General features: G+C 40.5%; 2 protein-coding genes and 1 pseudogene across 6 annotated transcripts in view; 1 reads left to right on the forward strand and 2 right to left on the reverse strand.

Annotated features, from left to right (window-relative positions):
• Positions 1-24,358: 24,358 nt before the first annotated feature.
• Positions 24,359-47,205, reverse strand: LOC135508144 (protein phosphatase 1A). Of its 4 annotated transcripts, none has more exons than XM_064928135.1 (6): positions 46,850-47,205; positions 45,023-45,868; positions 44,714-44,831; positions 44,471-44,582; positions 44,069-44,126; positions 24,359-24,973 (listed from the first exon to the last, which is right to left on the reverse strand). In XM_064928135.1, the coding sequence occupies exons 2-6, from the start codon at positions 45,851-45,853 to the stop codon at positions 24,944-24,946; spliced, it is 1,149 nt and encodes a 382-aa protein (XP_064784207.1). In that variant the 5' UTR covers positions 45,854-45,868; positions 46,850-47,205; the 3' UTR covers positions 24,359-24,943. The 4 variants fall into 4 exon arrangements, with proteins under 4 accessions (XP_064784207.1, XP_064784206.1, XP_064784208.1 ...); XM_064928134.1 differs by lacking the exon at positions 24,359-24,973 and adding an exon at positions 34,986-39,492 and having other exon boundaries at positions 46,850-47,204; XM_064928136.1 differs by lacking the exon at positions 24,359-24,973 and adding an exon at positions 41,303-43,144 and having other exon boundaries at positions 46,850-47,204.
• Positions 47,206-65,414: 18,209 nt separating this feature from the next.
• Positions 65,415-68,248, forward strand: LOC135507482 (dehydrogenase/reductase SDR family member 7-like; annotated as a pseudogene).
• Positions 68,249-71,107: 2,859 nt separating this feature from the next.
• The window catches only part of LOC135508147 (pecanex-like protein 4), an 8,280-nt gene continuing 7,298 nt past the window's right edge, over positions 71,108-72,089 (reverse strand). For both annotated transcript variants that reach the window (XM_064928138.1, XM_064928139.1), the window contains exon 11: positions 71,108-72,089. This exon is cut by the window's right edge and continues 97 nt beyond it. In XM_064928138.1, coding sequence (XP_064784210.1) covers positions 71,935-72,089 — 155 coding nt within the window. In that variant the 3' untranslated portion in view covers positions 71,108-71,934.

The following is a 72,089-nucleotide window of genomic DNA, read 5'->3' on the forward strand; positions in this document are numbered from 1 at the left end:
GTAACCATTTATTTTCCTTTATAACAACGTCTTCATATCTTAAAATCATTATCATGCCGTAAATCAAAAATCCTATCCAAATGAAAATGATATAAACCTAAAAACTAACTTATATTGCCATTGCCAACTAGCCTATGTAAAAATAGTATGTAAAGCCAAAATATAAAAACATTGCGGCCTGCAGGTAGAAAATATCCGGATGAAAATAAATATCCTATCATTCACATTGGCTACGCATGGCCTGTCTGCATAACTTGAAATAATTAACTTAACTAGAGTCTTAACTAGAATCCGGGCCAAAGCTTGCAACATTATATAAAATATTATAGGCCCTCGGTTTCTTGCGGCACTGAACTCGGGACAGACACAGCTCTAGGCTATTTGCACAAGGGATAAGAAGTAATCAGGTAGGTCTATTTTATGACGTTTCCACTGGATCAGAGCATGGCATTTTCCCCTTTGAGCTGAGTGGTTATCGAAAGGGAGAGAGCTGGAAATATTTTTCAAATAGTCTACATTGAGGAACTATTGCCATTCTCAATGGATGTGAAAACAGACTTTGCTTGCAGTTTGATCTGAAGAAAACATTACTTTGAGAAGCTCCACAGGTCATCAGTGGTGGTGTGTTAAGCCAATCAGAAATACTATACTATATTTATATGCCTACATTTGCTCGCAGGCCAGGTAGCCTATAGGCCTATTTCTATGCAAAATCAGGTGCGCATCATTACTCAACATTGAAAGTAGTGCTCCAAACAAAAGACAATGACTAAATTGACAAAACTCATAAATGGAATGAAATATACCAAAACTGTGTAGCATAGTTTGTGCGCTCTGCAAGAGACGTGTCCACTCCGACAATGACAACGGTAAACGACTGGAATAATAATATATTGAATGCATTAACAGAAATGACTATAGCCAAACAAATATTGTAGATTAGAAATTAATTAAAAGGTAAATGTACTAAATGTACTATGGGTTTATATGTAATTGGGAATTGATAGACACTAACAGTCAAACAAATTAAGTTATGAAACAATGACTGTGCACAAATTGGCGGGAGAGAACGCATTCTGGAGAGATACATGTGTTGTGCAGCTTAGCCACACTCCCCTCTTTTTTTAAACCCTTATTTTACAGCAATGACCTGGGGAATAGTTACAGGGGAGAGGAGGGGGATGAATGAGCCAACTGGAAGCTGGGGATGATTAGGTGTGCCATGATTGTATGGGGGCCAATTGGTAATTTTGCCAGGACACCAGGGTTAACATCCCTACTCTTACAATAAGTGCCATGGGACCTTTAGTGACCGCATAGAGTCAGGACACCCGTTTAACATCCCATCCAAAAGATAGCACCCTACACAGGGCAATGTCCCCAATCACTGCCCTGGAGTGCCTCCTACTGGCCCTCCAACACCACTTACAGCAGCATCTGGTCTCCCATCCAGGGGACGACCAGGACCAACCCTGCTTAGAGTGAGAGGCAGCCAGCAGCGAGAGGCAGGGTGGTATGCTGCTGGCTTCTTCTTGGACTATGCCATCCCGGCAGCCTCCACTGAGATGGGCGTGATTAAGACAGGTGTCTCGTGTGCCATATTTTTTTTTATATACAGTACCAGTCAAAAGTTTGGATACACCTACTCATTCAAGGGTTTTTCTGTATTTTTACTATTTTCTACAATAATAGAATAATAGTGAAGATATCAAAACTATGAAATAACACATATGGAATCATTGTATTTTATATTTGAGATTATTCAAAGTAGCCACCCTTGCATTCATGACAGCTTTGCACACTCTTGGCATTCTCTCAACCAGCTTCACCTGGAATGCTTTTCCAACAGTCTTGAAGGAGTTCCCACATATGCTGAGCACTTGTTGAAAGCTTTTCCTTCACTCTGCGGTCCAACTCATCCCAAACCATCTCAATTGGGTTGAGGTTGGGTGATTGTGGAGACCAGGTTATTTGATGCAGAATCATCACTTTCCTTCTTGGTCAAATAGCGCTTACATAGCCTGGAGGTGTGTTGGGTCATTGTCCTGTTGAAAAATAAATGAGAGTCCCACTAAGCGCAAACCAGATGGGACGGCGTATTGCGGCAGAATGCTGTGGTAGCCATGCCGGTTAAGTGTGCCTTTAATTGTAAATAAATCACTGACAGTGTCACCAACAAAGCACTCTCACACCATCACACCTCTTCCTCCATGCTTCACGGTGGTAACCACACATGGAGATCATCCGTTCACCTACTCTGCGTCTCACAAAGACACAGTGGTTGGAACCAAAAATCAAAAAATTGGACTCAGACCAAACGACAGATTTCCACCAGTCCATTGCTCATGTTTCTTGGTCCAAGCAAGTCTCTTCTTTTTATTGGTGTCCTTTAGAGGTTTCTTTGCAGCAACTCGACCAAAAAGGCCTGATTCACCAGGCTCCTCTGAACAGTTGATGTTGAGATGTGTCTGTTACTTGAACTAGGTGAAGAATGTATTTGGGCTGCAATCTGAGGTGCAGTTAATTGCTGATTTCTGAGGCTGGTAACTCTAATGAACTTATCCTCTGTAGCAGAGGTAACTCTTGGTTTTCTGTTCCTGTGGCGGTCCTAATAAGTGACAGTTTCATCATAGCTCTTGATGGTTTTTGCGACTGCACTTTAAGAATCTTTCAAAGTTCTTGACATTTACCAGATTGACTGACCTTCATGTCTTAAAGTAATGATGGACTGTTGTTGCTCTTTGCTTATTTGAACGGTTCTTGCCATAATATGGACTTGGTCTTTTACCAAATAGGGCTATCTTCTGTATAACAACCCTACCTTGTCACAACACAACTGATTGGCTCAAACGCATTAAGGAAAGAAATTCAACAAATGAACTTTAACAAGGCACACCTATTAATTTAAATTAATTCAAGGTGACTACCCCATGAAGCTGGTTGAGAGAATGCCAAGAGTGTCCAAAGCTGTCATCAAGGCAAAGGGTGGCTACTTTGAAGAATCTCAAATATAAAATATTGTTAACACTTTTTTGGTTACTGCATGATTCCATATGTGTTATTTCATAGATGTGATGTCTTCACTATTATTCCACAATGTAGAAAATAGTAAAAATAAAGAAAAACCTTTGAATGAGTAGGTATATCCAGACTTTTGACCGATACTGTATGTTTTTTAGATAAGTATTCTTGCCACAAGCCTTCTCACTTCCTTCTATGTGGACATGCTCACATTCAACCACTTACTCTGGAATTATGCCGAATATGCATAACCATGGTGTAATAAGTTGTAGATGAACTGGGTATACAGTACAAGCAGGAATTACTTTACACAGAAATTCTTGAAATATGACTGATATATTCATAGAAAAATTTATCCTAAAAATATAAATCAGAAGAAAATATCTGTAATGGTTAAGCAGAATATTTATTGTATAGTGTTACAGTACTTTACCTTGTTATGTTTAGTTAATGGGAGGTATAGGAGAACAAATAGCTACAGTGGTATCCCTTAAGACAACTATCTTTGACAGATGTCAAAAACACAGTCGGAGGCTAGCAACCTGGCTGTTCAGCAAGGAAGTATCAACAGCAATCATTTTTTCGGATAAATCTATTGTTCCAAAATACCAGCCTTTCAGTGTACACTTTACCCTTAATTACACTTTCAAACAGAAACACTAAGTTTTGTTTTCCATGCGAAAATGTTGAATACTTTTGAAGAATATCCCCAAAATCTAATCATAGCATTTCAGGTTGCTAATATGCACTGAGTGTACAACCCCCCCCCCCACACACACACACACACACCACCTTGCACTCAGAACAGCCTCAATTAGTTGCAACATGGACTCTATAGGGTGTCAAAAGCGTTCCACAAGAATGCTGGCACGTGTTGACTGCAATGCTTCCAACAGTTGTATCAAGTTGGCACTGACACTGATTGAAGTGGATTTAACAAGAGAAATCAATAAAGGATCATAGCTTTCATCTGGTCAGTCTATGTCATGGAAAAAGCAGTTGTTCTTAATGTTTTGCACACTGAACATTGTGATGACATGGGTAAAATTATCAGATCGAATTTCGCTTTTGCACAATGTTTTTCACCTTTACTGAATGATCAGATTCATCCTCTGAGCCAGAGGAGTGATGGTCACCTGCAGAACCTTTGTGACAGAGGGAGCGTCTCTCCTGTCCTGTACATGTCAAAGGGTCTTGATGTCACCCAATGGTGACAGGAGTCAAAACTCATCATGGTGAGGGGGCCAGGGACCCATATGATGTGCGAGTCAGGGCACAGGTCACGGTGCTGCAGTGTTGTCTCTCGCACAGCCTTTGCTCTTTTATTGTCTGCAGACCTTAGCTTTTAGGCAATAACGACCTCTAGACACCCAAACTGGGGGTACTAGCTAGTGTATTTTGATACATGGTGCTGTCTACGTAGTGTAACTGTGTGAGGGACGATAATGCAGTAAAATCTGTGTATTCACTGGCCAGTTCATCAGTATTGAGGAGTGATACCATAAGATTGAAACACCTCCAGCCCTTCCAAATAGGGTATTAATTCTGCCATGTTTCCTTCTTGCTCTGACTGACAATGGGACAAAGCTGCACGGAGCCTGAAGTCTGTCCATTAGCTCTGTTGGGTGATTCATAACAAGTCCCTGGTAGCACAGTGACTTCATGCTGATCTCAGAGTAACAGTACAGTACACTCATGTTAGGCTACACTTCGGTCTGGAGACTCCGTCATCACCACTTCCATGATGAGGCTCCCTTAGATTAGTCTCCTTAAAAATAGCACTGTTCTGTTTCCTAATTAGAAGTAAGCCCTTCAATAGAATCAGCCGTAATACAACCAGGCACCCACCTTACCTTCTGTAGCGGGAATGGGTATTTGGGCTTTGCGTATAAAGTGCAGGGGCAAAATCACCAGGCAACTTAAGCAGTGCTACATATATCCCGGCGAGCAGCTTACAGACACCAATATGTTACTTAACAGTAAAGCATGATGATCATGTCTGGAACATGCTGAACATTCCTGGACACCATTATTCTAGTATTACAGGGAAAAGTCCCTGAAATACACTACCGGTCAAAAGTTTTAGATCACCTACTCAATCAAGGGTTTTTCTACATTGTAGAATAATAGTGAAGACATCAACACTATGAAATAACACATATGGAATCATGTAGTAACCAAAAAAGTGTTAAACAAATCAAAATATATTTTATATTTGAGATTCTTCAAATAGCCACCCTTTGCCTTGAAGACAGCTTTGCACATTCTTGGCATTCTCTCAAACAGCTTCATAAGGTAGTCACTTGGAATGCATTTCAATTAACAGGTGTGCCTTGTTAAAAGTTCATTTGTGGAATTTCTTTCCTTCTTAATGCATTTGAGCGAATCAGTTGTGTTGTGACAAGGTACGGTTGGTATACAGAAGGTAGCCCTATTTGGTAAAAGACCAAGTGCATATTATGGCAAGAACAGCTCAAATAAGCAAAGGGAAACGACAGTCCATCATTACTTTAAGACATGAAGGTCAGTCAATACGGAAAATGTCAAGAACTTTTAAAGTTTCTTCAAGTGCAGACGCAAAAACCATCAAGCGCTATGATGAAACTGGCTCTTATGAGGACTGCCACAGGACAGGAAGACCCAGAGTTACCTCTGCTGCAGAGGATACGTTCATTAGGGTTAGCAGCCTCAGAAATTGCAGCCCAAATAAATGCTTCACAGAGTTCAAGTAACAGACACATATCAACATCAACTGTTCAGAGGAGACTGTGTGAATCAGGCCTTTATGGTCAAATTGCTGCAAAGACAACACTACTATAGGACAGCAATAAGAAGGAGAGACTTGCTTGGGCCAAGAAACATGAGCAATGGACATTAGACCGGTGGAAATTTGTCCTTTGGTCTGGAGACCAAATTGGAGATTTTTTGTTCCAACCGCCATGTCTGTGTGAGACGCGGTGTAAGTGAATGGATGATCTACACGTGTATTTCCCAAAGTAAAGCATGGAGGTGGTGTTATGGTGTGGGGATGCTTTGCTGGTGACAATGGCTGTGATTTATTTAGAATTCAAGGCACACTTAACCAGCATGGCTACCACAGCATTCTGCAGCTATACACCATCCCATCTGGTTTGCGCTTAGTGGGTCTATAATTTGTTTTCCAACAGGACAATGACCCAACACACCTCCACGCTGTGTAAGAGCTATCTTACCAAGAAGGAGAGTGATGGAGTGCTGCATTAGATGACCTGCCCTCCACAATCCCCTGACCTCAACCAAATTGAGATGGTTTGGGATGAGTCGGACCACAGAGTGAAGGAGAAGCAGCCAACAAGTGCTCAGCATATGTGGGAACTCCTTCAAGACTGTTGGGAAAGCATTCCAAGTGATACTGGTTGAGAGAATGCCAAGAGTGTGTAAAGCTGTCATCAAGGCAAAGGGTGGCTATTTGAATAATCTCAAATATAAAATATAGTTATCACTTTTTTGGTTACTACATGAGTCCATATGTGTTGTTTCATAGAATATTAGTGAAGACATCAAAACTATGTAGAAAATAGTAAAAATAAAGAAAAACCCTTGAATGAGTAGGTATTCTAAAAACTTCTCAAACTACAACAAAACCTAGAACAGAATGTTGCAGCACTGCGCAACAAAAGTATTCCTAGTGGTATAACCAATAGAAGGCAGTGTTTTAGCTTGCAAACGCCAAAGTATGCATTGCATAGGCATAACGTTTCTGAGAATGCATTTGTGTAATATGTATGGCAGAACAGAAGTCAGATTTCAATCTGAGTGATGTAACATGGATAACTGTCAGCTGTGCCATAGATCAGAACATCCAGAGAGGGCCTCGTGTTCAGATTACAGACAGATTACAAGGTCAGCATTGCTGTTGTGTGTTTTTCCTCTTCAGGAGACCAGGAATCTCCTGAATGTCCACATTTTTAATGTCTGTCAACTGTGCTTTATTGATGGCTTATGTCAAATGCCATTCTGACAGAGCTCATTAGGCTGAGGGGCTCTGCTAGGTAGAGGGAAGGCAGGGGAAGACAGAGCTGTCGCGATGCCCCATCATTGTCTGTGCAAACCCTGCTGTACTAGTACCAGGGGGTTGATGTGGTGATGAGTTTGACAGGGCTTTGCTGACAGGTCTGTGTGTGTGTGTGTGTGTGTGTGTGTGTGTGTGTGTGTGTGTGTGTGTGTGTGTGTGTGTGTGTGTGTGTGTGTGTGTGTCCGCGTGACTACTTGAGTCACCCTGTGTCATAGAGCAGGTCTCCTGCTTGATGCCATGACTCGAATCACAACTGACAGGCTGTGAGTCGTCTCCCTTTCGCCCCTTACACGTATTCAAATATTTATCTCTGCAGAGCCTCCTCAGTGCAGTGCCTCACATCAGCAGTCCTGCTCTGGGAGGACAAGGCACTGGGAGGACAAGGCACTGCAGAGGTATCCAACCGAGTGAGTGAAACGACTTCACATTGATCCTCTCTCAACCAGTCTCAACCATACCAAAAAACATCCTACAGCATGAAAATGGCTTTCCTTACACTCTCATAACTAGGAAACACTGGGCGCATAAGCAAAGTACTCGCTTTCCCTTCAGCATCACATTACATGTTTACACAATGATGCAGTAAATCAAAATAAACCCTCATTACACGAACAGATTCAGCAAACACACTGATTATTGTACTGCTATCGGCGGCTGAGGCCCAATGCCACTGTAGTAAATAGTCTAATGCACATCTGCTATGGCTAATGGCGAGGGCTATGAGACCAGACTGTTATGTGACATCTTAAGGTGGTTTTCTAATATGCTGATTAAAAATGGATGTTTGGAGGGCAAGCAGAGGGGTACACTGTCGGATAAGATTAAATCATCATATTTAATACACATTCTCAGGATTAGGGTCAATGTAAATGAGCAAACTGTGGGACGCCAAAGTCAGCAGTTGCGCAGAGAACTGTACAAAAGGGGGAATAAAGATAACGTCAAAATGCATGATAAAAATCCTTGCACATGGCTGCATATGTTCAAAGTGTAAATTAATCACATGGGTTTACCTTCCTTGGCTGAAGTCTTTTTCATCTAAATTGTAGTCAATTCAAAACAAATCCTTGATTAAATGAACCTGAACAATTATTTTATTAATTTCACTGAATTTAAATATAATTCATCCCAACTAGGTAACCTTGATCCAACAGAAGCATTAATGCTACCATTCAATTTAATAGAAATTCAGCTAACATTATACAGTGCTTTCAGAAAATATTCACACCCCTTGACTTTTTCCACACTTTTTGTGTTACAGCCTGAATTTAAAATGGATTACCCCATAATGTCAAAGTTGAATTTTCGTTTTTCTATATTTTTACAAATTCATTTAAAATGAAAAGCTGAAATGTGTTGAGTCAATAAGTATTCAACCCCTTTGATATGGTCAGTCTAAAAAAAAGGTCAGGAGTAAAAATGTGCTTCACAAGTCACATAATAAGTTGCATGGACTCACTCTGTGTGCAATAATAGTGTTTAACATGATTTTTTGAATGACTACCTCATCTCTGTACCCCACACATACAATTAACTGTCGATAAGTGAATTTCAAACAGATTCAACCACAAAGACCATGGAGGTTTTCCAAAGCCTCGCAAAGAAGGTGGGTAAAAATGAATATACTTGAATATACATTTGAGAATGGTGAAGTTATTCATTACACTTTGGACGGTGTATCAATATGCCCAGTCACTAAAAAGATACAGGAGTCCTTCCTAACTCAGTTGCCGGAGAGGAAGGAAACCTCTCAGGAATTTCACCATGAGGTCAATGGTGACATTAAAACAATTAGAGTTTAATGGCTGTGATAGGAGAAAACTGAGGATGGATCAACAACATTGTACTTACTACACAATACTAACCTAATTCACAGAGTGAAAAGAAGGAAGCCTGTACCTGAATAAAAATATTCCACATCCTGTTTGGAACAAGCCACTAAAGTAACACTGAAAAAATATGTCAACATATTACTGAGTACTACTCTCCATATTTTCGATCATAGTGGTGGCTGCATCTTGTTATGGGTAATCGTTAAGAACTGGGGAGTTTTTCAGGATAAAAAATACATGGAAAAGAGCTAAGCACAAGCAAACAATGGGAGATGGATTCACCTTTCAGCAGGACAATAACCTAAAACACAAGGCCAAATCTACACTGGAGTTGCTTACCAAGAAGACAGTGAATGTTCCTGAGTGGAAGAGTTACAGTTTTGATTTAAATCTACATGAAAATCCATGCTAAGACCTGAAAATAGTTGTCTAGCAATGATGCATGAATAAATGGGTAAATGTTGCACAATCCAGGTGTGAAAAGTGCTTAGAGACTTACCCAGAAAGACTCACAGCTGTAATCACTGCCAAAGGTGCTTCTACAAAGTATTGACTCAGGGGTGTAAATATTTATGTAAATGAGATATTTCTATATTTAATTTTCAATACATTTGCTTAAATTTATAAAAACACATTTTCACTTTATCTTTATGAGGTATTGCGTGTAAAAAATAAAACAATTTAATCAATTTGAAATCCAGCTGTAACACTACAAAATGTGGAATAAGTCAAGGGGTACATTACTGTAACCCACAACAGAGACAGACACACACAGACAGATAAGTAAAATCCTTGGCAGTGATAATGCCCTGATAGCTTAGAGAGGCTCTCCCTGGTACATCTTAGTCCTTTGGCGGTATGCAGGGTGGCCAAAGGGGATGTTAATCCAATCAGCTAACAGACAAGCCCATATGCTTTGAGCCAGGCTTTGAATTGAGCCAATCAATAATTCCTGCTCTCCTCTCTAACAGTTCCTTTCAATGGCAAAATTCTGAGAAACCACTGATTGAATATGCAACTACACCACACACACTTCAATCCTGCTACAGTAGCACCAGTAGTACTGTTACAAAAAACAATTAATGTAATTTGAATTTCTCCAAGGTACAAATCCATACCTTTTCACAACAATAAACATAAAATGTTCCGTGTACACTGTCTTGCGAACGTATCCCTGGATTTTGGCATTTGGTCTGAGATATCATCGAGCTTTGATATCTCTGAAGTATTCTCTCTCCCTCCACATCTATCTTCTGGTTCCAATGTAGTCTGCACTGGTCCTTTAATGACTATGTTGTGATCCTAAAATGCCTCAAATAACTCTGTGTGTCCTCTCAGAAAACATTATGTTGCACACACATACACACCTATCGGCTTTTGACCCCCTTTTACACGTAAGCCTTTGCTTTCATACCGAAATGATAATCCATTGGAACTGAAAAAGAAAAACTCAAGTGCAATATCACATTCTCTACTTTATGCAATTAGCTCGATGTGGAGTCACTTTTTAAGGAGAACAAAATACTTTTTCTTCTTCTGAACAACCCTTCATGTGGAAATAAATGTATTCTATGAAGTATTCAATGGAGGATATTGGTATAAGATGACAGCCATTGAGCGAGGGAAAGAAAGACGAGACATAGAGTGTCACATCCTGACCTTAGTTCCTTTTTTATATCTCTATTTTAGTTTGGTCAGGGCGTGAGTTGGGGTGGGCATTCTATGTTTTGTATTTCTGTTTTTAGCCTGGTATGGTTCCCAATCAGAGGCAGCTGTCAATCGTTGTCTCTGATTGAGAACCATACTAAGGCAGCCTGTTTTCCCACTATGGGTTGTGGGTAGTTATTTTCTGTTTTGCACCTGACGGAGCTGTTTCGGTTGTTCTCTTTTGTTGTTTTGTTAATCAGTGTTCAGTTCCATTAATAAAATGACGAACACGTACCACGTACCACGTACCACGCTGCGCTTTGGTCCTCACCTTCTTCCACCGACGGCCGTTACAGAGAGAGAGTGGAATATACTAAATTCATTAAGAGTTGTGGGGACAGTTGATATGGGATAAGGAGGGTGTTATGTTCTTTTTGAGAAAACATTCACTGTTTTACACAGAACAAATGTTTCAAACCCCCCACATATACAGTACATACCTGTATTGCTGTGCCCATTGACTTACTAGAGACTAATTGGTTTAACAATGAGACAGGGTTAACACTGATGAGGTCAGTAAAGCTCCATGACAGATGCCTGAGTTATATTCACTCTAAGCCCATACGTGTCCCATCTCATTATATCAAGATGAATGGATCTTGTTATGATATCAAAGGATATTCACACTGTGTCTGTCTCACTGCACAATGCAAAGGGAGAGGTCAGACCATGTATATATACACTATGTAGACTGTCTATATGTCACAATGTTAAAGGCTCAGTGCAATCAAATTAGGATTTTCCTGTTTCATATACACTGAGTGTCCAAAACATTAGGAACACGTGCTCTTTCCATGACAGACTGGCCAAGTGAAAGCTACGTATGATCCCTTATTGATGTCACTTGTTAAATCCACTTCAATCAGTCTAGATGAAGGGGAGGACAGGTAAAAAAAAATGTATTTATAAGCCTTGAGACAATTGAGACATGGATTGTCCATGTGTGCCATTCAGAGGGTGAATGGGCAAGACAAAAGATTTAAGTGGCTTTGAGCCGGTATTGGTAGTACGTGCCAAGCACACCGGTTTGTGTCAAGAACTGCAATACTGCTGGGTTTTTCACACTCAACAGTTTCCCGTGTGTATCAAGAATGGTCCACCACCCAAGGAATATCCAGTGAACTTGACACAAATGTGGGAACAAATGGAGTGAACATGGGCCAGCATCCCCGGGGAAAGCTTTCGACACCTTGTAGAGTCCATGCCCTGACAAATTGAGGCTGTTCTGGAGGCCAAAAGAAAGAGAGTTCCAAACCGCTCTGCATACAACAGCTAGTTTTCAGTTTTTCCCTCCCCACTCAGACCACTCCCAGACAGTCCTAGAAAAATGATTGCTTGAGAAATGCTATTTTTGTTTATTTTTCATCATTTTAATTGAAAACAATTATAGTAAGGTACTTAATTGTTACCTAGAAATGATTTGATATCGAGATAAAAATGGCTGCATTGAACCTTTAAATCAGAAGGGTTACTGTCGGATGAGTTGCCTGCCGTTTATTCCAGAGAAATTGCGTGTCAGATGAGATAATTGTATTTATTTAAATGTTGTGTCTTTTGTGGATAACTGAGAACCAGAGAGTTTCTCTCATCGCCATTTTCTACCTCGAATGCTTTTCGAAACACTGCCTGTCATGGCCTTGCGCTTAATACACAGCTTCGAGTGAGCAGGGGAATTTTTCTTAGGGCACAGGTGTGCCCTGATAATCTCAGCAGCCTCCAGCAGCACAAAGGAGGGGAAGGTGCTTTCGATGTGGAGAGGAAGAGGACAGTCAGGGTGGAGAAGCATATCCACAATGAGTTTTCCGGTCTATTCGGTTGTGACCTTCAAGCTGAGCTTCAAATAAATGCAACACTAGGAGATAAATCAAAACATTGTGGTGACCCTGAATTTCTGCACCATGCCAAGGATGAATACGTGATGTTGATAGACTGTATTTACAAAAAACATACAAATTCTCAATGTTTTATATTTTCAGACAGAGACCTGGGAAAATTCTGTACCAGCACCAAAATTACACCATAGCAAACATTCACATAATTCTGCCAAACTAACAAATGCACATAATAAACAGCATAACCTTCCATTGTGGTCCAGTGTTCCTTGGCACAACAGGCTGAAGCTATACTATTAAGATGCTCCCTGTCTCAGTGGGTGGTGTCAGCATTTTAAAGTGATTTGGACCCATCCTTAAAATTCATGCAGTCAGGGGCAAGAAGATCCCCCCCCCCTACCACCACCACCACCCACACACACACTTCCTTGTGTGAAAGATAAAAAGATCAAGCTGCAGACCCTACTACAGTCTTCAAAGGTTTCAATAAACAGTCTGTTGTACACATGCTGTTTCAATCTGCAGAAGCTTACGTCAATGATGGCTACAGTGTATGAGTTGTCTCAGGAGTCTTCCTCCCTCCCTCGCCCTAGAGGCCCCTGAGCAGGCTATCAGTGCAGTGGAGGTGCCATGCTTGACATGCTGTAATGGGGGGTGACAAGGTGAGTGGCCAGACTGCTGAGTCAGAGAGTGCTGGAGCCAGGCACACAGAGGATGGAACAGCAAGAGTGTCTACACAGGAAATTTTAACTATTAGGAAGAGTAAAGATACAGCTTCTTTGTTTATATAGGTTTGTTAATATGGCTGACCAAAACTGAGAAAGACAACCGTTTGTGCATATCTTTAGGTCGACTGTTTGTAGGAATAGGTAGTGAAGGAATACTTTATAAGACATATGTCACTGCCGTGTAGATTCATTCCTTGGTAACAAAAATATTTGTACAATAAAGAGCGGAGAGAGGACTGATACTCCCTGGCGGCAGCCCTGCTATGAAGGAGGCTGGGTGGAGGGGGGGGGGGGTCAGAAATTCAGCATGTTCTTGTGTGTGACTTACCAGCCTCTGGAAAATACCAGATTTCTGCTGATGCTGCAAACGTGTCTCTATGAAGCTAATACTTAATGCCAGATTCTATACTCACCTTCGTATTAAAAAAATAAGCTATTCACTTCTACATCCTCATCTCTGAAGCACTTCTCACAACACTTAGGTTTTTCTCTCTCAACGTGTCTACATAGTTAAAAAGATGATGATTGGGTTCCTAAGTAGTGCTCGGTATATACAGTACAACTCCTGCATGTTTTAGCCACTGTCTCTTTACCTTCATTATCAACACTTCATCAATGAGGAAGACAGACAAGTAAATTGGTGGGAGGAGGGTAGGAAGAAAACAAAACAAAAAGGAAAACAGAAAGAAGTGCCAAGCAGTGAGAACTGGCATGCTGCAGTTGTCTGTCAGTCACCTAGCAACAAGTCCTCCCCATCTCCCGCTGTGCTCTCTAATTCAACAAATCTGCTCAGAATGTATGGCTGCTCTCCTGACAAAACGCATTCTGTGCTGGGGGCTAAGGACGTGGGCCTCTGCTGAACACGCCACTCAGCTGCCCATTGACCACCGGGGCCTTTCTCTGCACACACTAAGGAGCTGGGGACAAAACCCCTGAAAGCAGGGCCAGCTCCACAGAGAAAACATTTGCTTGTAATTGTGTTTGACTGCGTAATGAAAATGATGTTCTTTTTAAATTTGGGCTTGTTAAGGCCACACTATTTTCCTCTTGTCACCTGATTATTGTAAAGAAGCCCTCCTCCCCCACCCTGTGGGGGCACTGGGGGAAAATATTGAAAAAAGTCCAAAGGCCCACCCTCTCTTTACTATAACCCTTCTTGTGTTTAAAGTGTTCAGCGACAACAACATCAATCTGAAGACCTGGTTCAATACAGGATGGAAGACAGGATGCTGGAATTTGGGTTTTCAGAGTGGAAAAGGGTGTGCACACACACACAGCTCTGTCATCCGGTTCTAAAACCTGCAGTGAGTTGGGAGGTATTGAGGAGGTAGAATTCCTTGTGCTACTTCAGATAAACAGGCCATTAGGGGAAGCATCGGGCTAGCACCAGAACACTGCCTCAATGGACACATTCACAACCACGGGTGATTTGCACACTTCATCCTCTAATTTCCTGGTTTCATTAACTGGACTTTTCCACATTCCACATCCACTTGGTTTTCTTCCTTTTCTCCTCCACTTTAACGGATGGAAAAGGTAGTGAATAAACACACAGGTGAATGTACAAGGGAGGAAAAGTTCAAAAACAAAGAGAAAACCCTCACATTTCAAGACCCCTCAATTTGATTGTTCTTTGAAAGGGTGTATTATGCTTGAAAGAATTTTGTAAAAAAACAACAACCATTCCACTCTCTCCAAGGGGTCAGCAGCTTTTTCGCCAATGTACAGCCACACAGTCTTGTCATGACTGATGACATGTAAAATTACACTTGTAGCCATCAAAGAGCAAAGGTGTTGTTGTATTCCTCAAGGTTTCTCCTCACACCTCATATGGATTGCTATTGAATTACTTAATTGCTTTGGGATGTGGTCCTATCTCCTGCCTTCACTGCACATCAATGAGAGAGCATGAGGCGTTTCAAAGAGACGGGGAAAAGGAGACAGTATTTCTGACCCCCGTACATCGATATTCCGTTTTTTATGCCCTTCTCTGAGCCACTGGCTTATTTTAACCCTTTATGTTGCTTTCATACACATGTAGCTGTTTTCTTTGATAGTGTCCATATTTTGTCTTACGTAAACTAATGTCAGAGACTGGCACTCAGCAAACAAATTCAGTTTTCCCAGTTAGCAAGCAAAAATGTAGATGGTTCTACACACACACACACACACACACACACACACACACACACACACACACACACACACACACACACACACACACACACACACACACACACACACACACAGGACATGTATTTACTAATAAGTGTCTCTCTCATCGACACAACTGCAGTGGGATTTCAGACAAATACAATCCCTAAGAACTATAGTCAATTTCCCTAATCTCTGTTACACTATAGTTAATTTAGGGTTCAACTGGTGTATAAAGTAAGAATGAATAGTCTGTGAGGTCAGTTGTGAGTGGTCTCAGGGGCTTGGTCACACTTGAGTTGCTTGAGGGCTTGCGGTGACAACTCTCAAGGAATTAACGAGTTCCACCACATTGACCAGAGCCTGTTTTATTTGTTTTTAAAAGTGGCAACAAGCAGGAGTGTGGGTCTGTGGGTGTTTTTGGAACTCTTTCACCATTAAGACCCCAACTCTGACACCAATTAAAGAGATTATGTCTTAAGCTAAGAGGAAAGCCTTAACCGACTCTGTTACTACGGTGATTGCTTTTGACAAGGTCATGGGGCCATGCAACAGTGCATGACCTTAACAGAAATTTACTTTGCTACACAAATGCCCTTTTAACTATTCCTCTCAGCATTTAGCATTTATCTCCAATACCCAATTATGGTTGGCATATAACTGAAAAACACTGACAAAAGGACACACCTGCAAATATGATAGACAAAGGGACACAACTGAAAAGTGTGATCTGTTTTCAACTATTACCAACTGAAATGAATACGATATTAGCCATATTATGTGATGAAAAAAACATTTGAAAGATGATGGTGAAAATGTTTGAATGCTGATTGTGAACATCCCCATTGTTATGAAAAGGGTCAGAATAGGCTACATGTCTCCCTAAGCATGCTTGTTCTAAATAAAACAAACATGTGCAGTAGCATGTTAGTTTCAGTGCTGTGCTTGTTTTAATTTGAATTTGTATCCATTTTATAATTGGTTTTCCTGATTGAATGACTCCAAACAGCATTCACACAAGGATAATAATGAGGTGTCTTTTGCCAGACAGACAGGCCAACCGGTTTTGATTGGATAGTTTAGTGCAAGATGTGTGCTCTTTACTGTACAGGTTTTAATTTACCATAACATGTCTTCTCACATGTTGTGCAATTAGGCCTATCAAAAGTTTACTGGAACATAGACTACATGTTATGGACATAGGCCTACGTGCCATTTTGGTTGGGATGACTTATTGTAGGCTACATGCATGTGTTTATTATGTTATTGTGAACGTTTTCGGTGTCTACTGTTCAACATGACTAGGGCTGGAGGATAAAGATCTAAGGTCATCTCGTCTCACAATGGCGTGCGCATGAAAACCAGAGCGGCTCATCTCTTTCAGTTCAAGTTCAAGCTAGTAATAGGCTAACACAAAGTTAGGCTACTTGGACATGTTTTACTTTTACAATAATTCACGAATAACACATAGAATACTTCAAAGTTTGCCACCTAATTTAGAACCAGCCAGCCATAGAATCAAACCATGTATTTAATTGGTCCTATGACTTACATCAGTAGGCTAAGTACATTAATTCAATAGCCGGATACATTTTGGACCAACATTTATTAGTAGTGTAGGACAAAATGATTTACATAAATTTCAGCCTACAACCAACACAATAGCCACCTATTTCAAAGTCAGCATATAGCCAAATTGCTATATTCATTTCTACTGGCCCACGGCATTTTGAAAATAAAGATGAAACAGGCTATTCCGGGATCACACAACCTAAAATATAATAAATTAACGTATCAGCCAAACTGTTAAGATTTATGATGTCTTACCTTTATGTCGAGTGTATGATTAATCTTAAAATGTTATAATAAGAAAGAGTAAAAATTATGGCTTCCTCCATCATGAGAATTCTCTTTTTGTCTGTTTTCACGTTAATTGGTAGCAGTTGAACTGCGAGCCGTAAATCAAGCACTAAGGAGTGTATTAATGAGTTGGACCACCCAGGACAGCATTTTCTCCCTAGTTTCTTGACGGACAATGTGAAGATACTCGAGTCTGCCATGCTCTGAAAACCATGAATGAACATTCACAAGAGCAATGTTCTCTCCTATACAGTCACATTTCCAGTACAGGCCTATCGCGGGGTGTAGGCCTAGTTAACCGAAGAAAAAAAAGTATTTCACTAGGCTCAAGTATTTTGGAAACAAAAGACGTAACTTTCAATTTCATTAATTTGGCTATTTTATATACCACATGTTTGTCCACATCATGAAATGTGTGCAATCGTAGTGAAAACCAATGCAAGGAATGGGCCTATTGGCTGTGCAATAAACTGTTAAGTAGGCCTAAATTTTAAATGTTTTATTGGGGATACATTTGTATGCCATTAACCAGGTTTCCATCCAACCTTTTTATGTGATAAAGTCCATGTCGAATAAAAAAAGAAGAATGACAGGGCTGATGGACACAGCTAATTTCCCGGTAAACTTTCCAAATGTTGACCAAAAACTAGACAAGGTGGGATCTTTTTGCGTAGGTAAAATGTATTATGCAAGAAATGGCGGTGGAAACTCCTTTATGAGCAAATATTGATAGGCTATAATAACCGTCATATGTGACGATATGTTGTGCGGTCCTCCCTCTGACTCCGGAAAGCATGTAGTTTATTAGGCTACAGATTAAATCAATTCTGATAAACTTCACATGTTGGTGAAGTGCATGGTGATGCACATTTCCAATAAATATCGAGGGTCTTATTCAGGTGACATGATGATTGATGCTTGGCTGCCGTTTGACAAATAAAATGTATCTCTCTCTTTGTATGTGTACTACATCATCACGCATAGAATTTTATCAACACCAAATCAGTTTGATGGAAACACCCCTCTGTGGGAAAATGAGCATAATGTTTTTATTTGATAATATTCCCATGAAAATCTGTCTTCAATTGGATGGAACCCTAGCTATTGTTTTAATTATTGTTAACTCGGTTCCAGTCCGATGTGCATAATTAGGCTAATTTCTTGAGGGAACACATTGTTTAAGCTTATACAAATCTTAATACAATTCTAAAATCAGTTTCATTTTGACCGTCTGCAATCAACTTCTCTTTTTTTTCGTTAAAAGTACTGTTTTGAAAATTCGGTTTAAAATATCCTGGGTTTGTATAGCTTGTAGACTTAGTCCCCCTGAACAGTTATACGCTAAACAAAGCTTTAAAAGTCTTCCTTTTATTTCATAGAAGTTCAAATAAAAGTAGGCTATACATCACGTTGTAATTAGGCTAATGTTGTTATATTAAACATATCAATATCTCCAAATATCTCATTCACACAACATGAAATTATTCACCTACGCATATTCCCCAATTATGATTTACCTATGATTTACAAAATGTAAAGATGAATTTAACTTATGAAATCTTAGAATAACCCATTTAAAAATAGTTGATCAGTCATTCACCAAGAAGTGAAGTCCTTGTTCTCAGTATTTTATATTGTAATGTGCACTTCATTGCGTTATAACTTAATTTTAAAAAGTTCATTCAAAACCTGCCAAAAATTCCTAGCGAAATATGAATTAAACCTATTTTGCACACCAACCACGTTCCCATCCACAGTTTGCATGAGCAAATTCATACCACACACACACACACACACACATATATAAATAACGACAGTTGTGATGGAAACAGGTAATTTCGGTAAAATTTTATAAATGCCGACAGAGTTTGTTTTCTCGACCTGGTGGGATCTTTTGTGTTGGTAAAAATTATTATGCGAGAAATTGTGGTGAAATATTTAATGGTCAAATAATGGTCAAATATTTATATAATAACAATCATACAAGTAAACTTGAGAGTCACGCGATTATGTGTGTGGTCTTCCCACTATGACTCGGGAAATCATGCAGTTTATTAGGCTACAGATGAAATAAATTATGATAAACTTCACAGGAGGGTGAAGTGCATGGTGATGAGCTTGATGCGCATTTCCAATAAAAATCGAGGGTCTCATCCTGGTGTCATGATGATCGTTGCTGGACTACCTTTTGACAAATAAAAATATTATCTCTCTTAATCATAATAATCTCATTATGTAGACTCAGCAACCCACACAGTCTACCCGCACTTTAGGCCTATCTGCAAGCGGTTGGCTAGAGCGCTTGTGCCAAGACCAGAGTAGGCACATTTGCTATTTAACGCAACAGATTTAGTGACAAAACTATGGTAGAGTTAAAAATGTGATGGAAACAAATTGAACACTTTCGATTTTTATTCGGTACGTGAAAACTTAAGCGAAAAAGTACAGTGTGTGCATTGTATCCGCAACCAGTCATGTTGGTGTAAACACACCACTGGTGGGAAAACGCACGTTTACAGATTTTAGAATATTCTCATGAAAATCTATCGCCAATTGGAAGGAAACCTAGCTAGTGTCTTCTATTATAATGTTTCACAAAGATAGAACAGTGAACTACAAAACACCAAGGCTTTATCAAAATGTATTTTTTCATCCAGGATACAAAATATTACATTTAGCAAAATACACACTTCAATATGAAGGGAAAGTATTATTTATTGAAATGTTAACCTTGATGAGCTGGCTTTGAACGTTCAACCAAGTTTGACATTCCTCATTCAGTGAACAGAATTTAAACATAACACTTTACTCAACCACAAAGACTGCTGATTCATTTTTCAGTGTCTTTTGTTAATGGGTAATATGTATGTCCTTGACAATGTGTTCAGGCCTCCTCACTGCTCTAACTCACCCATGTCAACCGTCTCTACAATCATTTTCACTTGTTTAGGTTAGAATTCAATATATAGAATTTCTGCCTCCGCCCATCTTTCTCTCTCACACACTGTCTCTTAACTCTGCCAGGCTGCCCAAGCATTCCTAAAGTGGAGAGTGGAGGAGTCCCCATTGGGAGGCTGAATGTCCATTTTAAAAGACCTTTGTTCTCTTGTCACTGTGGCTTTTTAACCCACATCCTCATGTAGAAAAAATATATTTCCTCCCACACCTGGCTCTGAAATGGGTTCTCTCTGTAAACACTGTAGGCCTGTGTGTGTGTCATAATGACGGGACCTCAGTCAGACAGGCAGTTTAACCAATTACCTTACAAAACTGTACGGGTGGTTGTATGTATTGAAAGAGGGGCTCATGCATTTATCTTACTTGAAGCGGTTCTATACTGAGAACACTACAGGGGATGTAGCAAAATAACTGCCTCATACTCAACAACTGCCTGTTATGATGAATGCAAACGGAAGTAACCTTCCAACCTCCAATTCTCATAATCACACTTAGGCTAATGGTAGTTGTCACCTAATCACGGTTTGTGTGTATGATATGTAATTAAACTAGGAAACGCAGAACACTACACTGTGACAGGGAAATGGCCAAGACCTGGTAATTATAAAGCACAAATAGGAGAATAGTGAAAAAGTTTGGGTTGATATTCCTAATGGATTCCTATCCATGATTTCTTAGCCACTTCATCATATTTTTACATACAGTATACAAACTGCATATACAGTGCCTTGCGAAAATATTCGGCCCTCTTGAACTTTGCGACCTTTTGCCACATTTCAGGCTTCAAACATAAAGATATAAAACTGTATTTTTTTGTGAAGAATCAACAACAAGTGGGACACAATCATTAAGTGGAACTACATTTATTGGATATTTCAAACTTTTTTAACAAATCAAAAACTGAAAAATTGGGCGTGCAAAATTATTCAGCACCTTTACTTTCAGTGCAGCAAACTCTCTCCAGAAGTTCAGTGAGGATCTCTGAATGATCCAATGTTGATCTAAATGACTAATGATGATAAAAACAATCCACCTGTGTGTAATCAAGTCTCCGTAGAAATGCACCTGCACTGTGATACTCTCAGAGGTCCGTTAAAAGCGCAGAGAGCATCATGAAGAACAAGGAACACACCAGGCAGGTCCGAGATACTGTTGTGAAGAAGTTTAAAGCCGGATTTGGATACAAAAAGATTTCCCAAGCTTTAAACATCCCAAGGAGCACTGTGCAAGCGATAATATTGAAATGGAAGGAATATCAGACCACTGCAAATCTACCAAGACCTGGCCGTCCCTCTAAACTTTCAGCTCATACAAGGAGAAGACTGATCAGAGATGCAGCCAAGAGGCCCATGATCACTCTGGATGAACTGCAGAGATCTACAGCTGAGGTGGGAGACTCTGTCCATAGGACAACAATCAGTCGTATATTGCACAAATCTGGCCTTTATGGAAGAGTGGCAAGAAGAAAGCCATTTCTTAAAGATATCCATAAAAAGTGTTGTTTAAGTTTGCCACAAGCCACCTGGGAGACACACCAAACATGTGGAAGAAGGTGCTCTGGTCAGATGAAACCAAAATTGAACTTTTTGGCAACAATGCAAAACGTTATGTTTGGCGTAAAAGCAACACAGCTCATCACCCTGAACACACCATACCCACTGTCAAACATGGTGGTGGCAGCATCATGGTTTGGGCCTGCTTTTCTTCAGCAGGGACAGGGAAGATGGTTAAAATTGATGGGAAGATGGATGGAGCCAAATACAGGACCATTCTGGAAGAAAACCTGATGGAGTCTGCAAAAGACCTGAGACTGGGACAGAGATTTGTCTTCCAACAAGACAATGATCCAAAACATAAAGCAAAATCTACAATGGAATGGTTAAAAAATAAACATATCCAGGTGTTAGAATGGCCAAGTCAAAGTCCAGACCTGAATCCAATCGAGAATCTGTGGAATGATCTGAAAACTGCTGTTCACAAATGCTCTCCATTCAACCTCACTGAGCTCGAGCTGTTTTGCAAGGAGGAATGGGAAAAACTTTCAGTCTCTCGATGTGCAAAACTGATAGAGACATACCCCAAGCGACTTACAGCTGTAATCGCAGCAAAAGGTGGCGCTACAAAGTATTAACTTAAGGGGGCTGAATAATTTTGCACGCACAATTTTTCAGTTTTTGATTTGTTAAAAAAGTTTGAAATATCCAATAAATGTCGTTCCACTTCATGATTGTGTCCCAGTTGTTGTTGATTCTTCACAAAAAAATACAGTTTTATATCTTTATGTTTGAAGCCTGAAATGTGGCAAAAGGTCGCAAAGTTCAAGGGGGCCGAATACTTTCGCAAGGCACTGTACAGTATACAGTTGAAGTCAAAAGTTTACATACACCTTAGCCAAATACATTTAAACTCAGTTTCACAATTCCTGACATTTAATCCTAGTAAAAATTGTCTGAGGTCAGTTAGGATCACTACTTTATTTTAAGAATGTGAAATGTCAGAATAATAGCAGAGAATGATTTATTTCAGCTTTTATTTCTTTCATCACATTCCCAGTGGGTCAAAAGTTTACATACACTCAATGAGATTTTGGTAGCTTTACCTTAGAATTGTTTAACTTGTGTCAAACATTTCAGGTAGCCTCCCACAAACTTCCCACAATAAGTTGGGTGAATTGAGGCCCATTCCTCCAGACAGAGCTGGTGTAACTGAGTCAGGGTTGTAGTAGGCCTCCTTCCTCGCACACGCCTTTTCAGTTTTGCCCACACATTTTCTAATAGATTGAGGTCAGGGCTTTGTGATGGCCACTCCAATACCTTGACTTTGTTGTCCTTAAGCCATTTTGTCACAACTTTGGAAGTATGCTTTGGAACATTGTCCAGTTGGAAGACACATTTGTGACCAAGCTTTAACTTCCTGACTGATGTCTTGAGATGTTGCTCCAATATATCCACAATTTTCCTCCCTCATGATGCCATCTATTTTGTGAAGTGCACTAGTTCCTCCTGCAGCAAAGCACCCCCACAACATGATGCTGCCACCCCCGTGCTTCACGGTTGGGATGGTGTTCTTCGGCTTGCAAGCCTCCCGCTTTTTCCTCCAAACATAACGATGGTCATTGTGGACAAACAGTTCCATTTTTATTTCATTAGACCAGAGGACATTTCTCCAAAAAGTACCATCTTTGTCCCCATGTGCAGTTGCAAACCGTAATCTGGCTTTTTTTATGGCGGTTTTGGAGCAATGGCTTCTTCCTTGCTGAGTGGCCTTTCAGGTTATGTTGATATAGGACTCATTTTACTGTGGATATAAATACTTTTGTAACAGTTTCCTCCAGCATCTTCACAAGGTTCTTTGCTGTTGTTCCGGGATTAATTTGCACTTTTCGCACCAAAGTACGTTTATCTCTAGGAGACAGAACGCATCTCCTTCCTGAGCGTTATGATGGCTGTGTGGTCCCATGGTGTTAATACTTGTGTACTATTGTTTGTACAGATGAATGTGGTACCTTCAGGCAATTGGAAATTGCTCCCAAGGAAGAACCAGACTTGCGGAGGTCTACAATTGTTTTTCTGAGGTCTTGGCTGATTTGTTTTGATTTTCCCATGATGTCAAGCAGAGGCACTGAGTTCAAGGTAGCCTTGAAATACATCCACAGGTACACCTCCAATTGACTCAGATGATGTCAATTCGCCTATCAGAAGCTTCTAAAGCCATGACATCATTTTCTGGAATTATACAAGTTGTTTAAAGGCACAGTCAACTTAGTGTATGTAAACTTCTGACCCACTGGAATTGTGATACAGTGAAATAATCTGTTTGTAAACAATTGTTGGAAAAATTACTTGTGTCATGCACAAAGTAGATGTCCTAACCGACTTCCCAAAACTATAGTTTGTTAACAAGAAATTTGTGGAGTGGTTGAAAAACGAGTTTTAATGACTCCAACCTAAGTGTATGTAAACTTCCGACTTCAACTGTACATACTGCTTTTAATAACCAAATCAGAGGTTCAATATAGTGTATCGGTCTTTGTGTCTTTGTCTAGCCTACATAATGAGGATGCTTGACCCCTCAGTGTCAGTGAAAGGGTGAAAAGTGACCCCCCCCCCCTCCAGATACTTACCCACTACAAATACCAATTAGCCTAAGTTAGCATGGGTATCACAACGACCAACCACACACCTAGAAACCAACCAACCACACAAGAAGAGATTTCGAGAAAGAGCGTCATCTGCTCACAAGTCTTTATTCATGTCGCTCTTGACAAGGTGTTGGGCACTAAAAATCAAACAGAGAATCACTGAGCGTGTTATGTGTGTGGTTCCAAGGCTGAGGAAGCCCTCTTCCTAAATCTCTTTCTACATTGATGTGCTTTACCCAAACAAAATTAAATATACTTTCAAAGCACTCTTGTCAAAATACAGTACATCATAAAGAGAGAACCATTTAGACTAGTAAGTGCTAGCCCATATACTGTGTGGTCATAGGAAGAGATTTCACATCTTTGAGGTACCGGTTTATCTCTCAGATCTGCACCTTGGGCTGGAATGATGTTATGTGATCGATTCAGACAGGTGAGGTGTGTGGAAAAATATTCACTTTTGCCAAAGAGGGTGCAGATAATCACTGAGATTCTCAGACTATTCTCAGCCTCTTTGAGAGGAAGGGGGCCAGTGTATTCAAATTCATAAAATATGTGTGAGAAAATAATAGTTCAAACACTTCAAGATCTGACAATAGACAACAGCAAACACTCAGGGGGAAAGGTGGGTGGAGACCATCGGTTTAGTTCCTGTTTTAGCTGAAACCGCGGAAGAAGAGGATGTCCTGGGGAGGAAAAGGGGAGGATGTAGGTGAAGGATGGAGAAATAGAGTAACTAACAGCATGCAGGGACATGGATACCAAACATTACTGACTACATGCTAACAAGAGATGCAAAAAACCTGAGAACTGTCTGTATGCAGAGGGAAAGAAAAGTGACTCACTACCTTCTCAGAGGTACAAAGGAAAAAACTGACTTCCGTATTGCATTCCGAGAAAGAAAACAACCACTGACTGAAGGCCAGAGGCAGAGGCAATTAAAAAATTCAAAGAGAGGGAGATAAACACTTCCACCTCACTACAGCACAGTCCACAAAGAGGAAAGCACAAGCTGACAGACAGACAGACACAGACCATGCTTAGTTAGAACAGGTGCTTCGGTAGTCAGCTACAGAGAAAAAGCAGACAGCCATGTATTCATCAACACATTTAAATAAGAACAAATAGTATACTTGATCTTGGGGAGAGAAAGGAATGAACAGATCAGCAGGTAGAGCTTGAAATTATGCTGAACACGCAAGGTCAGTTTCCAGTCGAAGGGAAGCAGAATGTGATAGCATATTATTAAAGTTGTACTAAGCAGATGGTTGAACGGTGCAATATACATCAAGTAAAATTCAAAATAATACATTTAATACAATAGGCAAGCATGAAGTTGGAATTAAGGACCAGGCTTTGTACAAGACAGAAAACAGCTGTGAACTTTGAATGAACACAGGAGAGGTGACAAGAAGATGGTTTCCATGCCCCATCACATAATGAATCTCTGACGTAACTCAACTGTCATGCTATATCAAAACAAGGGGGATCCTAACAATGGATTTATTTCCCTGAAGTGATATTTGTAGGAGGAAGGGAGGGAGGGCGGCTGGGGGTCACATATCAAAGTTTCAAGCTGACATAAATCAATCAGTCCCATAACTGGACAAAAACAACAGTAGTGACCTGTGGGCCATATCTGACATTAATCCTAAACCTTCCAGTCAGTGTGGAGGAATGACAGGACACGATTTGGTGGGAGAGAGAGAGAGAATGCTGATACAGGGCCTAACAAGGAAAGGTGCTGATGCTAATGAGTGCATCCGTGAGCCCTTAATGAGGCCGTCTCGTTTGGTGTCCTAATTCACAGTGATCCGCGTCTCAGGGGTGCAGGATAATGAGCTGGGCTGGGATTCCCAGGGCAGGGGGTTGTGTAACCCACCTCAAAAGGGGGACACAAACTCCCACAATGCATGTGTGTGTGTGTGAGTGAGAGTGTGATAGAAAAAGGGGGAGGGAGAGAGAGTGTGAGTATGTGAGAGAGATACAGTGTGTCTGTGAGAGGGGGAAAGGGCGAGAGGAGGAGGGGAAAGAACAGCTAGATGTCATCCCTGCCTGATACGCTTGTTTGTACCCATCATTGCTGTGACCAAGAAAGAAAAGCTTGGCTCTCTGTTACAAACTGACCTCAGGCAACAAGTACACTCAAGAATAGGAAACGGGGAGGTAGACAGAGCAAGAGCAAAAGAGAGCAAGATGAGAGAGACAGGGTTAGAAGTAAACAAGAGAAAAAGGAGATGACAAGCCATGCAAGTCCTCAAAAAGTTTGAATGTTGATTCACCACAATATTTCCATTAAGTGTTGTTGGCTTTGAACTTGCATTTCTAGGAGCTACTGTATGGCCCACTTCAATCATTATCAATGAGCTAAGGCTCATGAACACTCTATATACCATCCAGGAGAAATGCCTATCCTCTAAAGGGATGGCATTCAGTTTCAGGTCTTTTTCACTGGGCTACCAAGAGAAAGCTAACTAACAACTACAGGAATCAGTGACCTCAGTTTATAAAACCCAAATGCAGAGTATGCATTGAGCCCCGCCGCCCCCGCCTCTTTCTGCTGTGTCTGCATTAGTAAGGCTCAAATGGGTTTCTGCCATGAGAAACAGAGCATGACATGCACTAAACAACGCCAGGCCAGCTCCATTTGATGATGGCCGCCGCTGATGCGGACGCTTTTTGATGTGGAGAAATATCAGGGCAGCATAAATCAGTATGAGACGCAGCTGGCTGCAGACCTAATGAGTCAGCCACATTACACACATCTCAAAATGCAAATAGAAAATAACTACAGGAAATGTAACATTGATAAATTCACCCAATGGTGAGTTATGGTCTCATCTGGATTTTAAGCAAAAGCTAAAATATGGGAATAAGTACTTGACATGGTTTTTGAGAACTGTGTCATCAAATGATTCAGACACCACTCTGAAAACCCTGATCAATAACTTTAGTGGAATGTCTGCTCACTGTCCACTACTGTTTTGTCAGTGAGAATGTGTTTCCACACAACTCTAATTGACACAGTTAATAACACTGCCACCCTCTGGCTGGCTGGCTTCATGCAGATCTACCAGTAACTGTGACTTTGCTCATTCCTCCAATCACATTCACAGATCTGAATAGGAAGAGGAGATGCAGGAAAAGGAGGAGGGGGCTGAAGGAAAATACCTTTATCCAATTTTATTTCCATAAACGGAGATGCACATAGGTTGACTGTCTATAAACGGATAACTACAGTGCCATTTACAGATGATTGTTAAAGAAACAAACAAATAGCGTCACAAAAAATCTTGGAATAAACTATATGTTACTTTGAATCGGATACACTTACTCTATTCTTCTGAAAACAAACCAGACTATATAAGAGAGCACACTTTACATTTAAATACTGATACTATTCTGTTATTATCTATGCATAGTCACTTTACATACATGTACATACTCGACATATATGTACATATTACCTCAATTACCTCGACTAACCCGTGCCCCTGCACACCGACTCTGTATCCACTGTATTTTGCCGCGCTACTGTTATTTGACTGCTGCTCTTCAATTATGTTACTTTAATTTCTTATTTTTTAGGTCTTTTTCTAAACACTGCATTGTTGGTTAAGGGCTTGTAAGTAAGCATTTCACTGTTGTATTCGGCACATGTGACAAATAACATTTGAGTTGACTAAATCAGGGATAAAAGATCATTGCTCTGCTCCCCGTCCCCCAACCAGACCATTCAGGGGATCATAACAATCCAAATTATACCTGATCTATCAACGGCTTGGCACTGAGCACCGTTTGACCTTTTAACACGGCTCATGACATTATGTTGACATTTCAAGTAATCCCTCCCACGGTTCCTAATCTCAGTCGCTGTAGATGGCCCTGGACCATCCCCTGAGCTGCAACTACACCATGGATGCAGACAGGCAGACAGAGACAAGCAATATCCATGGCAGGGCTAATGATTCCACACTAAGCTGGAGCCCACATGTGCAACCACACTCAGGTGATGGGACAAATGCAGACATACATGCAGGCATGGGAATCAATGTTCATGTGTATTATCGGTGTATAACATGAAATGTGTTCGTTGTGTGTAAAAGAGAGGGATATTGCTCCCTACCTTCTCAACCTAATTTGAGCTACAATGCCTTCCCAAATGATTCACACCCCTAGACTTTTTCCACGTTGTTGTGTTGAAGCCTGAATTTAAAATGGATTAAATTGAGAAATGTCTTGAGTCAATAAGTATTCAACCCCTTTGATACGGTCAGTCTAAAAAAAGATCAGGAGTAAAAATGTGCTTAAGTCACATAATAAGTTGCATGGACTCACTGAGTGCAATAATAGTGTTTAACATGATTTTTGAATGACTGCCTCATATCTGTACCCCACACATACTTACACATACACATATACATACATGTGTAAGGTCCCTCATTCCCTCAGGAATTCAGGAGTGAATTGCAAACACAGTCAACCACAAAGACCAGGGAGATTTTCAAATGCCTAGCAAAGTGTGTCTATTGGTAGATGGGTTAAAAAAAAATATATATATATATAAAAAACAGATTGAATATCCCTTTGAGCATGCTGCCGTTATTAATTACACTTTGGATGGTGTATCAATACACCCAGTCACTACAAAGATACAGGCGTCCTTCCTAACTCAGTTGCCGGAGAGGAAGAAAACCGCTCAGGGATTTTAACATGAGGCCAATGTTGACTTTAAAACAGTTACAGATTTTAATGGGTGTGATAGGAGAAAACTGATGATGGATCAACAACATTGTAGTTACTCCCCAATACTAACTTAAATGACAGAGGGAAAATAAGAACGCATGTATAGAATAAAATGAACCAGACTTACAATTTTTTTTTCTGAGGTCTTGGCTGATTTGTTTTGATTTTCCCATGATGTCAAGCAGAGGCACTGAGTTTGAAGGTAGGCCTTGAAATACATCCACAGGTACACCTCCAATTGACTCAAATAATGTCAATTAGCCTATCAGAAGCTTCCAAAGCCATGACATAATTTTCCAAGCTGTTTAAAGGCACAGTCAACTTAGTGTATGTAAACTTCTGACCCACTGGAATTGTGATACAGTGAATTATAAGTGAAATTGTCTGTAAACAATTGTTGGAATAATTACTTGTGTCATGCACAAAGTAGATGTCCTAACCGACTTGCCAAAACTATAGTTTGTTAACAAGAAATTTGTGGAGTGGTTGAAAAACAAGTTTTAATGACTCCAACCTAAGTGTATGCAAACTTCTGACTTCAACTGTACATGTGAATGTGTAGCACTCAATAAAAACATAAATAAACCCTACAAGTCATCACCAGTCAACTGTACTACACAATACTACAACATTCCCCACCTCAGGGTAAAACACGCCACAAAGCTCAGTGCTACAATTACACCCAATTGGCATTGATTCCACTCCTCTGTTGTCCATGCATGGCTGGATAATGTTATACTGCTGCATACGGCAGCACAGTCCAAAAGAGGATTCACTGCTAAAAAGGTCAGATCTGTTGGCGAGGATCAATTACAGTTACAATGTATCTTTTAGAACAGCCATACTCAACAGGCGGACAGCAGGCCGGATCCAGACACAGAAGTGGGTCAATACGGACTGCGGGTCGACTTAAATACAAATATATTTTATTTTAAAATTCAGTTGGGTTTCAACTTCTGGTATATGAACACATGCACATAAGACATGGAAAATGTGTGGAATTGCAAAATGTTTCTTTAACGCCCTGGCATAATGTGAAGAATTAAAGGAAATACTATTTAAAACAGCATATTTCTCTCTCTGCCAACAAGAGGGGTGTGGACAGTTTGGGGGTTGAATTGGTTGCGAGGTAGGAGTTTCTTACTACACTGATAAATAACATTCATCCGGAGACCTTTGCCACCTAGGAAGTGTGTGTGACCAGACCTTCTCAAATAGTATTTAAGTACCCCAGTTTTAGAGATCACCTTTATTCCAAACCAGGGGGGATGCCCTTTTTGTATCCGCAAAACATGAATCAGTACTTAGTTTGTGTTGGTGGGTCTTTCAGTATACTGTGTTAATGAAAACACTGGTCTTTTATGAAGGAATCTGACATGGAGTTAAATTTTATATAATTATTTAAATGTGACAATGAATTGAACAGATCAAGACAGGAAATGAGAAGAGCTATGCAAGGTAACAACCCATTTATTTAGTGATACATTCTGCAAACTATACATTTTATTTCAAACTTCAAAAGGCAAAAAAAAAAAATTAAAGAAATAAGGACGGAAAGGCGGCGAGGAAATTCAGGGAAAGAAGAGAGAAAACAAAGTCACAAGCAAGGAATGCAATTTGTTCAATCGACTCAACACAACTAGCACAATTTAGTTCAGGGAACAAAGCTTTTTAACATTTTATTTTCGGTCTTTCCTTTGGAGATGGGACATAATACAAAATATACAGTTATTGAACTTTGCAAAGTCAATCACAGAGGCCTCTGAGAAGCAGTTGAATTAACATAGACAATACTACAGCAGTCTAAAGCCATTCTTGAATGTATTCATAAATATAGCACACATGAATGTATGTATGCACATTTCTAATGCTTACAAGGTCACCCAATCGTTATACACTTGCATTTGCTTAAAGTATTACATCATCTGCAGGTGTGAGCAATTAAATAAGCTTTCAAGATTCAACAAGGTAATGTGAAGAAAAAAAAATGAATACAAACCAGAAACGGTTGAAAATGTGTACCATGTAACTACCAACATAGTATGCCACTTTGAAGAGAAGCACCCTAACATGGAAACACTTGATTTTATTTATTTCTCAGTAACAAGAAAGTCATGTCTACATCTCTCCTTGAAGTGTTCCAATAAACAAGTACTTAAGTGATAGGGTTAGATTGGGTAAGGCAAATCGGTGAGCTTATTAGTGAGCTGAAAAGGTCAGCAACATGGGGTTCAGGCCCCTGTTTAAGGGGACACAACCCACCACTGCTAAGGGTCACACAGTAACGTCACAACTGAGGTACATCAATATGGACAATATGGGAGCGAGCATTCAAATCTATTTTACTCCAGCCAGATATACCTCTGAACCTAACAGAACTAGTTCCAGGGGAGCAAAGGGACAACCTGTAGAGAGCTTTATCGTTTTTTCTAGAACAATAATTTGTGAAAAAGCTGATAAGAAAGACTATCAGTGCATATTTAACCATTGTCATTAATTACACCAAATACCTCTCACACATCTTACATTTCTAGAACCCTGAACATTGTTACAATTCTAGATCTCTGAACTAGTGGAATATCACACAAAAGCTAAACAAGTTGGTGAAATTACACAAGCAAGGGTTTGAGGCCATTCTTTTTCATATAAGGTCAATGATTTTACTAGTTAATAAAATAAAACTAGCATTTGCAGTGGATACATTATAGATATCAACATTTCAAATTTGCACATTTCAGTCAAATACATTTAAAATGGGTCTGCCCAACTCTGACAACTCAGTCTGACATTCCACAGATTCTGACAGTCAGAACAGCCAAGTGTATGATGGCTGTTTTCAAAGCAAAACTACAGAGGGGGTGGGGTCTAAAACAACAACCAATACAAATAGGTTTTCTATGAATTTATGAGGTACTGTAGTTATGGTATATAAGAAAAAGAATATATTGGATGCTTAGTAAGTGCTACGCTTTTGAACAATTAGGTCAGTCTTGTATGGTACCAGACGGGTCAATTTTTGATCAAAAGTCAAATATAAAAAATAAAAAAACACCCTAATTGAGCATTCTTTTGGAGCCATATCCTATTTCAATGGGAGGCAAAGAAAGATTTACAAAGGTTCAAGCATGGTGAATGGATCTAAGATCAGGATATGGTCTCTGAATTTTGCAAAAAGTACCTTCAGAAAAGTATTCATACCCCATGACGTATTCCACATTTTGTTGTGTTACAGCCTGAATTCAAAATGGACTGAATACATGTTTTTCCTTTGCCTGCCAGCCACACACACACACGAGATTTCAGCACATTTATTGAAAAAGAAATACAGAAATCTCATTTACATAAGTATTCACACCCTTTTGCTAAGACACTTCAAATTGAGCTCCGGTGCATCCAATTTCCTTTGATCGTCCTTGAGATGTAGACTCAAAGTTGTAGTGACCTGTGCCAATTCAATTGTTTGGACATGATTTAGAAAGACATACACCTGTCTATATAAAGGTCCCACAGTTGACAGTGCATATCAGAGCAGAAACTATACCATGAAGTCTAAGGGACTGTCTGTAGATCGCTGAGACAGAATTGTGGTAAGGAATACCCTGGGGAAGGGTATAACATTTCTAGAGTCCTGAAAGTTCCAAGAGCACAGTGGTCTCGAACTAAAAAAATAATAATTGGAACTACCCAGACTCTGCCTGGAGCTGGCCATCTGACCAAACTGAGCAAGAAGGACCTTAAATCAAGGAGGTGACTAAGAACCCAATAACCACTGACAGAACTACAGAACTCCTTGGGTGAGATGGGAGAACCTGCCAGAAGGACAACGGTCTCTACAGCACTTCACCAATCTGGGTTTTATGGGAGAGTGGCCAGACGGAAGCCACTCTTGAGAAAAAGGCATATGACAGCACATCTGGAGCTTGCAAAAAGGCACGTGAAAGACTGAAAGCATAAGGCAAAAGATTGTGGTCTGATGAGACAAAAATTTTATTATTTGGCCTGAATGCAAAGGGCTATGTCTGAAGAAAACCAGGCACAGCTCATCTAACACCATCCCTACCATCAGCGGCAGGGACTGGGAGACTGGTAAGGATAGAGGGAACAATGAATGGAGCCAAATACAGGCAAATCCTTGATGAGAACCTGCTTCAGAGCGCAAATGACCTTAAACTGAGGCAAATATTTACCTTCCAACAGGACAATGACCTCAAGCATAAAGCCAAAGCAATGCTGGAATGGCTTCAGAACAAGAATGTGCAAGTCCTTGAGTGTCACAAAGCCAAGACTTGAATCCCATTAAATCTGTGGAAAGACTTGAAGATATCTGTTCACCACCGCTCCCTATCTAACTTAAGAACTTGAGAAAATATGCAAGGAAGAATGGGGGGTTGGGGGAAAAATAAATCACAAAATCCAGATGTGCAAAGCTGATTTAGACATACCCAAGACCACTCAAAGCTGCAATCGCCAGGTGATTCTAAAAAGTATTGACCATTGGGTGTGACTACTTAGGTAAATTATATCTGGATTTAATTTTCAATAAATTAGAAAAACATTTTCATTTTGTCATTATAGGGTGGTGAGAAGTAGATGGGAGAGGGAAAAAAAAAACATTTTTTTACATTTTATATTGAGGCTGTAACAATGTGGAATAAGTCAAAGTGTATGGATACTTTGAAGGCACTGTACATACGTTCCTTATGAGGCTCACATAATTACATGACATGTTCATGTAAGGCCCCATCTCTAACACCTTAGTCATTATGCAAGTCTTACAGTATATATGCAAGTAGTCCGCATTCAAACTGGTGTTTCGACAACAGAACACTAACATACTATCCAAAACTCTTTAAAAACAAAAGCGCCGCAGCACAAAATCAGTGTCAAGCTGTACAGATGACTGAAAAATATGCGGCTAACCGAAAGATAAAAGTAATGCATTTCTGAAATAAAATATATTTATTTCCAGTCTAGCCTTATAAAAACATTGACAGTAAACAAGTAACCTGCAAGTTTAAAACAGGTTAAGACAGATTTTCCTTTGACTTCATTTAGGTACTTGAAAATTATATACATACTGCAGTATTTCTGGAGAAAATACTTGAGTATAAGGACAATGAACGTTTGCAATCCTCAGGGGAAGATCCAAATGCCTAGGCAGGCGCTAAAACAGCTAGGGCTTGTGTGTTACAGCGGACGGCTCTGTGCTCCTAAAATTTGGTTCCCTTCCACAAAACCAGTGGGGAAATACAACTTTTTTTTTTTTTTTTAACGATTACCAATCTAACCACATTTCTTTCTCATTTTAAAAAAGTGACTTGGGTACCGGATTCATTGAGTCACTTAATGTTTTTTCTAAGATCGCAAATGCTGTGTAATAATTATGAAGCATTGTTTGACTTAAGTATACAATTGAACAATAAGTGTTTGTGTGATTGACATTTCAGCAGTTTAAGGGTACATCAACTGTTCGTATATCAAGTTCACAACAAAAAAGAACCTGGGTCCAAGTCCCTCATTCATGGACAAACATATTTAAGCGTTAATCTGAGACATACTTTAAATGGTTTACTTTCTAAACAACTGCAGGTACGCATAAAACACAGTAACAAAAGGGTGGCATATCAAACCATCTCTAAACTGTGTGTGTGTGTGTGTAATATAATATATTTTCTATACACACATACACACTACCGTTCAAATGTTTGGGGTCACTTCGAAATGTCCTTGTTTTTGAAAGAAAAACACTTTTTTAGTAATTAAAATAACATCAAATTGATCAGAAATATGTAGACATTGTTAATGTTGTAAATGACTATTGTAGCTGGAAACGGCCGATGTTTAATGGTATATCTACATTGGCGTAGAGGCCCATTATCAACAACCATCGCTCCTGTGTTCCAATGGCATGTTGTGTTTGCTAATCCAAGTTTATCATTTTTAAAGGCTAATTTATCATTAGAAAACCCTTTTGCAATTATGTTAGCACAGCTGAAAACTGTTATTCTGATTAACGAAGCAATACAACTGGCCTTCTTTAGACTAGTTGAGTATCTGGAGCATCAGCATCATCATGAGTGGGAGGCCCCGGTGCACAACTGAGTCTCAACGTCAACAGTGAAGAGGTGACTCTGGGATGCTGGCCTTCTTGGCAGAGTTCCTCTGTCCAGTGTCTGTATTATTTTGCCCATATTAATCTTTTTTTCTTATTGGCCAGTCAGATATGGCTTTTTCTTTGCAACTCGGCCAAGAAGAACAGCATCCCGGAGTCGCCTCTTCACTGTTGATGTTGAGACTGGTGTTTTGTGGGTACTATATATTGAAGCTGCCTGTTGAGGAATTGTGAGGCGTATGTTTCTCAAACTAGACACTAATGTACTTGTCCTCTTGCTCAGTTGTGCACCGGGGCCTCCCACTCCTCTTTCTATTCTGGTTAGAGCCAGTGGAGGGAGTAGTACAAAGCATTGTACGAGATCTTCTTGCATGGAATAGCCATCACTTCTCAGAACAATAATAGACTGGCGAGTTTCAAAAGAAGGTGCTTTGCTTCTGGCCATTTTGAGCCTGTAATCGAACCCACAAATGCTGATGCTCCAGATACTCAACTAGCCTAAAAGAGGCCATATTTATTGATTCTTGAAATCAGGAGAACAGTTTTCAGCTGTGCTAACATAATTGCAAAAGGGTTCTAATGATCAATTAGCTTTTTAAAATGATAAACTTGGATTAGCTAACACAACGTTCCATTGGAACACAGGCGTGAGGGTTGCTGATAATGGACCTCTGTACGCCTATGTAGATATTCAATTAAAAATCAGCTGTCTCCAGCTACAATAGTGATTTACAACATTAAGTGTCCACACTGTATTTCTGATCAATTAATGTTATTTTAAACATGGACAACAAAGAAATAGCTTTTCTTTCAAAAACAAGGACATTTCTAAGTGACCCCAAAATGTTGAACAATATATAGGGGTCAAATTCAGGAGACAACGTGGTAGTTTGTTGCCTGAAGTTAGCCTACATCATTAGATTGTCAGTTGGTTAAAGAGAGAGAATTTCAAATTCAGTATGTTACCCTGCGTGTCAGACAAACAGGATAGTGTCCCAACCCTGAGCAGAGCCCACGGGAATTAGAAGGGCACCTTAACCCACAGTGCTCCATTGTAATTGATTAAACATCCACAAACAAAACAAGAGCATCTTGCTCACCACTTATCTAACCTAATAAACTGTGGACAGTTTATTAGGTACACCCCTCCGTTTACGAAAATGGATCGCTCCTACAGTGAGTCACGTGGCCATGGCTTGCTATATAAAGCAGGCAGACAGGCATCGAAGCCTTCAATTACGGTTGATTGAACGTAAGCATGGGCAAAACGAGTGTCCAAAGCAATTCTTGAGCGTGTTATGATGGTCAGTGCCAGGCGCGCCGGATCCAGTATCTCAGAAACGACCGCCCTCCTGGGCTTTTCACGCATGACAGTGTCTTGGGTTTACAGAGAATGATGCGACAAACAATAAAACATCCAATCAGTGGCAGTCCTGTGGGTGAAAACACCTTGTTGATGAGCGAGGTCGAATGAGAATGGCAAGAATCGTGCAAGCTACCAGGCGGGCCACAAACAGACAAATAACAGTGCAGTACAACAGTAGTGTGTGCAGAACGGCATCCGGGAACTCACAGCTCGTCGATCCATGTCACGGATGGGCTATTGTAGCAAATGACCACACCGGGTTCCACTCCTATCAGCTAAAAACAAGAAGTGTCTCCAATGGGCATGCGATCACCAACACTGGACAATTGAGGAGTGGAAAAACATTGCCTGGAACATGACAGTGAGTTCAGCTTACTTGAGTGGCCTGCATAGTCCCCAGACCTCAACTCAATAGAGTATGTTTGGGATAAAATGTAAATGGGCTGTTCGCAGAATGAATGTACCACTGTCTAATCTGCAGCAACTGCACGATGCCATCGCGTCAGCATGAACCAACATCCCTGTGGAATGTTTCCGACACTATGTAGAATGCCCCGAATAATTCAGGCTGTTCTGGAGGCAAAGTGGGATCTGACCCGGTTCTAGATGGATGTACCTAATAAACTGGCCACTGACTGTATATACAACATTGAATTTTAAACAATGGAAGAAAACACATTTAAATAAAACCATCTCACCACGAAATACATACTATACACTTTTTTCTTAAAAGGGAAAAATTAACTGCAAATCAATCATACACTTTAGCAGCATACCGTGCCCTAGCTCCTGGTGCAGTGGCTGAGGTCTCTACAGTAAGAGCACCCCAAACCACACAGTAAATACAAGGAGCTCTAGGAGAGCTCAATGAATTTAGTGGATTTGTTCTTGGTTGTATAGTTGAATATAGCAACATTTAAAGCAGCAATCAGCAGTTGAAACTATAACACCCCTGTTTCTGTAAAAAGCTAAGGGTTGAAGCTGGAGAAATGTAACCAATCAAATTCATAGAGCTATGCATGCAAAGACTGACCCTCCATGATATCAAAATTATAGATGATCCATATTTTTAGGTTAGTGTTTGTTCACATTTACTTGGTTTACAAGAATTTGAGTAAAACAAGCGTCTATCAGCAGTTGACCTAACTAAGCTCTAGGCATTTATAAGTTATATTCTTCAAGAAACAAATGTGAACATACCATTAATTTACAAGCCCAAAAATTCATGTAACAACTGGAGATTGCTTCTTTAGAAAAAACACCACTTGGAAATTGGAAACAGAAGATAGACTGGTGGTGGTAACTAGGGTTTCTAACAATCAGCACTTAAACATTTGTAAAAATCAGATAAATGTTGTGATTTGAACTCCTCTCTGAAACTTAGAAAACTTCACTTAGCATGGGCTGTCATAAAGCTGACCTATGCTATCATAGACCACGTGTTACCTGTCATGGTGGGCATCTGTCACATATTATGCTTATTCCAGTGGAGGCTGCAGATGGGACGGCTCATGTCTGGAACAAATGGAATGACATCAAACACATGCGTTTGATACTTTTCCACTCCAGCCAGTACCACGAGCCCATCCTCCCCAATTAAGGTGCCACCAACCTCATGTGGTTTATTCAAAGTAAATGATCTAACACTCATGACACATGAAAACATGTCAACTAGTCAAGGTTCAAACTAAAAAATATATACATTTTTTTTTAAATCACTGTATGTCATTAGACAGGTTAACTGTGTCACAGACTTCACTGACAATTACAAAGTGGTTGTGGTAGATGTCATTTTGAAGTTCAAATAGCAATTTGTCAACTTACTCCTTCCACTGTCAAATAAAGTGTTATCTGAGTGAGGGGTAGTGAGAGATTGTATTGTGCTGATATGAGGGACTGATGAGGTGCAGAAGAGGTATCTAGGAGTAATGGTGCCTAAATCTCCAGCCCATGTGGTTCTGACATCAGCACCACCATAGCAAACATTAGCTAGTAGCTACAGTGCTGCAGATAGAGACCTACCTCTACACATACACACAAGCACCCAGGCACGCTTGCCAGTATACGCACACACACACACACACACACACGGAATCCAACACAGCAAGTGTTAAAAGGTGTCAGGTGGGATAATCTTCACTTGCATCTTGGAACTGCTTTGTTGTGTTTACAGGAGAGCAACAAGATCCTTTCTCTCCAAAAGACAGGAACACAATGAAGGACTGTAACACTTTACCATAGTTACTACAGCGTATAAAGAAAAAGGTATATGAAAAATAATTAAAATTGAACATGTAAATATTAGGATTTATATGGTTAGATTTAGAGAGCTTACTGTGCTGTGAACCTATACAATTTACCCGTTTCTTTAATGAGCAAAGACTTAAACTAAAAAAGAACAAGAGCAGGAGGATAATATCACCTGGAGGACAAACAGTAATATTCACTGAATAGACATTTGTTGGAACTCCAGAAGAGCAGGAAAAAGGCAGATAGTGCATAAAAGGTTCTCTTTCTCACTTCTTTCATTGTTTTACTTGAACTCAAGCTGCATTAAATACAGGCTGTTTGTACACGACAATTGCACTTCACAAAAACAGAAATATACAAAACACAAGGAAATGTGAATCAAACTAATTACAGCAAAAAAATAAATTGTTTCAGCTGATTTTTTTAAAGAACCTAATGGACTCGCTAGTTTTGGGTAAGGTTGGGGAAGGGGGATAAAAGGTGAGACAAAATGGAGGGCATCCTGAACTTCAGAGCGGACTGGTGCTGCCCTATCCAGGGTGTAGAGGTGTGTTTGCATCTCCTCGTCCTCCCATCATATTCCCTTCTTAAAAATGTAACGCTCAAAGTGGTGGGTAGACAGACTGCTGAACGGAGCTGCTGTGGGTCTTGAGAGGGTTGCGGGTTGTAAACTCTGTGCTGTGTTTGTGGTGGGGGTTGTGTTACCACATGTCGTCTGTGGACGCTGAGTCCTTGAAGGAGGGAAGGAAGGAAAAACCCTTCAGACTCTGGGTCTACATCCAAAGGGTCTCGATTTCAACTCCTGGAGACGTGCAAGAGGGCTGATCTTTCCACCCAAGAGGTTAATTTTGTCCTACACTAGTTACGAACTTGGACAGGAATAAATGTAAATAAAGTCCAAGACATTGTTCAAGAAAGAGTACGGATAAGTGAGCAGAGCTTTCCGGCAATTGAGATTGAGATCCCTGGTATTAACAGCAATATCTTGAAGTCTTCACTTTAACCAATTACATTTTTCCCAGTTCTGGACTGTAAAATAAGGGGATTTTATTTGTCATATGCCATTTGATAGTGATACTGTAACAAGGTCATTTTAGGCTGATCAAACAAACCCAAATGATGCTATTCCTAATCCAGAAACAGCTTAGGAACAGCATTTTATTACTGGTTTGTTTGAATAGCACCCTTATATTTTCTGTGATAAAAATTCCTGTTTCCTGCCGAGAAAGCCATGTCAGAATAAAGAAGCACAACATCTCATTCACGTAACCATGAGAATGTTTGTATATGAATGACTGCTTTAAGTATGGTTGTTATGAATGATTGCTTCAATGAATAGATTGCTTGTTAAACTATTTGTAAGATGCTCCCATTTGAAGAATCTTGAATATTATCCCCATTGATGGAACTTTAAGGAGCAAGTACACAAGATTGATATCAAATAATTGCAGCCTAAATAATGGTCTAAGATTGCTCTGCCAGCTGTCACTGCTACTACAATCCTGCCCGCATAGATCAGAAAGCATATTTGGCCTTCAAACACTGGGAAGGCCATACCCGAAACATTAGAAACAGTTTAAATGAAAATTGTTTCTCAGTCTCAAAATCCACATCAGCCAATTACAATTGTTGACGAGGTTGCACGTGATAGAACACTACTTGTTAGTCTTTCCCCCATCAGATAACCTTGCATACCTAACCCTATGCTAACACAACCAGCTGGACGTGATTATTTCCTGCAACAAATTCTGTATCAACCAATTACAAACATTGACGTCAATTTTTCTTGAGAGCTTCCTGAAAGTTAAGTCCCCCATTTAGGGGACTGAGCGATTCTAGACTGGTTCCGACTAACATTTTTGTTAAGAGAGCGCACTGTCAATGGTGCAACATTGATTGCTGTGCACTACGTAACAGCTCTGGTTGTCCCGCTTCACATGCCGTTCTACACTCTCATCTGAGATGCTGTATATAAAATATGATACCTAATTTACACAAGGGGTGACATCACATTTTCTGGCTTATCCAGACAAAGGATCGAACTCCCGTCTGAAATTTGCAGCTCCGCTTAAAACAACGCATATGAAATGGGAGACTAGGGATTGCAGCAAATGCAGTCGAATCTCGCTGTGCTGTCAGATGGTTGGATGCAAAAATCATTCCGTAGCATTGAAACAAGATTAAATCACCCGTGTTTACAGCTCAAGTTGTACAAGTCAGCAGACATTTGAATGGCTTCTGCACGTCGCTCAGAAGAAACTAGGCAGAAAATGCTGTCAATAATTTGAAATGGTACCAATTTTGTATTGTCACCGAGTACGATAATATTTATTTTATAGTTAAAAAGTGATATGTAATATACATAACAAGCATTTCAAGCCCTATTCCCCTTTTGTTGAATAGGAGAAGGGGGAAAAAAATGTTTTTTTTTTCATATGTTCATTACACTTGAGCTTACAGTACATTTGGAAAGTAATCAGACCCCTTGACTTTAACATTTTTTACTTTACAGCCTTATTCTAAAATTGATTAAATCCCCCCCCCCCCCCACACACACACACACACACACACACACACACACACCTCAGTTACAAAGCAAAAAAAAACAGGTTTAGAAATGTTTGTTCATTTTTAAACAAAATATTACATTTACATAAATATTCAGACTCTTTCCTCAATACTTTGTTGAAGCACCTTTGACAGTGATTACAGCCTTGAGTTTTCTTGGGTATGATGCTATATGCTTGTCACACCTGTATTTTGGGAGTTTCTCCCATTCTTCTCTGCAGATCCTCTCAAGCTCTGTCGGGTTGGATGGGGAACGTCGCTGCACAGCTATTTTCAGGTCTTTCCGGAGATGTTTGATCGGGTTCAAGTCCGGGCTCTGGCTGGGCCACTCAAGGACATTCAGAGACTTGTCCCAAGGCCACTCCAACATTGTCTTGGCTGTGTGCTTAGGGACATTGTCCTCTTGGAAGGTGAACCTTCAACCCAGTCTGAAGTCGTGTTTTAATCAAAGAGCTCTGTACTTTGCTTCGTTCATCTTTCCCTTGATCCTGACTCGTCTCCCAGTCCCTTCAGATGAAAAACCTCCCCACAGCATGATGCTGCCACCACCATGCTTCACCTTAGGGATGGTGCCAGGTTTCCTCCAGATGTGATGCTTGGCATTCAGGCCAAAGAGTTCATTCTTGGTTTCATCAGACCAGGGAATCTTGTTTCTCATGGTCTGAGTCCTTTAGATGCCTTTTGGGAGTGGCTTCAGCCTGGCCACTCTCCCATAAAGGCCTGATTGGTGGAGTGCTGCAGAGATGGGAGAACCTTCCAGAAGGACAACCATCTCCACAGAGGAACTCTGTCAGAGTGACCTCCCTGACCAAGGCCCTTCTCCCCCGATTGCTCAGTTTGGCCGGACCACCAGCTCTAGGGAGAGTCTTGGTGGTTTCAAACTTCTTCCATTTAAGAATAATGTAGGCCACTGTGTTCTTGGGGTCCTTCAATGCTGCAGAACATTTTTGGTACCCTTCCCCAGATCTGTGACGTAACACAATTCTGTCTCGCGCTCCTTCGACCTCATGGCTTGGTTTTTGCTCTGACATGCACTGTCAACTGTGGGATCTTATATAGACAGGTGTGTGTTTTCCAAATCATGTCCAATCAATTGAATTTACCACAGGTGGACTCCAATCAAGTAGTAGCAACATCAAGGATGATAAATGGAAACAGGATGCACCTGAGCTCAATTTCAAGTCTCATAGCAAAGGGTCTGAATAATCCTGTAAATAAGGTGTTTGTAATTTTTGTTTAAATAAATTTGCTAAAAAATGTAAAATCATATTTTCACTGTCAATATTTTGTATTTGACAGAAAGGTGAGATAATAATATTTGGTTGTCAGTATAAGCATCACTAGGTATTGTTTATGACACTCATGATAAATAATTACTTTTGGGTATGTCTATTTAGGTGGAAATCTACAATTTGACATTACATTTAAAAGGTGAACAGAAGTCACATGGCACAATCTTCTAATCAAAGTTACTAAAACATGCACAAAAGTTGAATTGGACATATAGCTCACAGTATTGTGAGACAGCTTTTTTTTGGGGGGGGGGGGGGGGGGTTCGTGGTAAGTTAAAATCCCAGGTGAGGTTGTTTTTTCCTTTGGGAAATGTATGATTACGTTTATTATACTAGTGTGTTGTGAAGGGTGTAGCCAAAACCTTGTAAATTAAGATTACAAATATATTTAACGAGGAGCTTATTGGAGTCCCTCTTGCAGACTGAGACTACTGCTATACAGGGGTGTAGAGCTGCTGGAGCCACACTTTGCCACTTCTTAGAATCATCCGTTGTGGATGGCTCCCGACACTGCGTCTCAAAGCTGTCATCAAGGCAAAAAAGGTGGCTACTTTGAAGAATCTCAAATATAAAATATGGTTTGATTTGTTTAACACTTTTTTGGTTACTATATGATTCCATATGTATTATTTCATAGTTTTGATGTCTTCATAGTAAAAATAAAGGAAAACAAAGGAATGTATAGGCGTGTCCAAACTTTTGACTGGTACTGTATTTTAAGAAATGCCATTGATTAGTGGATAAAGTTTAAGACCTTTGATAGGTTGATGTGGAATTTGTTGCAGGAAATATTCACTGTCAGCTGGTGAGATTAGCATTGGGCTAACCTGTGCCAGGTTATCTGATGGGACCAGCAACAAGCTGTATCTTGACAAGTAAATTGACGATTTGAATTGGCCATGTTTACACAGGCTGCCCAATCATTGGCAAAAGATTAGATCTGATTGGTCAAAAGACCAATTAGTGGAAAAAGATCAGAATTGTGCTGCCAGTGTAAACACAGCCTAGAGATGTGTTAACTGTTTGGTGATATTAGCTGCAGTGTTAATTCAGGAGTGAACTAAACTATACATATGAAACAGCTGTTAACTGTGGGAAGAACTAAATGAGTTCTGTGATGTTATGGTAACGAGGAAAGTGGATTACAGAGCAAATCAAAAGTGAATTACAAGCAAGGATGATACTCAAAAGATGAGTGCTACAATAAACTAAAACATACAGAAATCCATATATTGCCTCCCCTTGATTCATCTTTAAAAACAGATATGGTTATTGATATGTTGAATGTTACAAATTGGGTTGATGAAAGTTAGAAAACGAACACAAAAATATTAATGTAATTGTATTTTGCCCTCGAAACACAAACGGATCTGCACGAACATGTATCTACATACATTCAAATAAACAAGCTTTTGTGAGTGGATAGCAGCCGCCAGGAGATACTTACTGTGTCGTCACTTCGGTATGGGTTGAGTTTGTTGTACACCGCTTCAACAACGTTTCGCCTAGGACACAAAGTTAACATGCAGGTTTAGCTTAGCAAGCAATAAAAATACCAATGTATATAAGCCCAATAAAAACAAGAGTGTATACAGAAAAGCTAAATGCTGAGCATACAAGGCTGGAATTGAAGGGCAAAAATCAATTAGCCCAACTAACACTGGAATTGAAGGGCAAAAATCAATTAGCCCAACTAACAGCCCAAACTTCCACGCTAGTCCAAACTATCAAAACCACTTTAGTGAAAAGTCATTAAACCTTACCCTGCAAAGCATGGTACTATTTCCCTAGTACTTAATCGACCTCAAACTTTGAGTTGGCTGAGGTCCAGTTAAAAGAGATCACTCACTTGCTGGCCAGTTCACCCCCAGGAGGGAGGTTAGGGATGCTCTCTGATGCTAACGTCCGCATCACGTGGACCAAGTCTGGAACCCCTTCGTTTCCCTGCTTCTTAATGATCTCTGTGGGAATAGCAGAACAACATTCTCTGTGAGTAGAAAACAATATCACACTGAGTGAAGTGACCTTCAACAACATCAAATTCATGACAATGTTCTTATGCTATCTAGGTTTCTATATTTAGATGCTGCACCTTCTACTCTGCTCTCGAGGTACTTATCCAGCTCTGCTTCCCTTTTCACGGCATCTGCAGTCACCTTTGGAGCCCCTGGGAGGCAGATCAGCACAACGCTCATATTGTCCCGACTCCCCTGTTCAAAGGGAGAAAGCGAGAGCAATACAGACAGACTTAAAAAGGAAAATAATTTGCTTTAGCATTTTCAAGTAATCCAAAAGGCATCTATGACGCCTTCTCATGTGACAAAATGCTGTGGTAACATCCAGGTACATGCAAATGCTTAGCTGTTACTGATTCAGTGAACAATAAATTAACAGGTCTCACCTTGTACAAGCAAGTGTCAACAATTTCATTGCAGACTCTCTCAAGGTCATTGGTCACCTCTAGCCTGGACCTGACAAAGTCACACAGTTCCTCATTGGCCATGACATCCCAGATGCCATCGCAGGCTAGGACAATAAACTCATCTTCCACCTCAGACCTTTCAATGGCATACACCTCAGGCTCTGGTGAAACCAGCTGCTCAGTGGGGCCCTTGCCATGCACACACTTGTAGTCGAAGTCTCCCAGGGCCCGGGACACAGCCAGAGAGCCGTTCACTCTCTGGATCATGACAGAGCCTCCGGCGTTTTGAATCCTCTCCTTCTCCAGTGGGTTGCTGGGCTTGTGGTCCTGTGTGAAGAAGTGCACAGCTCCTCCACGGCTCAGAAGACCCCGGGAGTCTCCACAGTTGATGAAATAGATGTGGCCTGGGGAAATCATGACCCCCACCGCAGTTGAGCCACTGCGGTCCACACCGTGCTTCTTCTCTGAGATGTTCCGCATGTGCTCGTCAATCTGCAGGAAACCTGTGCGGATGCCGATCTTCACACTCTCTACGTTGGGCTCCAGACCACTCTGGAAGTCTGGGTTGCTGGTGATGTGCTCCAGCAGGTGCTCACAGCAGTATTTGGCCACCTGGGAGCCAGCATGCCCATCATAGACAGCAAAGAAGGACCAAGGGTCGAGCCCATGAGGCAGGCCAATGACTGCCGTGTGCGCATCCTCCATCTCCACCCTCCAGCCCTGCATGCTGCTCAGGCCATAGGTCAGACTGTTCCCCTCACCATGAGCATTGTGCTTCTCCATCTTTGGCTTGTCCAAAAACGCCCCCATTGTAGCTCTTAAAACCTTCAAAACAGGAATAAAACAAAGGATAATATAATATGTTAAGTTGTTATTCTGCTACATGTTTACTAATTAAACCCCAAAATATTTGCCAAATATAATTAGTTAAGATATGGATGATTTCAAAGCAGATGATGACACGGATACAATCCTTTTATGGCAAAAAGATTAGATAGCACCTTGGGCTGCACTCATACGTTGCACCCTCTAGTCTAAAAATAGGTGAGTACTGTAGACATTTTAAACACTAGCTAACGTTAGTTAGAAACATATATCAATGAATTACTAACGTTAGCTGCTAGTTAAATAACCTATTTTGTAGGTGTTGGCCATTGATTGTAAAGTCAGCACTGCAAATAGTTAACGTTAACTACCCAAATTGCAAAACAAGATCCTCCCGCTTGCTATTTTCCGCTTTCCTTACGCCCAAGCCAGTTGGGTCCCTAGCCAACGTTCGCTAACTACGTGTTATTATTTTGTAGCTAGCTAGAATACAGTGTAGATAGCTATTTAGTTTAGCGTTTTAGTGATGTTAGCCATCAATGAAGTAACTTAGTTAGTAGGTAATCTTACCTAACTAATGCTAGTTACGTCAAATAGCCTCCTATCCCAACTAGCTAGTTACTGTAGACATCGTCCAACTAAGTCAATGATAGAGCCAGGGTTACTCAAATAAGTCACATTTTTGATGATCACAAAATTACGAACAACAATGTTTTCAACAACGTTAACTAGCTGGCTGGCTATGGTAGCTAGCTAGTTAGCTTAAATCCTCCGGTCGCAATAATATGAAAACCAAAATAAACAAACAGCTGCGTCGTTGTGGGCCTTGGCCCCATAGCTTTGGCAGGCCTTAGTTACACTGCCCCACGGCCTATCCTCGTCGCGGAACACCCGCTGTGTATAGCTAATCAGTAATGCTAACAGACTAGCCTGGTAGACAATCAGAGAGATTTCTCACAGGCACAAATCACCGTGACTTACCAAAATCCGCAAGACCTGTTTTGAAGTTGTAAAGACAGCAACAGAGCAGAGGTGCTGTGACCGAAACAGAAACCCCGACGAGATGGAGGGAGTTTGCGGGTAACGTTAGCTAGCTAGCAATCACCTCACAGTGCATCAATTTGTGAAAGTGCGGAACTCCCTGTTCTGACTAAACCAGGGATGCATTACTTTAACATTTGTCGACGTAAAGTATAGTTAAAATGTCCCTCCTTTGAATTTTTAGGCCGGAGCTGTTATGGCCAAATGAGTGTCAAGCCCCAGCCTATTCACTTGAATTTGACACAGCCTGCAAACACTAGCTAAACCAAACAGTGGACTCAAAAAATACCCGGATGTTGCAGGTTGCGTGCTTGAAAGCATTACATCATCCCTATGAGGCAGTTGGTAATCAACACGAAAGCCCATACATTGATTCAACCATATATATCCTATTACATTACTACTTACATACATTACTGCTATTATTAGTATTTTAATTCCTAATTCTATGGATTCAACATTGTAAAGGCGAGCACGCATATTAACATAAAGCCAATACATTTCGTATGGAAATATCTGTGGGCTGTGGCGATTCAAAATGTTCTCAGTATGCATTTATTTCAGTCACAATTTGTATCACTCTCCGTCTATATTAAAGTGGCACAGTGCGCCAAATATCAATATTAATCGGGTCTATTCATACTGAAAAATATTTACAAATTCGAGATAATCTTTAAGAGTAAACTGTAACCAGAAGTGTTTTGTATTTCTAATAGTCGCTTCCGGGTTATTGAGAAATTATTTTCTGCTAAAGCCAAATATTATTAATATACTGATAAGATACTTTTCTGTCCGCCCTAAAAGTGGGAGTCGAAACAAAGCGGCACGGCAGACTGTCTAATCAAGGAGGGCTGCTGCCGCGTTCAAAACAACTGGGAACTCGGAAAAATACAAGGTCGAATCATGACGTCAGTGATCTTCAGGTCGGAACTCCAGAATAGGCCCGATTTCCCGAGTTGGATGACCGTTCAAATCGATTTTCCCCAGTAGAGTTCTCGGTGGTTTTGAAGGCACCGAAGTCGGAACTCGGAAATTTCAGAGTTCACACTTCCCAATTGTTTTGAACGCGGCATATGCGTTCTCTGGAAAATAATGAACGACGTAAAGGTGTGTTCCACGACGCGCCAACAGAGTGGAACTGACCGTCCACGAAGTTGTGTTATTTTCCATAGAAAGCATAGAGCCCCTAGTTAACCCTTTTATATAATGTATGTAATGTAACACAATAGCCACTAGAAATGTGTTCAACATCCAGTGAAGTAGCCAGCAAGTTTAGATAGCTGTTTGGTTACCACGGCAACTACTGCAGCTAACCAAACCATCTGTCCTAGCTTGCTAATATGAAAATTGAATTCAACAATACCAATGCTGTTTTCAATTCAACTTTTGCATTCAAAAACAGCTCAAATAAAACATGCAAAAAGGAACGATAGCCATTCAATTCTATGGTGCAAATATACCATGCGTTATTTACGCAATAACGCCCGAGAGGGTGTGATATATGGCCAATATGCCACACTAGTTGTGTGTTCTTATGCACGACACAACGAACAAGAAGATACATGTCTTTCCGCCGGAACAATAGAAGTAGTTGTTCAATGTCCACAAAGCGACACCGCGGGCTGTCTAGCTCCCGCCTTTTATACATCTCATTATTGTAATCCGTTTTAAAATATTAAATGAGGGTTGTTGGGGGTAAACCGCCTGTATTCAAATGAAAAATATGCCAAGTTACTAGCCTCATACTTTGAACATGCATAGCCATCTCGAAACAAATCTGATATAAAAAATCTCAAAATTGTGGGGATGCCACATCATACACTCCTAACAACCTAAGCATAGAGCCCCACAGTGGTGTCATAAAACCAAGTGATCAAACACTTAATTGGTTCCAATAGTTTTTCCCCGTAGAGGATTTTAGAAAACTTAAAGGGCTGTATTTAGTGTAGGCTTATCCTGGCATGACCTTTTGATAACCAATGTGACTGTTATCAATATATTAGGCTCTATTTTGTCTCAGATTCAAAAATGATAATTAGCATCAAAGTAGACATCATGCAAGACTACAATTCCCTGCACGTCAACTCCAGCTGCCACCTTTGTTAACAGGTACATATAAAAATGTTTTAGCCAATTTAGCTAACAGATAGTTAATCCAAAGATTCTTACCTTTGCCTCAATTCGGCAGCCTCCTCCAGATTGTCATGGCATTTTTGTAGTTGTTTATGATAGCCACATTAGTAGTTAATTAACATTTAATTTGTTGGGGTTAAATACAGGCAAATATATTGATAGTCACATTGTCCAAGAGAGATTATACGGTTATCAAAACGTTTTATGACCTCCATATAAAAACAAAAAAATGCCAACCGCTGGAGGAAGACAGATTTTCCACCGAGTTGGGCATCTCTTCACCTCTTCCTCTCTAAAGCTCTATGGTCACAAGGGCTGCAAATGACCATTGTTCTTGTGTTGTGACTGTCTTTCATATCATTTTCACACCAGACAAAGGAATATGGATTGTTGCATGACTTCACTTGTACAATTTGTGCACTTCATATTTGCAGACTCTGACTTTACCTCAGAATGGGCAACTTTGTTAGGGATCAAGCCAGGTATCAGCACCAGTCCCTTAATTGTATTGATCAACAACTCCATGCAGTTGCCACTGGTATCATTGCATGATGAGATAGATACACTGAAAGCAGTGGCCTGTATTCATGGACGCTAAGGGAAGCCAGGCTTCCCCAAAACATGTACCCCCCCCCCAAAAAAAATAATAAATAATACTATAAAATAATGTATCTATCATCTCGCTGTGTTTTGTAAAATGTTCCCTCAATTCGCAAGACGCTGAAAGTATGACAGAAGAAAGCACACGGGCGAGCGAAACAGTGTCTCTCTGCGTGTAGGCCATCTATTTGATACTATCTGATCCGAACGAGTATGACATTGTTGCAGCCCGTAGCATTGAATGCAAGGGAAGCAAGAAGCAAGCGAACATTTGGCCACAAATAGAACAATGACATAGATATTTCATCGAACTTATAAATGTGCAGCATCCGCTTGGCGTTTCCACTCACTCCCAAATATGTTAGTGAGAGAAAGCCAATTGGCCTGCAGTGGGAGAAGACGTAACGAGAAACATTTTGGCCGACATACTGCACATTTTCTCATCAATGAAACATTTTTATCTCAATACAGTTTTCTGTTCCCAAAACGAGAATATGTGCTGAACAAAGTAGACTTTAAAAATTGCGTTGTTTAGAAGGAGTGCAAAGGCGAATTGAGTTATTGCACACGCGCACTTCATGGAGTAGGCGTTCCCTAACAGAAATATGCAAATGTATAATAGAAAGCGTAACAAAAATTATCAAGCTCGTTTGTGCTTGGCTCTGCCCACCTCCTTGCTTGTTCTGCCCGCTATGATTTATTTGTTCCCATTGTAAACAACAGGCTCTGGTCTATCTTAGTTATAATAATCTTTGATTTGGCCTCCCTTGACAAAAAAAGTATAACAAATTAGCCAATCAGCGTTGAGCTAAAAAAAACTCGCCGAATGAGTTTAACAGTGAATGGTCCTGGTGAAGAAAAAGCAGTGTCAAGGGAAGCCAGCTTGGATTTGGGGTCTCTCCTATCAAATCGCGTTGTTAATGACATATCCTCTGTCATTAACAGAAACAACTTGAATTGTTGCATCTTGTTGTGTTGTTGTCGTCCGGTGGCTACCTAAAATTGGCCCAAATTAGCCATGGATGGAGGTAGAGATTTGGACTTGTGGTTTTACTTATTTTTTCGTACAGGCCAGTGATTATTAGGTTGATTCCGATCCAACCATTAATTCATACATTGTCATTGTTGTGCCCCTGATCTGAGAGGATGTAAGTTCAATATGTACATTAACTAGATGTAGAAGTCTAATGTTAACTAGCAAATGTTGCGGATGAATGGAAGTTAGGCTAGCGAGCATGCATTTTAGCCAGTTAATTTAGGACAACAACAAAAAATAAAAGCGTGTACTGTATGACAGCGTGATAGACTGTTTCATCAACATGAAAGAGAGGAGGATGCATAGGCGTTTCTCTAACCGAGGTAAAGACCGTTTCAAATAGGATATTCCGTGCTTTCAAACCACTTGAGCCACAGACTCCAAATAAGTGTCATGATGTTGGAAAAATTGTGCACAACATTACACAGGTCTTATTTTCACGATTTGGACATTAATTCGCTTTCCAAAGCTAATAAACATGTGGAAATGTGAGCAGCATTTTGTATTTCTAATTGAATTAGTTAGGGAGCGTAAACAAAGTACAAACTTTTTTTACAATCGAATTTCAATAGTGACCGACTTGACTCAAACAAGGTTCAGAATGTCCACTGACTACCCTTCTATATTGCACACCCTTTGGTTTGTCCATTTTCATCTCACACGTTATTACATTAATTTTTCAAACTTTCCAATATCAACAGCTCCTTGGTCATGTGACCTACTGACTTCAAACAAGGTTCAGAATGTACACTTAGTGGGCCTACACATTGCACACCCTTCAGTTTGTCCATTTCCATCTCATACATTTTTCATAGTTTTACATTTTTAACGCTCCTTGGTCATGTCAATTACACACCTAAGAAGTGTGCAGTGGATATACACCCATATTGCATAACCTCTAGTCATGTATCTTCTATATTGTTGTACATTAAAATTAGTTTGACAATTAGGGGGTTCAGTCCAGTGTTAAGCCTTTTCTTTAATATTTATCTATAATAATTGGTAGTTCTAAGTTCTTATTTTCCCTGTTTTTTTATTTTGCCACAGTATTTAACAGTGGTACACAATAGGAGAGAGACAGATAATATCTCCTTTCGTCTTTAATATCAACCATAAATGAAAAGGGCAAAGTAGAGTCATGCTATTAATTGTCCAAAGCAGGGATGGAGAGTGAGCTAGTGAGGTAGGCTGCAGTGGGTTTGCTGGTCAATACATATACTGAACATGTAACCACAGTAATGGTGGCCAGAAAATCAATGAGTAAACATTTAATTTTGACAAATTAAACAAATTGTATGTCACATGTCAACAGACACGTTACTTCAAATAAGTGCAAAACATTTCAGTGTTAACTTTCTCTTTATCCCTGGTTGATGTACATTCAGAGCCGCTTCAGTGTGGATGGGGTATAGCATATATTTTCAACAACAAAGACAGCACTTCCAGTCTGAAATATTTTGTCTTCATTCCTAGGCACAGCACATGGAACCACCGTTGGCATGCAAAACATTCAATCTAAAACAAAACAAAGCGTAACACGTTATAAATAATATCAAATATCAATGCAGTATGCCGAAGTAGCCATCCATTGTGTTATACCATAAATTGTCTTAAATGCCGACAGTGTTGTCAAAAGATTGTAAACATGTTAAATGAAGTTACTAACCCAGGCAGTCTTTGGGCCACATCCAGGTTCTTTATCAGTGTCACACATGAAGCAGTTGTTGGCTTTGTTGAACTCTGAAATCATAGGCATGAACTGAACATATGGCTGTCCCACACAACTACATGACAATAAAGCATTTACTTTGAATTAAATGTCATTACATACCAGGCATTTTTAGTAAACCCTTAGCCATTTCTTTTCGCAGTTGCTCCATGTGTTTTTGTGAAGGTTCTATATCAATTTGTGAGGGGATGTTGGCAAAGTTCTGTGCAACTTCCTTGGCCATCTACACCAAAAAATAAATTGAGTTTTTGACCTAATTGTCACATAACAGCTAATCATTCATTATTGAAAATACAACTGTCAAACCTGCATTACAACGACCCCGCAGCTGAAGGTGTCCTGCTGCATGGTGGGAGTTATTTCCCCTCCTTTCCACTTTATGTCCGCCCAGTCATCTTTTCCATGGCAGGATCTTCTCATTTTGTAGTATTCTCTTTTTTCATGTAAACAAAATGGAATTCTGATTAGTTATAGGCAAATGAATACACAGGCCAAAACTGTATGCTGATTTCCTTGTCACTATAATCTAATAGAGGTAATTTCCTTTATGCCCCATTCTCCACATAGCCTAAATTATAGGCCCTGAACCATTTACAGGAGAATAATACAAGTAGCATATAGTATCCAACCTTATCACAGAGTGAATAAATGGAGTGTGTTTGTAGACTTGAAGAAAAAAATATTAAGTGACAGATTCATCAGTAGTGTTTAGTCATATCACAAAGATCACAGATGACAGTTTAAAAATATATATATATTTCAACTTTATTTAACCAGGTAGGCTAGTTGAGAACAAGTTCTCATTTGCAACTGCGACCTGGCCAAGAATAAAGCAAAGCAGTTCGACACATACAACAACACAGTTACACATGGAATAAACAAACATAGTCAATAATACAGTAGAAAAAAGTCTATATATAGTGTGTGCAAATGAAGTAAGATAAGGGAGGCAAGGCAATAATTAGGCCATGGTGACGAAGTGATTACAATATACCAATTAAACACTGGAGTGATTGATGTGCAGAAGATGAATGTGCAAGTAGAGATACTGGGGTGCAAAGGAGCAAGATAAATAAATAAATACAGTATGGAGATGAGGTAGTTGGATGGGCTATTTACAGATGGGCTATGTACAGGTCCAGTGATTTGTGAGCTGCTCTGACAGCTGGTGCTTAAAGCTAGTGAGGGAGATATGAGTCTCCAGCTTCAGTGATTTTTGCAGTTCGTTCCAGTCATTGGCAGCAGAGAACTGGAAGGAAAGGCGACCAAAGGAGGAATTGTCTTTGGGGGTGACTAGTGAGATATACCTGCTGGAGCGCGTGCTATGGGTGGGTGCTGCTATGCTGACCAGTGAGCTGAGATAAGGCAGGGCTTTACCTAGCAGAGACTTGTAGATGACCTGGAGCTAGTGGGTTTGGCGATGAGTATGAAGCGAGGGCCAGCCAACGAGAGTGTACAGGTCGCAATGGTGGGTAGTATATGGGGTTTGGTGACAAAACGGATGGCACTGTGATAGACTGCATCCAATTTGTTGAGTAGAGTGTTGGAGGATTGGTAGGTTGGTCAGTTTTACGAGGGTATGTTTGGCAGAATGAGTGATGGATGCTTTGTTAAGAAATAGGAAGCCGATTCTAGATTTCAATTTGGATTGGAGATGCTCAATGTGAGTCTGGAAGGAGAGTTTACAGTCTAACCTAGGTATTAGTTGTTGTCCACATATTCTAGGTCAGAACCGTCCAGAGTAGTGATGCTGGACGGGTGGGCAGGTGCGGGCAGCGATCAGTTGAAGAGCATGGATTTAGTTTTACTTGCATTTAAGAGAAGTTGGAGGCAACGGAAGGAGAGTTGTATGGCATTGAAGCTCCTCTGGAGGTTCCAATGAAGGGCCAGAGGTATACCGAATGGTGTCGTATGCATAGAGGTGGATCAGAGAATCACCAGCAGCAAGAGCAACATCATTGATGTATACAGTGAAGAGAGTCGGCCCGAGAATTGAACCCTGTAGCACACCCATAGAGACTGCCAGAGGTCCAGACAACAGGCCCTCCGATTTGACACACTGAACTCTACCAGAGAAGTAGTTGGTAAACCAGGCGAGGCAGTCATTTGAGAAACCAAGGCTGTTTAGTCTGCCGATAAGAATGTGGTGATTGACAGAGTCAAAAGCCTTGGCCAGGTCGATGAATACGGCTGCACAGTAATGTCTCTTATTGATGGCGGTTATGATATCGTTTAGGACCTTGAGCATGGCTGAGGTGCACCCATGACCAGCTCTGAAACCAGATTGCATAGCGGAGAAGGTACAGTGGGATTTGAAATGGTTGGTCATCTGTTTGTTAACTTGGCTTTCGAAGACCTTAGAAAGGCAGGGTAGGATAGCCATAGGTCTGTAGCAGTTTGGGTCTAGAGTGTCTCCCCCTTTGAAGAGGGGGATGATCGCGGCAGCTTTCCAATCTTTGGGAATCTTTGACAATACGAAAGAGAGGTTGAACAGGCTAGTAATAGGGGTTGCAACAACTTCGGCAGATAATTTTAGAAAGAGAGGGTCCAGATTGTCTAGCCCGGCTGATTTGTATGGGTCCAGATTTTGCAGCTCTTTCAGAACATCAGCTATCTGGATTTGGGTGGAGGAGAAATGGGGGAGGCTTGGGCGAGTTGCTGTGGGGGGTACCGGGCAGTTGACCGGGGTAGGGGTACCCAGGTGGAAAGCATTGCCAGCCGTAGAAAAAGGCTTACAAAATTCTCAATTGTAGTGGATTTATCGGTGGTGACAGTGTTTCCTAGCCTCAGTGCAGTGGGCAACTGGGAGGAGGTGCTCTTATTCTCCATGGACTTTACAGTGTCCCAGAACTTTTTTGAGTTTGTGCTACAGGATGCACATTTCTGCTTGAAAAAGCTAGCCTTAGCTTTCCTAACTGCCTGTGTATATTGGTTCCTAACTTCCATGAAAAGTTGCTTATCATGGGGGCTATTCGATGCTAATGCAGTACGCCACAGGATGTTTTTGTGCTGGTCAAGGGCAGTCAGGTCTGGAGTGAACCAAGGGCTATATCTGTTCCTGGTTCTACATTTTATGAATGAAGCATGCTTATTTAAGATGGTGAGGAAGGTACTCTTAAAGAATAACCAGGCATCCTCTACTGACGTGATGAGGTTAATATCATTCCAAGATACCCGGGCCAGGTCGATTAGAAAGGCCTGCTCTCTGAAGTGTTTTAGTGAGCGTTTGACAGTGATGAGGGGTGGTCGTTTGACCGCAGACCCAATACGGATGCAGGCAAGGAGACAGTGCCCATCAAGTCTATGACAATAGAGAATGAATTGTAAGCAACAAAGTGTGTTTGTCAAAATAATATCTGAAAATGTTAATTGATGAACATAATACTTCTATTTACAATAGCAATTTATGATAATGCAGTTGAGGAATATTTCATGTACCAACACCACATGTAGGGCGGACATAAGACATTCCCACATACAGTATACACCTTACATAGAGGCATTGTTCAGCTATGATTTTACCACTTAGAATCCAGAATGGATATGACAATTGGGCCAGCACAGGACGTAATACACCCTTACAACAATCTACTTTTGGATCTTCTTGACTTCTTATCTGGTAAACTGCTACTGTGTGTCAAGAAAAGAGCCCCAATTAGGGGTTAGTGTACTTCAGTAAAAATGGTCTGGTTTAGATTTTTTTTAAATTGCCCTGTGTCCCCGTTCATAGGGGCATGAGAGACTCGTCAGTGGTAGAATTGAGTTGGCACTTTATTGGCCCAAACACCCACAGACCCACAAGGTTGAGGTTACTTACTCATGGACAGTAATTAGTAAAAAAAAAAAGCGTTTTACATTGTGTCTTCTAACTATCCAAGAATAGGATCCAAAGTGTTAGGACATATTTGTTCCTATAAATACAAAGGAGGATGTCTCTCCTCATACTTCCGGCACTTTCGTCAGACTGCCAGACTGTGTAAAAACTTTATAATGGGACCGGCAACTGAGTTCCCATTGACTAATCACCACGGAGACCAATCAGTCGAGAATACATACAGGTCAAGGGTGCCAATTGAAAGTCAAGGGGTGTGTCTTAGCCTTTTGGATTACTCTCTCTTTACAGAGAACCCCTGTGGTTCAAGTCAAGAGCTACACTTCCCCTTTCAGTTTGCACTGTGCATGTCTGAAAGTGACAGAGCCAGCAGCCAAGTTTTTCACAGTATGTCATAAAAAATTATTACACTTATGAATGTATGTAAAATGCTAATATGTATTAGATCCAGTACAATGGAATAACTATTTAATTAATTATTTTATTTTTATTTCACCTTTCTTTAACCAGGTAGTGTATAGTCCACTGACTATATAAGGGTCGTCAGTGGACATTCTGAACCTTGTTTGAAGTCAGTAGGTCACATGACCAAGGAGCTATTGAAATGTTAAAGTTTGAAAAATTGACAAACTAAAGAGTGTGCAATGTGTAGGCCCACTGAGTTTACATTCTGAACCTTGTTTGAAGTCAGAAGGTAATATGACCAAAGAGCTATTGAAATTCAAAAATGTAAATAAATAATTTCAAATAGTGTGAGATGTAAACCGACAAACACAAAGTGTGTGCAATGTGTGTGCAATCTATGCCATCGGATTAGCTACAACCAGTTTTGAAAGTTTTAGGAGTAATGGTTAAAGAGCTATTGACATTTTTAAAATTAGATTTGTCACTATGTTGCTGTTGGTGGACATAAGGAAAACGACAGGTGAATATCCAGCCTGAAACTGTCTTTACCTCAGTGTTTCTGTACAAGTTGGGTGAGTCAACATATTTTTCTACTTGTATGAACTCACACACGCAAACATAAATCAGAACCATGGAAATCCACATCATATTTAGCTTATGTTGATTGGAATAAATTGTTTAAAAAAAAATCTTTTAGTTGTCACTGACCAAAGCCCAGCTCAGCTAATCCCTACCAATTTGACGCATAGTTGTCATAATGCTTCAGCAAATGTACATTACACCAGGGCGTTGGCAGACACAATGAAAGTAACCTAATTTATGTCCTGAATGCCTCTGCTGATCCTACAGCAATAGTATGCACTAATCATGTGCCTATAACCAGATTTATACTGTTAGCACTGAGCCGGTGTGCCCTAGGAGGAAGTTCATTGTGTGCAGTTCACCCTGCACTAACATCAATAGCATGAGCATATCTACTTCTGCTAACCAATACAAACAAGTAAGCATCCCAGAAGAAAAGTGCTCAAAATAGCCCACGTTAACATATGAAACAAGGTTCATGAAATCAATAATTTGCCAGTAACAGATGAAATTCGTATTCTGACTATCTCTGAAACCCATATAGATAATATTTTTGATGATACAGTGGTAGCAATACAAGGTCATACCATTTACAGAAAATACAGAAATGGCAGTGGTAGAGGTGTTGCTGTTTATATTCAGAACCACATCCCTGTACAGCTTAGAGAGGATCGCACGTTAAATACTGTTGAAGTAATATGGCTACAGGTTCATCTGCCTCACCTCAAGTCCATTCTTGTGGGAAACTGCAATATACCACCAAGAGCTAACAGTCAGTATCTGGATAACATGGGTGAAATGCCTGATGTATGTGATATCAACAGAGAGGTATATTTTCTGGATGATTTCAATATTGACTGGCTTTCATCAAGCTGCCCACTCAAGAAAAAGCTTCAAATTGTAACCAGTCAACCTACCAGCGTAGTTACAAACAGCACAGGAATGAAATCATTAACATGTATTGATCACATCTTTTCTTTTCATCTTTTCTGTTTGAAAGCAGTATCCAGATCCATCGAATGTAGTGATCACAATATAGTAGCCATATCTAAGAAAAACCCAGTTTCAAAGGCTGGGCCTAATATAGTGTATAAGAGGTCATACAATACATTTTGTAGTGATTCCTATGTTGTTGATGTAAAGAATATTTGTTGGTCCGTGGTGTCTTAATGAGGAGCATTATTCCAGTTACTAATAAGCATGCACCTATTACGAAAATGACTGTAAAACCGTTAAATCCCTGTGGATTGATGAGGAATTGAAAAATTGTATGGTTGAGAGGGATGAGGAAAAAGGAATGGCAAATAAGTCTGGCTGCACAACCGATTGGCAAACATATTGCAAATTGAGAAATCATATGACTAAACTGAATAGAAAGAAGAAGAAACTACAAAATGAAACAAAGATAAATGACTAAGAATGATAGTAAAAAGCTTTGGAGCACCTTAAATGAAATTGAGAAAAAAGCAATCTCTGCTCTATCTTTCATTGAATCAGATGGCTCATTCATCACAAAAGCAACTGTTATTGCCAACTACTTTAATGATTTTTTTCATTGGCAAGATTAGCAAACTTAGGCATGACATAACAGCAACAAACACTGACACTACACAACCAAATATATCTGACCAAATTATGAAAGACAAGCATTGGAATTTGGAATTTCATAAAGTGAGTGTGGAAGAGGTGAAAAAATGATTGTTGTCTATCAAAAATGACAAGCCACCGGGGTCTGACAACTTGGATGGAAAATTACTGATGAAAATAGTGGACGATATTGCCATTCCTATTTGCCATATTTTCAATTTAAGCCTACTAGAAAGTGTGTGTTCCTAGGCTTGGAGGGAAGCTAAAGTAATTCCACTACCTAAGAATAGTAATGCCCCCAGGGTAGCCTAGTGGTTAGAGTGTTGGACTAGTAGCCGGAAGGTTGCAAGTTCAAACCCCCGAGCTGACAAGGTACAAATCTGTCGTTCTGCCCCTGAACAGGCAGTTAACCCACTGTTCCTAGGCCGTTATTGAAAATAAGAATTTGTTCTTAACTGTCTTGCCTAATAAAATAAATGCAGCTTTTGACCATATCGGTCTGCTGCTGGAAAAATATACATGTTATGGTTCTATACCCCATGCTATATTGTGGATAAAGAGTTATCTGTCTAACAGAACCCAGAGAACAGAACACAGTGTTCTTTAATAGAAGGTAGAATCAAGAATTCCCCAGGTCAGCTGTCTAGGCCCATTACTTTTGTCAATCTTTACTAATGACATGCCACTGGCTGAGGATTGCAACATCCGCATACATGTCAGCTACTACAGCGACTGAAATGACTGCAACACTTAACAAAGAGTTGCAGTTAGTTTCAGAGTGGGTGGCAAGGAATAAGTTAGTCCTAAATATTTCTAAAGCTAAAAGCATTGTATTTGGGACAAATCTTTCAGTAAACCCTAAACCTCAACTAAATCTTGTAATAAATAATGTGGAAATTGAGAAAGTTGAGGTGACTAAACTGCATGGAGTAACCCAGGATTGTAAACTGTCATGGTCAAAACATATTTATACAACAGTAGCTAAGATTAGTGAGAAGTCTGTCTATAATAAAGCGCTTGGCTTCCCCAATGATTTTACATACGGACTTCTACTGATTGTAACTTGTTGCTCTCCCTTCAATTGCTACATTGTTTCAGTTTTAGACTCCCCCTTATCACTTTTATTTCAGTGGGATTTCAAGTAATCGTAATTCAACTCAACTTAGTGTCTGACAATTTCCAATTGATTAACCACTCAATCAAGGTTTAAGAAGTAACCAGTCATTAGTCACTTAGGACATAGTTTCTTAGCATGTACTTAATAGTCTGGCCAGACTGGCCTTACTTATTTAAAAGACATGACATTGTATTCAATGCACATGCTCAAAATGAAAATGGAATTCAAGGCTAAGTCCAGTACAGCTCAGTCTTATTAGATGTGTTGTCTTATTCTAAGGGCTCTATATTATAAAGCCTAATGCAATGGTAAATCTTAGCGCTGGAGGTGATATAGGTTTGGGGGTGTGTCAGAAATATTTGTGCTATTTTCACAACCAGAATAATGTGCTCCATGGCTAAATATGTGGTTGCTTTGATCCGTGTATTTAGTATTTTATGTATTGTGTTGTCATCAATTCCAATGAGAATGTTAGTCCATTATAGCCTACAGAAACAAAATAGCAAAATATAGGATATCCAACCATCTCTGCAGCACTCCACCAATTAGGCCTTTATGGTAGAGTGGCCAGACGGAAACCACTCCTCAGTAAAAGGCACATGGAGCCTGCTTGGAGTATGCCAAAAGCAACTAAAGGACTCTGACCATGGTAAGCAAGATTCTCTGGTCTGATGAAGCCAGGCATTGGCCTGAATGCCAAGCGTCACATCTGGAGGAAACCTGGCACCATCCCTACGGGGAAGCATGATGGTGGCAGCATCATGCTGTTGGGAACTTTTTAAGTGGCAGGGACTGGGAAACTAGTCAGAATCGAGGGAAAGGTGAATGGAGCAAAGTACAAATAGATCCTTCATTAAATCCTGCTCTAGAGTGCTCAGGACCTCAGACTGGGGCAAAGATTCACTGTCCAAAAGGACAACGACCCTAAGCACACAGCCAAGACAACGTAGTCGTGGCTTCAGGGCAGGTCTCTAAATGACCTTGATTGGCCCAGCCAGAGCCCAGACTTGAACCCGATCAAACATCTCTGGAGAGACCTAAAAATATCTGTGCAGCAATGCTCCTCATCCAACCTGACAGAGCTATTTAAATGTTTTATACGTTTGCAAAAATATCTAAAAACCTGTTTTTGTTTTGTCTTTATGGGGTATTGTGTGTAGATTGATGAGGGGAAAAACACAATTAAATCCATTTTAGAATAAGGCTGTAATGTAAGAAAATGTGAAAAAAGTCATGGGGTCTGAATACTTTCTGAATGCACTGTATGTATGCATTCTGGAGAGAGATACACCATATCTTCGCCACACACCCTTCCCCTTCTTCTTGATGCAACATTTTAAATTATACTCAAGACACAGTATCTTCACACATTTTAGGTGCTTTTCACTGACAGCTGCAACTCAATCAGCTAGACCTATTACCACGCGCACTACCCAAATTGCGGGCTTCCCAAATAGGATGAGGCCTACACACTTGGGATTTGAAACAATCCACACCCCAAAAAATATAAAGATTCTAATGAACCTCCGTGGCTACGTCATGCTCCCTGGTTTAGCATTTTAAATGATTTTAGACAGAAGTAATCATGTAATTTTTGCAAAACATCAATTTAATTTAGGGCAGTCCAGCATCATAACAGTGCACTGTGCAGCTGCCAACTTTCATTTCCAATTCGCAAGAGGTTGAAACCAGAGGACTGTATATAATGACGAGATGCTCATGTCTCTGCTTAAACATTAGGAGTCTTTGTCCCAAAGGCGGCAAGACAGGCGACAAGTTTAGGTCTGCATATTATTCCCATAGAAACACATAGGGCTGACAATGGACAGAGTTTGGCTAGAGTGAGCTCGCTTTCGCTTCACGTCTTCCTCTTTGCTGAAACTAAATAACCGGAGAAAGCATCCAAGCGAGCAAAACAGCACCCCTCTATGGTTGTGTCTACACTTGACACTTACATGCGACTTCTGATATCAGAATACAAAGATAGCATTGAAAATATGGGTCTAGCCGCTTCAAGAAGTGGTCAGGGATGCATTGTGTGCAGATATCTCCTCAGTCTGGATGCAATCAGGCTACCAAAAGTGCATAACTACAATGGGCGACATCATCAGCACAAGTCCCCAGAAAAGTTTTGTTTTGGGACCGAGAGGTAACCTTTTCATTATAATGTTGGAGGAAATACGTTCCTAGCATGCGAGGAATGTGTTTGCTGGACTCATAAATGCTAGCTAATATTTCGAAAAACAAATAGAGTTATGCTAACCCATTTGCAATCCCTTTAGCGTTGCTTGCTAGCTTGCTGGCTATCTACAGAGGTTAACTGGCTAGTTAGCTACAGTAGTTAGCTACTGCCATCAGTTGTTGTTGTGTTATTAGTGTCCCTCTAGGCCGGGTAAAGTCCTATTTATCAGGTAGGGAGCAAGTACTAGAGGTTAATGGTTCACTGTCACAGGTAAAACCAATGAGTTGTGGCATTCCGCAGGGGAGTGTGCTTGGGCCTCTACTGTTTTCACTGTATATTAACAATATGAAAGATGCTTGTTCTTGCAATCTTTTCTTTTATGCGGATGACTCTACACCTCTGGTGTCTCACAAAAGTAAAACTATGTTGGAGACCATACTTAGCACAAAGCTTACTAACATTAGAATATGGCTTGGTGATAATAAGCTATTTCTGCAATTAGGTAAAACTGAGGCAATTAGCTTTGGGTCCAGACCTAAATTGAGTAGGTCATCTGAAATCAGAGTGGAGTTAAGGGGTGAGTTGCTGACTACTAAAACCTCTATCTGCAGGGTTGGGTTGGTTACTTTCTAATTGTAATCCATTACAGTTACTAGTTACCTGTCCACAATTGTAATCAGTAATGTAACTTTTGGATTCCCCGAACTCAGTAACATAATCTAATTACTTTTAGATTACTTTCTCCTTAAGATATTAGAAGAAGACATAAATAAATATTAGAGTTTACATAGCTGCCCATAAATGGATGTTGCATGTTACTTTATGGGTTGGTTATGTAGCTTTCTTCTAACCCATTGCTTTCTACTACAGATAATAATACAGGGTACGACACATAACGAAAAAGACATTACAGACGAAATACTTTACAATTTACATACATTTAAAAACATTAACATGGTGTGTGTGTGTGTGTGTGTGTGTGTGTGTGTGTGTGTGCGTGCGTGCGTGCGTGCGTGCGTGCGCGCGCGCATGTGCATCTATCAGTTACATATATCAGTACATACAAACAACAAGTAGGTCATATGGGGGAGAGGTGTTGTGCTGTGAAAATACCCCTGGTGGCATGTCTGGTGGGGTAAGTGTGTGTGTACTGTATGTAAGTTGACTATGCAAACAATTTGGAATTTCCAACACATTCATGTTTCTTATAAAAACAAGAAGTGATGCAGTCAGTCTTTCCTCAACTCTTAGCCAAGAGAGACTGTCATGCATGGTATTGATATTAGCCTTCTGACTACAATGAAGAGCAAAACCTGCCACTCTGTTCTGGGCCAGCTGCAGCTTAACTAAGTCCTTTGCAGCACTTGACCATATGGCTGGACAATAATCAAGATAAGATACAACTAGACCCTGCAGGACTTGCTTTGTGGAGTGTGGTCTCAAAAAACAGAGCATCTCTTTATCACGGACAGACTTACAACCATTCAATATTTTTTGGACCATGACAGTTTAGAATTTAAGGTAACACCATGTAATTTAGTCTCCTCAACTTGTTCAACAGCCACACCATTCGTTACCAGATTCAGCTGAGGTCTAGAACTTAGAGAATGATTTGTACTAAATACAATGGTCTTAGTTTTAGAATGGGTGGCCAGTACTAAACTGGTCCTAAACATTCTAAATCTGACTGCAATTCTTTGTTTAGTGATTTCACTAGCTGTGGTTGCTGACATGTATAAGGTTGAATCATCAGCATACATAGACTCACAGGCTGAAATCTAACAGTACAGCTCCCACAATCTTCTTATTATAAATTTATTTCAACCAATCATCAGTTAAATGTCAGTGTATTTGAGTGCCCTTCTATTTGAGGTATTTGAGTGCCCTTCTCTATAAGCATGCGAAAAGTCTGTTGTTCATTTGTTTATAGATAACAAATGTATACGTATATACTGTACTCTATATCATCTACTGCATCTTTATGTAATACATGTATCACTAGCCACTTTAACTATGCCACTTTGTTTACATACTCATCTCATATGTATATACTGTACTCGATACCATCTACTGTATCTTGCCTATGCCGCTCTGTACCATCACTCATTCATATATCTTTATGTACATATTCTTTATCCCCTTTACACTTGTGTCTATAAGGTAGTAGTTTTGGAATTGTTAGCTAGATTACTTGTTGGTTATTACTGCATTGTCGGAACTAGAAGCACAAGCATTTCGCTACACTCGCATTAACATCTGCTAACCATGTGTATGTGACAAATACATTTGATTTGATTTGAAATAGCATTGTATTTGACTGACTTTGGCTTCCCTCAAGTCTGTCAGGTTTCCAGTCATTCCAATTAATTTAATACCCCTTGATCTTCAACAATAGGACTTGGAAATGTGGAAATATAGATTAGCCAAATTATTTTACCTGAGCATAACCCCAAAACAAAGGACTTATTAGCCTACTCTGTTGTTTATGCTGCTCTCATAGAATGGCATGCTTGAGCACTACTCTCTTAGAAAAAAAGGTTCCAAAAGGGTTCTTCAGCTGTCCCCATAGGAGAACCCTTTTGGTTCCAGGTAGAACCCTTTTTTGGTTCCATATAGAACCGTCTGTGGAAATTGTTTAACATTGAACCCAAAAGGGTTCTACCTGGAACCAAAAAGGGTTCTTCAAAGGGTTCTCATATGGGAACAGCTTTTAGGTTCTAGATAGCACTTTTTTTTCCCCTAAGAGTGTACCGAAAAGTGCATATGCTGCATTTACATTTTTGCTGGTGACACTTTGATATATCAATAAGCTGTTTAAGTCTAGCAAAAGTGTGCGAGTTTGAGCATGTGTCCGTTAGGCCTGTGAATTTTTAAGGTTTTTATCAGAACAAATGAGATTGAGCAAGAAAAGCCCCACTCGTGTTGTTCTCAAATTTAACTTGTTTTTGACCATATGGAGGACAATACCACCGAGGAGTTTACTTTATTTCATAGGCTGTGATCTGTACTATTCAGGTGTTGCAAGATCCCATTTTTCACTAGCTGTCCACAGGTCGCAAAAACAATGATCGGTAGCTTCAAATAATTCAAAAGTAATCGCAGAAGTAATCATCAAGTTTTTCAAAAATATCTGTAATCCAATTACAATATTTTTGCTGGTAATGTTTCAAATTAGTAAAATGTTTTTTGTAATCTGTTACATGTAACGGATTGAATGTAATCCATTCCTCCCCAACACTGGCAACCTGGGATGCATCCTTGATGGAAGCTTGGGATGTTGAAGCATGTGCTAGGGAAGGTTAATGCCAGGACTAAAGTTCAAGCTGCCTAATAAGGACTCCATGAAAGTGCTAGCCACTGCCCTCATGCAATGCCATTTTGACTGCGCTAGTACTTCCTGGTTTGAGGGCTTATCTAAGTTTATGAAGGGGAAGCTCCAGATAGCCCAGAATAAGCTGATCAGGGTAGTATTGAAGGTGAGTCCACGTACTCACATAGGCAGGAGCTGCTTTCAGGAACTCAACTGGTTGCCTGTTGGGGCTAGGGTGTCCCAGATTAGACTGGGTTTGGTTTACAGGAGTATTTCTGGTCCTGCCTGTTGAGGCTAGGGTGTCCCAGATTAGACTGGGTTTGGTTTACAGGAGTATTTCTGGTCCTGCCTGTTGAGGCTAGGGTGTCCCAGATTAGACTGGGTTTGGTTTACAGGAGTATTTCTGGTCCTGCCTGTTGAGGCTAGGGTGTCCCAGATTAGACTGGGTTTGGTTATACAGGAATATTTCTGGTCCTGCCTGTTGAGGCTAGGGTGTCCCAGATTAGACTGGGTTTGGTTTACAGGAGTATTTCTGGTTCTGCCTGTTGAGGCTAGGGTGTCCCAGATTAGACTGCGTTTGGTTTACAGGAGTATTTCTGGTTCTGCACCCAGATATTTAACTGATTACTTTCCCCATGTTAGGGATGCACACAATCACTGCACCAGATCAGATGTTGCTGATATGTGCTTATACAGGTTCAGGAGTAATGCTGGGAAAGGTACTGTCTTGTATACTGGAGCCTCAGTGGATCACAATGGAATAAGTCCCAGACTTTATTGTGTGTTATCCTCTATGATTTCACTCATGTGTATGTATGTATTTTTCAAGTCTTATGTGTGCTTGTTTTTGTTAAATGGTCGAATTAATAAACTAAACTATCATATTTTGACTATTCCACCACTTGTAGAATGCATACTGGGAGTTTAATATAGCCGAGGAGAAGGGAATCTGGACACGGTAGACACATTTAAATGTAAGTGTAGACGAATGACACGTTCAGAATTCCGTGATCAGAACTGTCAAGTCTAGACACGGCCTATATGTTGCCCGTGTATCTGATGCTGTCTGTCCAGAAATACTATGACATGCCATAATCTTTTGGTCCTGACAGCATCAGATACATGGTGTACACATACTGAGAAAGAGAGGCGCTGTTTCGCTCCCCTGCATGATTTAACTGAGATTTAGGCATCTTTCTTGGTCAAATATATTCTCAATATTTCAGTTGCTCTGACTGAAATTGGCATATTGGTGCATGTTTTTAAGGACACACCTCAAATATTTCCATCCCTCCCACCACAAAGAAAGCAAGCTGATGTTATACGGGTAAAATGCTGAACCTGGCGTAAGGGGTGGAAAATGCTAGTGCGCCAGTTTTTACATGACAAAATTGCAAACTAATGTGCGTTTGACACTTGCGGCTCCTTAGTACTAGCCGAAAATAAACTGTGTTTTCTTATTCTCTTATTCTGGGTGTGTTTTTTGTGTTATACCCATGACAGAATTTGAATATCCTACCTGGGTATAATGAATACATTTAATTCCTTAAAAAAAAGAAAAAAAAGAATTGGTCATATGAGTCATGACTCATCCCATCTGTCTACGCTGGCTTGCTTTGTTCCTATCTCCCTCTCGATGCCCATTCAGATTGACATCCTGATTAACAATGGTGGCCGCCGCCAACATTCTCTGTCCCTGGAGACCAGTGTAGATGTGTACCAGGTCCTGATGGAACACAACTTCCTGGGCACAGTGTCATTCACCAAGCAGGTGTTGCCCCACATGATGCAGCGAGGCTCATGCAGTGTAGTGACTGTAAGCAGCACCCCTGGCAACTGTGATACTCTGCCAGTTAACATGCTCTTTGAGTGAGATCAATCATGGGCTGCCCTCTGCCCATTTGTAGATGTACACCATCTAGACACATACATTGAGTGAGACAGGAGGTAACAATCTCTTCTGTCCACAGGGCTTCTTCAATTATCTTTGCTCAGAGCTGACTTCCCAAGGATACTCATCAGCACAGTATGTCCAGGGCCTGTACTGTCACAGTCCAGAACACTTTCACAGAGGAAGTGTGAAAGATGGGTTTCACTGCAAATTTGTGAGAATTCATTAAAAGGTTTAACTCACATGTTACATTTTTGCTGAATTCATGCTGAATGTTTGATTGACATTGGACACATTACAATTGTTGTTCTTGTCAAGATGTCACAGACACACATTCATTGGAAAGCCAATGGTCTTTCAAATAATAGTCATTCAAGTGACCATGCATTTTTGTAAAAGTGTTAATTTAATTAACATTAATTTCCTTCTCATCCCTTTCCTATCTAAGGCCATTCTCACTGCTGGGGACCAACAACACAAGATGTCTACTAGTCCTTGTATGTGTCTCATCCTGGTGGGTATAACCAATGGCGCCAAGGAGATGTGGTTCGCCTGGCAGACTGTTCTGCTGTTCAACTATGTGTGGCAGTATGCTCTCATCTGGGCCTGGTTCATCACTGATGTCCTGGGCAGGAAGAGGGTGCAGAACTTCAAGGTTGGCCTGGTTTGTATTGGTTTATTGTAGGTCTCTCAACATGATGTCGATTAGAAAATGTGTTTTTTGAGCCGCAAACTATACATTTTTTGTCTTGCTTATAGAATGACTATAACTCAGAGCTCAGTGTATTACACAGAGGACCAGCACTCTGACAGAATGGGTGAATCACACTCGGCATTGTTCATGCATGGGCTTGCTGTCACATTTCCTAAGGTGTACCTTGCCTCTCCAGGCCATGGATAGGGGGACTCTGTGTGAACAGTCTGAAAATACTTGAGGAAAGCAGAGTGTGGCAGACACTATTTAGAGCTGTCTCTTAGCAGCTGGGGGCCTCAGCTGTTACTGACCTTGCTTCAGTGTGATAAAGAGAAGGGGGTGGGCACTACCCAGGGTATAGCAGTGAGCATGACTGCTTCCCAGCGGCTGTAACTGACTTACTGACCACTATGTCTGGTGGCCTCTGCCAGACAGTGACAGCTGAGGGCCACGCAGAAAGGTCATGTTCTGACTGACCAGACATTTTAGTGTCAGGGTTTGGATGGACAATGTCACCCTTTGGTTCAGTTGTGTTGTAGGAATGCTCAAGACGGGTATGTCTAAGAATTATTTAAAAAATATATTTCACCTTTATTTAACCAGGTAGGCCAGTTGAGAACAAGTTCTCATACAACTGTGATCTGGCCAAGATAAAGCAAAGATAAGATGGAAAGAAAATGCACACTGTCAAACGTGTCATTAAACATTCCACAAAGGCAACTTAATTAGCAAGTTTAGTGTGCAGATGCCATCTAATATTTTATCAAAAGCCTCAACTTGTTTCTTGATTGACAGTGAAGTATCTTCCCAGAACATAAAACGCTGCGGCTATCTGCATTTAAAAATCTGATTTCTTTTTTTAAATGAAGCGCTCTCTTACAGGATGCACTCTGCTTACTTTACAAATCAAATCAAAGTTTATTTGTCACGTGAAATTCTTACTTACAGGCTCTAACCAATAGTGTGAAAGAAAAAGGTGTGTGTGTGGGTAAGTAAAGAAATAAAACAACAGTAAAAAGACATTTGAAAATAACAGTAGCAAGGCTATATACAGACACCGGTTAGTCAGCCTTATTGAGGTAGTATGTACATGTGGTTATGGTTAAAGTGATATATATGATGAACAGAGTAGCAGAAGCGTAAAAGAGGAGTTGGTGGATGGTGGGACACAATGCAGATAACCTTTTGAGGATCTCGGGACCCATGCCAAATCTTTTTAGTTTCCTGAGGGGGAATAGGCTTTGTCGTGCCCTCTTCACGAGTGTCTTGGTGTGTTTGGACCATTCTAGTTGGTTGGTGATGTGGACACCAAGGAATTTGAAGCTCTCAACCTGCTCCACTACAGCCCCGTAAATGAGAATGGGGACGTGCTCGGTGCCCCTTTTCCTGTAGTCCACAATCATCTCCTTAGTCTTGGTTACGTTGAGGGATAGGTTGTTATTCTGGCACCACTCGGCCAGGTCTCTGACCTCCTCCCTATAGGCTGTCTCGTCGTTGTCGGTGATCAGGCCTACAACTGTTGTGTCGTCAGCAAACTTAATGATGGTGTTGGAGTCGTGCCTGGCCATGCAGTCGTGGGTGAACAGAGAGTACAGGAGTGGACTGAGCATGCACCCCTGGGGAGCTCCAGTGTTGAAGATCAGCGTGTCAGATGTGTTGCTACCTACATTCACCACCTGGGGGTGGCCCGTCAGGAAGTCCAGGATCCAGTTGCAGAGGGAGGTGTTTAGTCCCAGGTTCCTTAACTTAGTGATGAGCTTTGAGGGTACTATGGTGTTGAACACTGAGCTGTAGTCAATAAATAGCATTCTCAAATATGTTTTCCTTTTGTCCAGGTGGGAAAGGGCAGTGTGGTGCAATAGAAATTGCATCATCTGTGGTCTGTTTGGGTGGTATGCAAATTGGTGAGGGTCTAGGGTTTCTGGGATAATGATGTTGATGTGAGCCATGACCAGCCTTTCAAAGCACTTCATGGCTACAGACGTGAGTGCTACGGGTCTGTAGTCATTTAGGCAGGTTGCCTTTGTGTTTTTGGGCACAAGGACTATGGTGGTCTGCTTGAAGCATGTTGGTATTACAGACTCAATCAGGGACATGTTGAAAATGTCAGTGAAGACACCTGCCAGTTGGTCAGCACATGCCCGGAGCACACGTCCTGGTAATCCATCTGGCCCCGCAGCCTTGTGAATGTTGACCTGTTTAAAGATCTTACTCAAGTCAGCTACGGAGAGCGTGATCACAGTCGTCCGGAAGAGCTGATGCTCTTATGCATGCCTCGGTGTTGATTGCCTCGAAGCGAGCATAGAAGTGATTTAACTCGTCTGGTCGGCTCGTGTCACTGGTCAGCTTGCGGCTGTGCTTCCCTTTGTAGTCTGTAATAGTTTGCAAGTCCTGCCACATCCGACGAGCGTCGGAGCCGGTGTAGTATGATTCAATCTTAGCCCTGTATTGACGCTTTATCTGTTTGATGGTTCGTCGCAGGGCATAGCGGGATTTCTTGTAAGCTTCCGGGTTAGAGTCCCGCACCTTGAAAGTGGCAGCTCTACACTTTTTGTCAGTGCGAATGTTGCCTGCAATCCATGGCTTCTGGTTGGGATATGTACGTACAGTCACTGTTGGGACGACGTCCTCAATGCACTTATTGATAAAGCCAGTGACTGATGTGGTGTATTCCTCAATGTCATCGGGAAGAATCCCGGAACTGTGATAGCAAAACAGTCCTGTAGTTTAGCATCTGCTTCATCTGACTATTTTTTAAATAGACCTTGGGGTCTGGTGCCCCCTGCTTTAATTTTTGCTTGGGAGCAGGAAACAAACCCCAAGACTTCCTGAAGTGGACTTCAATGATGTTGTTGCATTCCTAATGCTTGTGCTCCACATGGAAATGGGTTAATTGCCTCTTCTATTTAGGTGAAGGTGAAAATATTTTAGGAAGCTTTAAAAGGCTGGCAGCGCTATTTATAAGGCAGAAGAATAGGGATGACGGAAAAATTAACTTAATTCTAATTAGTCATAGATAGATTTTTTTGGAAGGTGGAGAATAATTAGGTAATGCCCAACCACAAATCTGTAATGAATGTCTATAGCACTGATAAATCTCCAGTAAACAGACTATCAGATTCCTTTGGGGGGAAAAAATCTATTTTATGTATGTACAATTACACACCATACACAAATCACAGTATATGAAAACAGTATGTACAGGAGAACATGACAAATACAATTTTGTCTTCAACTGTAAACAAGAGAACTGTAAACAAAAGGATGGCATCAAAAATTACTAACCACATTACAAAGACTGCAAAGTCCAACCCAAGGCACATCCTCGAAAAAGCGAAATTGTTGTCCCTTTTTGCCTTTGGGAGCAGTATTTGAGGGAAAACATTTGTAAGATAAGTTCATCATGTAATTGGGAGCACTGTGTTGGCGGTCTTCTTCTGCGGAAGGTGGTTGTATCTGATCACTTTAAGTACAACGGATAAGTTGGATAAAAACAAACTCCACAAAAACATTTGCAACTAACGTTACAGTACAAAAAGAAAACATTTCATTGACAAGTGATAACTCTTTGTTCAAGAGTATGTGAATGATAAAAAAACTTCTGAACAAACGTATCCCTTGTAAATATAGATTTTTCCCAGAACACTCACATTTCATTGTATGAACGAGTACCACACATTTGATAAAAGTTACGTAAATATTTTGAACATAAGTATTGTGCTGTCGCTCCTGCATGAATGAAACCATTTGTTTGGATCTGCCTTATAGGTGCCCTCCTAGGATACCCTAGTGAAATAGACGGGTTACACATACAGGCCACAACATAGGGCCTACCCAGTGATAAAGCTGGGCAAACCAGAGACATGGTGTTTATAGGAGGCCAGCAGAGGAGTCTGAAGGTCCCAGGGAGAGGACAAGGTTTGGGTGTTAGAAGCAGGGGAGGTGCAGGGGGACAGAGGAGTAGATGGGGTACCCCAGAGGGGGGTCGGCTGCCTGGACAGTGAGGTTTCTCAGCATGATGGGGTGGGCCTGGATGCTGTAGCGCTCCTCGTCGTCGTTGGTGGCGTAGAGCAGCTCCCAGG

Source organism: Oncorhynchus masou, chromosome 21 (assembly GCF_036934945.1).
Source record: "Oncorhynchus masou masou isolate Uvic2021 chromosome 21, UVic_Omas_1.1, whole genome shotgun sequence".
Taxonomy (NCBI): domain Eukaryota; kingdom Metazoa; phylum Chordata; class Actinopteri; order Salmoniformes; family Salmonidae; genus Oncorhynchus; species Oncorhynchus masou.

Excerpts from the sequence above, each read along its gene's own strand:
- LOC135508144 (XM_064928133.1), bottom strand. The coding sequence starts at position 45,853 with ATGGGGGCGTTTTTGGACAAGCCAAAGATGGAGAAGCACAATGCTCAT. Across the intron at positions 44,832-45,022 it reads TTGACACTTGCTTGTACAAG|GGGAGTCGGGACAATATGAG; the intron begins GTGAGACCTGTT and ends CCCTTTGAACAG. Across the intron at positions 44,127-44,470 it reads GGGGGTGAACTGGCCAGCAA|GCGAAACGTTGTTGAAGCGG; the intron begins GTGAGTGATCTC and ends TTTGTGTCCTAG.